We start from the raw sequence: 72089 nt of genomic DNA on the forward strand, positions 1-72089 counted from the left end.
CTGTGTGCAGACTGGAGTCTGAAGAAAGAAATTAAAGGACATGATGATCGGATTTTACCACCCTGCCTGCAACCACAGAAACCTCACAAGGAACTACATTAATGGCTACTGGTGTTTTATTCTTACTAGTGTGCAGGCAGCTTCATTCACCCTCCACTCTGGGCTGTGATTTGACCCAAAAGTGTGTGTGTGTGTGTGTGTGTGTGTGTGTGTGTGTGTGTGTGTGTGTGTGTGTGTGTGTGTGTGTGTTGTGTGCGTGTCTGTGAGTGTCAGTGTTTGGATGAATTGAGTACAGAAATATAAGTATAATTATTATTTATAGAGACATGTTAAGCCTAAAATGATTAAAACACCAGTAAAACCATATTCCAATACGGACTCATAAATCTTCCTATAATACTGTAATGTGTCAATTCCTCTTTCTATAAACATCACCTTAAGTTCACATCAGGTCAGCCAAGACACTGAGCCAATCAGCTTAGTTCTCATCCTTGGATGTTTCCTGTATATACACACTGCAAATGTTTCCTTACAATGCAGGGGGGGGGAAGTGGATTGTTTGATTGTCATAACTATAGGAAAAATCTGTCCAATCCTACAGCAGCTGATCTAGGGCCATGTTTCCTCATTCGTGAAGGTATCCACTCTCCATATAGTAAATCTGTTAAATCCGAATACTCTCAGCTGTTGAAGATTGGCAGATCAGTCAATGCGCAGGGAGGCAGGGCGAGCATATGTGACCCCGTATCCATGTGTATCATCTGCACACACACAGAGCCAAACATGTGTGCCTGAATGCACAGCAAACGTGCACAAACACACATATAAACTCTGTATTTCCACATTAGCAGACACCCAGTGAACTGCCCTTCCGATTGGAAAGGAAGGAACTGTAAACTGGGGAAACACCTGACTGTATTTGATGATTACGGATGACCATTTGACCTCACCCCGCAGCTGTCTGTCGTTGCCAGTCTCACCTTTCATTTCCTGTTTCTTACAGAATTAACCCTCTTTAATCAGATGACATCATGTTCTGCTGCAATGAAAAGAAACTATTGTTATTAATGTATTGTAAAACATCTGCACATTTTCAGTGCAGATGGTAAAAACTGAAGCCCAAACTTAGTGCCATGCTCTACTCAGCTCCTCTCTTTTCTTTGCTCTGTCAGACTCTTCTGTTCTCTGTCTTTTTTCTTTTTTCCTCTCTCGTCATTTACTTCAAGCTGAGATGAATCCAAGGGACAAATCCAACTTGTTCTCCCTTCCTCTCTCTGTCTGTCTCTCTCTTTTTCTTACTTGAGACAAGTCCAGCTAAAACTCCCAGTCGCAAGTCTGGGCAGTGTGGTCAGGGCGTCTGTTCACATGAAATTTAATTTGATGATGACATCTTAATGCAACGAGGGCTGGCGATTTAGAATTACAACTCTTCATTTTAATGTGTGGCTAAGTGGATTTGGCTGTTAAACAGATAAACATCAGGTCATTTGTGAGCGTGTGTGTGTGTGTATTTATGTATGTACAGTAAGTGCCAGTGGCAATGAATGATAGACAGAGACATGGAAGGACCAAACGTGTGTGTGTGTGTGTGTGTGTGTGTGTGTGTGTGTGTCACTCCAGCTGACTAAACAAGGCTGCTGTTGGTGAGTTACTGAGGCGAGTGGCTGTAACTGAGTGACAAATCTTCGTCTGCAGTCTGACTCACACACACACACACACATACACACACACACACGTCTGTACAGTATATGATGTGGCGATTGTTTCTTTAGGCAAACAGATCCTCTATTTATTGCCTATGACAAGCAAATAGCCATGTTTGCATGGCTTGACAGGATAAGTAGCTCCACCAAACAGACAGATGATGCATTGAGTAAATCTGGATAAATGTGCTGATGACAGTTTTGGATGTGAGAGCCAGTTGCAGATAAACTCAAAGCAGTAAATTCTTTAGTTTTTTCTTGCATTGTGTTAAGTTATTGTAGTCTAAATATTTTCGCTAAACATGGAAGCAGAAACCAGTATTGTAACCCTAATGACAAGTGCAGACACACACACAAAACAAAATAGGCAACCACTAGAAGGTTTTTAGTGGGTAACAGTTTTATAATTAACTTTGCAATGTGAGAGAGTGCAGACCAGACCAACAACCAACTACAATTAAAAGCACTTGCGGGCTTAAAGCTGAAGTGTTGGATTGTGGGGCCATCGAGAACCCAAGCTTAGAATTTGCTTATGTGTTAGGGTGGATTTTAAGGGACAACTGCTACACCACATGGGTTATGTGGATGAAGCTCTTTTGAGAAAACGGGGGGGTTTGTGAAGAAAAAGATAATCACAATAAAATCAGTGAGGCGAGATAGAGGGAGTGAGCGGGAGAGAGCATCAGTGGAAAGTCAGTGTCACCATCTTGACTTCAGCGTTGTGACCGGTGCCAGCAATGACCTCCTTGACTGTCAAAACCAAAGCTATACCTGGGACTGTCTGCAGTCGTCTGCCCCGCTGCTGCAGAATGGAACAGCAATAATTAAGAACAAACTGCAGGACAGGAGAGTCCATAAACACAGTCGTCACTGTGTCACCACTTGCGCTCGCGCCAAGCAATATTTGAATGCTGATGAATTCAATTAGGCATTTGTTCAAACGCATTAACCAGCAGATGAATGTAAAGCACGTACAGCACAGTGACCGCTGCAATGAGCATTTGTTCCTGTGCTCTGGTTTACGCCCTCACATGTCTCCACCCAGTGCATTACATGAGGCGTATTGTGTTGTTGTTCTGCTCTCAGATTCTGAATGTCATGAGTTACTTTCATAAGGTTTAATTGGGAATCATTTACCCAGGCAAGGGTTTTAATAAATTCACAACTATCCACTCTTATTTAGGCAAAACTACATAAAGTATGTGTGCAAGATGCAATTTCCTGATGATTTCTGTTGTTCTGTTGCAGATTACAACAGCAGCGATCAGAAGACGGCATGCAGAAGACACGAGCTCTACGTCAGCTTCAGAGAGCTGGGCTGGCAGGTAGCGAACATTTTCTCATTCAATACATCCAAACAAGTCCTTATACACGTGTGGTGAACAGGTAAGGTAGACTCTTTAGGGCTAGTCTCACATTGCCAGACCCATATCCACAGCTCTGTGTCAGTGCTGGAGTATGGTCTGGCTAAACCACACCGCTCTGGCTTGTTTGTATTTCTTTACACTTTACACAACCTGGGCGGCGCTAAGCCCCGATAGCGGAGATAGCGAGAAGGGAAGGCACATCATGTCAGGCTTTATCTCAAAAATGTACATCTGTTAAGCCAGACTACTTTGGGGTTGATGTTTACTGACCGCTAGGTGCCATACTGTATGTAGAACAATTTTAGAGGCTAACAACAACAACATTTACTTTTAAATATAGAATTTGGTTCAATGAGGATCCATAAACACTAGATATTGGATGTAAATCTACACATAATAGGGTTGACTGTGCATATCTTGCATAATCAAGTCTCTTTTTATACATTCATACAAGTCAAAAGGCACAAAGATAGTTTACAGGATTAACACAGGGGAGTAAAATGCACAGATGTTTGGGCTATGTCTTCTTCAATGTGCAATAGTCATTAAGCTACAGGACCGAGTTACTTTATACTGTAACCAACAACATGTGCCAATCACTTTTTCACTAGCAGGTGTATCAAGTAGCTGCCTCTTGTAAGACAGGTGTCTTAGTTGCTTACTCAAAATTGACACTTCCTCATATAATATAAAGGGGCCCTACCGTAAACTCACATTCTAAACACCACTAGGCTGATATATAACTACTGCTGTCAAGCTAGGGTGGTCAAAAGAGAAAAAGTCAGTTAAAATAGCTCAGTGGAAAGAGACGGAAGTAGACTGCGTGTGTTTACAAGGACACAGACAGAGGAATAAATAGAAGGGCAGAGTTACGTACATTCTTCCAAACAAGCTGAAGCTGCGAGCTCTTAACACAGCACTGACATCTAGAGGTGACACACACACACACACACACACACACACACACACACACACACACACACACACACACACACACACACACACAGGAAGGGAGCTGGACACAAAGAGAGGAACAGACAGAGATGACAAAGACAGAGAGAGACACACAGACAAGTTAGAAAGAGGTAAAACATGCAGAGAATTTGTCTGAGGAAGGAAGGAAGGATTCCCTGAGCGATTCCACAGACAGGAGTGTTAGAGCAGGGACGCCCTTAAAGACGGGATTAACACCGAATTGACCAACAGGAGTCAGGTGGGCTACTGTAACAGGGGCAATGCTGCATCCTCTCGTTTTTAGGAATAACTAATAACTCATACAATTGTAAAACACATGGTAATATTGAGCTGAATGGCTTCTTATTCACTAGTTCAGTGGAATTATAAAACCAGACCTGACCTTTGAATTGTTTCAAAACGACAGGCATTGTAATGTTGACTCGATTTGATTGATTTAATCTGCTCTGACTGTGCTGCTTTTAACCTTTACTGTCCTGTGTTTCTCTCAGGACTGGATCATTGCTCCTGAAGGCTACGCAGCCAACTACTGTGATGGAGAGTGCTCCTTCCCCCTCAATGCCCACATGAACGCCACCAACCACGCCATTGTGCAGACCCTGGTATGACCAACACAGGAGTGTACCATGCTCAGTATATTCTAAACACAGTGTAGGAGTCGTTTTAGGTTTTAGTCACCCCTCCCTGCCAGGTTTTTGTGGTACTTCCTCTGAGGGATTTAGGAACATTGCAGCAATAGTGCAACAAGATATTAAAGTGTCTGCAACTCTGTTTAAAAGGAATGTATTGTAATGTTTTTAATGACTTCTAGAGATAACTACAACCACACATTTTGTGTGCAATTCTTTAAATGTGGGCTTTTTTAAAATAACTATACATTGTAATCCAGTTATTGTAAAACACAGTTTACTTAAAGAGGCACTCCTCTGATTTTACACATGAAGATACAGTAAGTACATGTCATGAAGAGTACTACTAAACTTGTGAAAAAAAAAGTGATGTCTTTTATTTCTGTAGGGAGCGTTTTAAAGTCTGAGAAAATAACCCTGATGATGTCATAGTGACTCCATCTGGGTTATCTCAAAATGGGCTTGAGATTTTAAGTATCATTACAAATTTAGGGCATGGAGTTTATAATATGCAGGCAAGGAGTGTCTAGAAAGACACTATTGAGTTGCATTATGGGGAATGAAGTGTTTTTGGAACTTGTCCTGTACTACAGACTAATGGCAAGATATCTCGGCTTCTGCTACTTAGATTTTTTTAAATCAGTCTCTTATGAGTTCACCTATTTAATGAAAGTGTTGTGGTGAATTGCTGAGGGCCCCTTTTAAATCTATCTTATCTTTTTTTAAACTAGATACATTTTCTGGCAAACGGAGATTGAAGCATAAGGGAGCCTAAATCATTTCCTTTGATTTTCAGGTGCACCTGATGAACCCAGAGAACGTACCAAAGCCATGCTGTGCCCCCACCAAGCTCCACGCCATCTCCGTGCTCTACTTCGACGACAACTCCAACGTCATTCTGAAGAAATACAAGAACATGGTGGTGCGGGCCTGCGGCTGCCACTGACAACAACATTGAGGGCTAATAATTCTTGATTGGAAGTTTGGTCGCAAAGGGCTGCATCTGCACCAGTGACTCTTGTGTGATGTTGACCTCAACTACAGTAGACACCAGCTCCCTGCCCAAATGGCCGCCCTGAAAGATCATTCCCATGTTCTATTCAAATAATCTTGAACAGTTCAAAACATCCATCTGATAACTTAAACATTTTCATCTTCATCATACTAAGAGGGGACCATTATGGATGTTGTCTATAGGAAACTTCACCCTACAGTGTTGAGCCACCAAGTTGTCAATCACCTTTTCTATTAGCTGTGCAGTCTTCACTTCATGGGTCTGCAACTGAGTGAGTGTGTGTGTGTGTGTGTGTGTGTGTGTGTGTGTGTGTGTGTGTGTGTGGAGGATGGAGTGAATATAAATTTGTATATTATGTTTATGGAAGTGTGTGTATGAACGCCTACGAGGCTACTGCACCTTCTCACTCATTGAGAGGGAGAGGGCAAAACTGAACTGTTTTGGGACCCGTCCGAGTGCTGCTTTCTTTCCCCTTCTCCGACAAAAGAAAATGTGTATAAATGGTTTGCGTGTGAATGGATAATACAACCTGTTTCCTTTTCAGTGCAAATGTTAACTCAAACAATCTAACACTAAATGGATGATACATTGTAGTCAGTAGATTCATATTTCCTTCCTCTTTGCTAATGTATTTTCTTCTTAAGCCATATTTGCCCTCCTAAAATATAATATGGACTGGACCAAAGTAACCGCAGGCTATTTTAGTAGTGCACTGCTCCAAATATCCCCTCCATGTCAATATTTGCTGGGCTCACGCTGAGCTGCGATTCACCAGGCTGGTTCAACATGATGCATGTTGTGGCTAAACTGATGTTTTTCTCCAAAGAACCGAAGAATACAGCCTTATCCCTCCGACATACCGCAAATGGCCATTTCCATGTTGCTGCACTCGCAAAGTTAACAAACTCTTCCACCCCTGACAACCCATCAAGAGATTGTGGAAAAACATTCAGCGAGTCAAAAACAGCCGGCAGAATGGTGTCTGTGCCAGCTTTCTGAAATTAGCCCTTTGCTTTTTCAACCCTGAGGGTAACATTATGTTGAGATTTGTGTCCAGTGGCAACGTCTTTCCAATTGAACGTGTTACTGTGAGCTTTGAATGACATGGACTTTTTTTTTAGAGAATATTTTAATGAAAAACTAATACCAACCAGAATCAAAATACCTTATGTGCCTAACCAATCATAAATTACAAAATATACCTCTGGTAAGCTGCTGTTTACATTTGTGATCATGTTTAGACTGTTTTTTTGTAAATAATTGTACATTCTCAGCTTATTTATTGCACCTTTTTATTAAAAAGAAATATCACATACCTTAACAAAGACAAATGCAAGAACAAAATGAAAATACAAACTTATTTTTGAATTTTTTTATTATGAAATCTCATGTTACAACTTGCCATTATTCACTCTTTTTGTACAAAATCCATGGTTAGTGTACAACCCATGACTCGCAAGGAAAAAAAATATTTCTGTCACTGGAGTTCCTTAGACCACGTGCTATCCATAAAAAAGTTTTACTGACAAAAAAACCTGCTGTGTCTCTGACTGTTTGTGTACCTGTAATAAATGATGCCCTGCATCGTCCAGCACATTCTTTTCACATAACCAGGGTCGAAGAGCATTTGCAGTGTAATAGGCACGGCCTAACAGGTGGGTGAAGTCACAGTTAGTCACAAAAGACGCACTGAAAAGAAACTGCAAATGCTATTAGAACCAGGTCTGTGACGGATGACATTTTCTTGGCCTTTGACTGTTGAACCTTTAAACACCGATTAACCTTCTGTAGTTGGATTTGTAGTTGGATTTGTGGGTTGATGGTTATGATACAGCAGACTTTAGTTTGAATAATTCATTTGAAGAGTGGCTTTAGTCAGAGTGCAACCAAAATCAACAATAACTTGGCTGGTCTTAATTTCCCAATCGATAAATGATGCATCTTTTTCCAGATCAGTGAGACTTAGAAACCAGCAGCTGGTGTAGCTGTATCTTACAACCAGCTCACCCCCCACTAACCATGTAGCAAAGCCAAACTATACCCATCTATTTACTCCCCAGTTTTGGGTGCCTAAAGATGCTGGCTTCACAGCGTGGTTTGAAAACAGTCCGAAAATTGACATCTAGAAAAGTATTTGGGAGCAGGAAAAATGAATTATATTGACCCAAGATGCAGCTGGTTTAATCACTATCAGGAAGAATAGATCACAATCAGTCAGAAAGATGATATGCTAGTTAGCCCACCTGACACTGATCTACAGTGAATTACAACAGAAGTAGGAATTATGGTTCTGATTGACTTAGCAGTGCTTGCAAAGTGGTTGTCCAACATATTACTTCATTTACAGAGCCAACAAATACGACTACGGACAGATCAAATTCCTCTTTGATTAAAAGGTATTTTTCTCTCTAAAAGAGTTAAAATCATAGGGGCAGTGGGGGAAAACCAGTCAGATTTTGACATGTGAAGTTTTACAGGAGACAATATATTGGATGTAAAAACACAACACAACAAAAAGGTCACATTTTATGACAGTGAATCATCATTCAAGTTCTGATGAACTCTGAAGCAGCAAGCAGTACAACTCACATAGTATAAAATGATAGGTTGGCTTAATGATTCTCCATCTGATTTTAAAATATAAGAAGTTCAAGACCTTACTTTTTCAAGATGCAAGCTGATTTAATGTGATGGAGCTTTTTATTATTTTATTATAGATAAGTTGTAGGTTGAGGTCTGTGTGTAACTTCTTCACACATTTTAATTCTAAAACATGAGTCAAAATAAAATAATGCCCTGGCTTTACTCTCAATGACATCAAAGCTGATAGTGTGTGTGTGTGTGTGTGTGTGTGTGTGTGTGTGTGTGTGTGTGTGTGTGTGTGTGTGTGAACATTTCTTTATGCGTGACAGAGTTGGATCTGGTTTAAAATTGCAGTCTGTAACATCTAATTAAAGTATGTATCAGTCATATATTGGTTTATGAGACTGATAAAACCACCATCTTCACTTATTATTATATCCTGTGTAACACACTTAATCTTGAGAAAATTAGAAAGCTGACAGAGCGGTACATGAGAGGAAGAGATAGAGTGCTGCATGTTCAGTTTAAATTGTGCCTCGCAGTATGATTTGTGGATGACAACCACATACTTACAGAGTACTTGTTGCAGAGTGCAGTCTACTTTGGCTTTTTTCAACATACTATACTATGACTTTTTTATGATTTTTTTTGACATACTATACTATGACTTTCATGATTTTTTTCGACATACTATACCATGACTTTTTTATGACTTTTTTCAACATACTATACTATGACTTTTTAAAGATTTTTTTCGACATACTATACTATGACTTTTTTTATGATTTCTGTCAACATACTATACTATGACTTTTTCATGATTTTTTTGACATACTATACTATGATTCTTTTAAGATTTTTTTTCTACATACTATACTTTGACTTTTTTATTATTTTTTTCGACATATTATACTATGACTCTTTTATGAATGTTTTTCGACATACTATATTATGACTTTCATGATTTTTTTCGACATACTATACTATGACATTCATGATTTTTTCGACATACTATACTATGACTTCTTTATGACTTTTTTCAACATACTATAGTATGACTTTTTTTATGACTTTTATGACATACTATACTATGATTTTTTTATGAATTTTTTTCTACATACTCTACTATGACTTTTTTATGATTTGTTTCCACATACTATACTATGACTTGATTTTTTTTCGACATACTATATATACTATGGAGGTTGATCAAGGTAAAGTTTTTCCAGTCAGATTTGTTTGTGTCTTGGTTTCCTTATGTAGAGCAGAGTGGAAGATGGTCTAGTGGTTAAAGACACAGACTGGGGAAGTTAAGATGTGTGTTCAAACCCCCCCTCAGGTGTGGAGAGACTACAATGTATCTGCTCTAAAAATCAACAATTCAAGAGTTCAACCTTTGCAAATACAACAGCAGCTTTGTGTAGATTTCAACTTCTTTTATGACTTTTATCTACATACCATACCATGATGTTTTTTTGACTTTTTTGAACATACCATACTATGACCTTTTATGATTTCATCGACATACTATAAATGACTTTTAATGACTTTTATCGACAAATTATACTATGACTTTTTGAACATATTATAGTATGACTTTTATCTACATTTTATACTATGACTTTTATCTACATACTATACTATGACTTTTATCTACATACTATACTATGACTTTTATCTACATACTATACTATGACTTTTTTTTGATTTTTTCGCTATACAATACTATGACTTTTTAAACATACTACACTATGTTCTTTTTCTGACATATGACGTTTTTAACCATACTATACTATGACAATTTTCAACATACTATACTATGGACTTTTTAATCACTTATTTCGACATACTATACTATGACTTTTTTTTTTTTTTTTCACCATACAATACTATGATTTTTTTCAACATACTATACTATGACTTTTTTCAACATACTAAACCATTACTTTTTTCAACATACTATACCATGACATTTTGCAACATACTATACTATGACTTTATATGACTTTTTTCAACATAATATACTATGACTTTATTAAATATACTATATTATAACTTTTTTTAATTTTTTCGACATACTATACTATGACTTTCATGATTTTTTTGACATACTATACTATTACTTTTTATGATTTTTTTCAACATACTATACTATGACATTTTATGAATTTTTTGACATACAATACTATGGCTTTTTAAACATACTACACTATGTTTTTTTTTGTTGACATATGACGTTTTTAACCATACTATACTATGACAATTTTCCACATACTATACTATGGACTTTTTATCACTTATTTCGACATACTATACTATGACTTTTTTAGATTTTTTCACTATACAATACTACAACTTTTTTCAACATACTATATGTTGCAACATACTATACTATGACTTTTTATGACTTTTTTCTACATACTATACTATGACTTTATTAAACATACTATATTATGACTTTTTTTTTCTACATACTATACTATGACTTTCATGATTTTTTTGACATACTATACTATGACTTTTTCATGATTTTTTTCAACATACTATACTATGATTTTTTTTCGACATACTATATTATGACTTTGTTTTTTTTGACATATTATACTATGACTTTTTTTATTTTTTTCGACATACTATACTATGACTTTCATGATGTTTCCGACATACTATACTATGACTTTTTATGATTTTTTTCGTCATACTATATTATGACTTGATCTTTTTCGACGTACTATATCATTTTTATGATTTGTTTTCAACAAAGTTTACTATGACTTTTCGACATACTATACTATGACTTTTTAAAGATTTTATCAACATACTATACTATGACTTTTTATGAGTTTCATCGACATACTATACTATGACTTTTTTATGATTTTTTCGTCATACTATATTATGACTATGATCTTTTTTCGACGTACTATATACATTTTTTTATGATTTGTTTTCAACTAATAGTTTACTATGACTTTTCGACATACTATACTATGACTTTTTAAAGATTTTATCAACATACTATACTATGACTTTTTATGAGTTTCATCGACATACTATACTATGACTTTTTTCAACATACTATACTATGACTTTTTTCAACATACTATACTATGACTTTTTTAGACATACTGGGTTTCAGTCTGGAGGTTGATCAAGGGAAAACTTTTCCATTCTGATTTCTTTTGTGTCTCTGGTTGTTTCTGAAAATCTGAGTAGAAGATGGCTCAGTGGTTAATGACACTGCATTGAGATGCTAAGATGTGTGTTCAAACCCCCCCTCAGGTGTGAAGTGACTGCAATGTATCTGCTCTAAAAACCAACAATTAAAAACTGCAATTTTGTGAATACAAAAGCAGCTTTGTGTAGATTTCAACTTTTTTTATGACTTTTATCTACATACCATACCATGATGTTTTTTTGACTTTTTTGAACATACCATATTATGACCTTTTATGATTTCATCGACATACTATAAATGACTTTTAATGACTTTTATCGACAAATTATACTATGACTTTTTGAACATATTATAGTATGACTTTTATCTACATACTATACTATGACTTTTACCTACATACATATGACTTTTTTTTAATTTTTTCGCTATACAATACTATGACTTTTTTTTTTTTCACTATACAATACTATGACTTTTTAAACATACTACACTATGTTCTTTTTTTGACATATGACGTTTTTAACCATACTATGACCATTTTCAACATACTATACTATGGATTTTTTATCACTTATTTTGACATACTATACTATGACTTTTATCTACATGCTATACTATGACTTTTTTAGATTTTTTCACTATACAATACTACGACTTTTTTCAACATACTATACCATGACATTTTGCAACATACTATACTATGACTTATGACTTTTTTCAACATAATATACTATGACTTTATTAAACATTCTATATTATGACTTTTTTTTAATTTTTTCGACATACTATGACTTTTTCATGATTTTTTTCAACATACTATACTATGACTCTTTTATGATTTTTTTTCGACATACTATATTATGACTGTTTTTTTTCGACATATTATACTATGACTTTCATGATTTTTTCGACATACTATACTATGACTGTTTATGATTTCTTTCGACATACTATACTATGACTTTTTTTTCGTCATACTATACTATGCCTTGATTTTTTTTCGACATACTATATCATTTTTATTTTTTTTCAAAAAAGTTTACTATGACTTTATAAAGATTTTATCAACATACTATACTATGACTTTTTATGACTTTCATCGACATACTATACTATGACTTTTTTCAACATACTTTATTATGACTTTTTTCGACATACTGGGTTTCAGTCTGGAGGTTGATCAAGGTAAAACTTTTCCAGTCCGATTTCTTTTGCGTCTCTGGTTCTTTCTGAAAATCCGAGTGGAAGATGGCTCAGTGGTTAATGACGCTGCATGGAGACGCTAAGATGCGGGTTGGAACCCCGCCTAAGGTAACGAGTCAACGTGATGTACGTTTGTATGATGTTTGTGTCTGCTCTAACAAGTAAAAACTTTGTGTCGATTTTAACTTTTTCAACATGCTATACTATGACTTAATAATGTGTACATTCTCAGCTTAATTATTGCACCTTTTTATTAAAAAGAAATATCACATACCTTAACAAAGACAAATGCAAGAACAAAATGAAAATACAAACTTATTTTTGAATTTTTTATTATGAAATCTCATGTTACAACTTGCCATTGTTCACCTTTTTGTACAAAATCCATGGTTAGTGTACAACCCATGACTCGCAAGGAAAAAAAATATTTCTGTCACTGGAGTTCCTTAGACCACGTGCTATCCATAAAAAAGTTTTACTGACAAAAAAACCTGCTGTGTCTCTGACTGTTTGTGTACCTGTAATAAATGATGCCCTGCATCGTCCAGCACATTCTTTTCACATAACCAGGGTCGAAGAGCATTTGCAGTGTAATAGGCACGGCCTAAAAGGTGGGTGAAGTCACAGTTAGTCACAAAAGACGCACTGAAAAGAAACTGCAAATGCTATTAGAACCAGGTCTGTGACGGATGACATTTTCTTGGCCTTTGACTGTTGAACCTTTAAACACTGATTAACCTTCTGTAGTTGGATTTGTAGTTGGATTTGTGGGTTGATGGTTATGATACAGCAGACTTTAGTTTGAATAATTCATTTGAAGAGTGGCTTTAGTCAGAGTGGGAAATTAAGACCAGCCAAGTTATGGTTGATTTTGGTTGCAATCGATAAATGATGCATCTTTTTCCAGATCAGTGAGACTTAGAAACCAGCAGCTGGTGTAGCTGTATCTTACAACCAGCTCACCCCCCACTAACCATGTAGCAAAGCCAAACTATACCCATCTATTTACTCCCCAGTTTTGGGTGCCTAAAGATGCTGGCTTCACAGCGTGGTTTGAAAACAGTCCGAAAATTGACATAAGTAGAAGTATTTGGGAGCAGGAATATATATATATATAGATATATAGAGAGAGAGAGAGAGAGAGAGAGAGAGAGAGAGAGAGAGAGAGACCCAAAATACAGCTGGTTTAATCACTATCAGGAAGAACAGATCACAATCAGTCAGAAAGATGATATGCTAGTTAGCCCACCTGACACTGAGCTACAGTGAATTACAACAGAAGTAAAGTTGTAAAAGCTCTGATGAAACCTATCATTTCCTCGAAAAGATGACCAGAATTCAGTGTCACAACCAAAATGGAGCTTAGTTTCTCATGCAAAAGGTCCTAACCTTCTACGGTCTTCTCCTGTTCCACTTACTGGTTCCCAAATGCTTTGAACACTGAGGGATATACCACAACACCTACCAACACACCTTTGTACTACATTTGAGAAGAAAATAAATTTAATGAAAGTAGTAACTCTGAAAAGCTCAGTAATGGAGATATGGGGCAACATGGTCCAGGCCTGAGACCCTGAATGCTAGGAGAAGTAGAGAGGGAAGGCCGATTTAGATCCCAGGAGTCAGAAAAAGGGTAAGATGCACAATTGAGATGCTTAGTTTACCAAGCCTTTTTAATTCAGCTTGTTCTTGCCTCATCATTAAGAGAAAATAGTCCATGTGCCATCATCAGACCCATGATAAAAATGATGCCTCCATCACTTCTTCTTCTAGTCTGCGGGTGTTTCCCTGAGAGTTAAGTCAGATTGGCCATCACTTGCATGGATTCAAAGTACCCTCAACTTAACACTCAAACTTCACGTTTGGGTGACACAAACTTTACACACTTCTGCCTGACAGTACCGTAACATTAATGGCTTGTGATTTAACAACAGATCCCATGTAAAAAAATGTAGCATTTAAAAAAAGTAAAATGGCAACAGAAGTTCATCAGAAACAATTGGTTTTCTATAACAGGCAGAAACTGTCCTTTAGTGCTACCATCTTAAATCAAATACATTTTATCTGTGCGAGGAATTATGGTTCTGATTGACTTGCAAAGTGGTTGTCCGACATATTTCATTTACAGAGCCAACCAATACGATAGTATTCTCCATATTGGGAGTTTAAGGTTTGGCAACAGCAATGAGAAACACATTCACATCCCAAACACTCTACTGAATCATTCTGTCCTTGAACACAGGAGAAAGAACAGACTGCAGTCTGTCACTGCGGACTCCTTCCTTAAGAGAACCCGAGTGGAGAGAAAGATAGATGTGGAGAGGTTTGGCTACGGTGGGAGAGAGAGTGGTGTCCTACTGGCCAGATATGCAGTGTGGACGAGCAGAGTGGTGGAGAGTGGAGTGCTGACTTGGCTGTTTCTACAACTCGTCTCTCGCCTGCCTCATCACAAAGCTGTGCAGGCTCTCCAGGTCCCGGCCGCCATGATGCTCGTCACCCTGCTCCCCTGCCCTGAACATGATCAAGGTGGGGTAACCTCGTACCTGAATAAAGAAGGAAGAACAGCATCAGGGGCCTATTTCATCTTCAGCTCACTTTGTCGTCTTTCAAAACCATTTAATTTTTTTGCAGCATGCAAAACCTTATCAGCTGCTCCTTGGTCTGAGTCTCGTCTGTCCACCAAACATAACGGAAATAGTCAGGATTTTGAGATATGTTGCCGACTACGGACAGATCAAATTCCTCTTTGATAAAAAGGTATTTTTCTCTCTAAAAGAGTTAAAATCATAGGGGCAGTGGGGGAAAACCAGTCAGATTTTGACATGTGAAGTTTTACAGGAGACAATATATTGGATGTAAAAACAACACAACAAAAAGGTCACATTTTATGACAGTGAATCATCATTCAAGTTCTGATGAACTCTGAAGCAGCAAGCAGTACAACTCACATAGTATAAAATGATAGGTTGGCTTAATGATTCTCCATCTGATTTTAAAATATAAGAAGTTCAAGACCTTACTTTTTCAAGATGCAAGCTGATTTAATGTGATGGAGCTTTTTATTATTTTATTATAGATAAGTTGTAGGTTGAGGTCTGTGTGTAACTTCTTCACACATTTTAATTCTAAAACATGAGTCAAAATAAAATAATGCCCTGGCTTTACTCTCAATGACATCAAAGCTGATAGTGTGTGTGTGTGTGTGTGTGTGTACATTTCTTTACGCGTGACAGTGTTGGATCTGGTTTAAAATTGCAGTCTGTAACATCTAATTAAAGTATGTATCAGTCATATATTGGTTTATGAGACTGATAAAACCACCATCTTCACTTATTATTATATCCTGTGTAACACACTTAATCTTGAGAAAATTAGAAAGCTGACAGAGCGGTACATGAGAGGAAGAGATAGAGTGCTGCATGTTCAGTTTAAATTGTGCCTCGCAGTATGATTTGTGGATGACAACCACATACTTACAGAGTACTTGTTGCAGAGTGTGCGTTCAACAGTGCAGTCTACTTTAGCTATCTTGACGTCAGTGAGGCCAGAAAACTCCTTTTTGGAAAGGTCCTCCCATGTTGGAGCGAGGTTCTTACAGTGGCCACACCTACAGTGGACAGCAGGATAACACAGGAATGACATCAGTTAAAGTGACTGAGACATTGCAGGGAGACTGTAACGTCAAGTGTTTAAAACACATTTATACATACAACATTAGTGTCAGTGAGTGTTACTTCAAACAGGCCGTTACAGATACAGAACAATAGAACACCGGTCTCACCATGGAGCGTAGAATTTGATGAAGGTGAAGCCCTTGGCCACTGTCTCGTCAAAGTTGTTCTCCGTGAGGTCCAACACACTGGACTGCAGAGAGGAAAGAAACTGATATTAAACTGTGCTGATCATTGAATATGATAATCCTTATAATAACCTGACTGTGATCCCTTCAGCTTGAAAAACGTACTATTAATGTTTTTATAGGACGGTGGATTGAAAAAAAAAGTCATAGTATAGCATGTCGAAAAAAGCCATTGAAAAGTCATCACTTTTTTAAACATACTATACTATGACTAAAAGATGATACAGATGAAAGTATTGAGACACTATGTTGCATCTGACACAATTTCAGGGTAGCTCCGTTTAAAGATATGGAGTGGAGAAGACTGCTGCGGAGAAGGTGAACAACCAGACTGATAAATGGCCTTCGGGGAGCTTTCACAGTGGTGTGGCCGCTGTGTTTCTACGGTTTTATTAGTACAGTTAATCCCACGGCAAGACCAGCAGCAGCATGCTACTATTAACGATAGCCTCTGAGCCTCAAGTACAATGTTGACGGCATGCTTGACGCGCGACTTCACGAGTTATCTACCTGGGCGGGACGCCCAAGTAGAACCTATGTATGGGAAACACTGCTTCATCACTTTTTTAGACAAACTATACTATGACGTTTTAATGTCTTTTTTCGACATACTATGCTATGACTGTTTTCTACATAATTTATTTGGTGGCCTTTGGCTCAGTGGTTAGCACTGCGCCAACTAGCACCAGTAAGAGACCAATGGTTCGATCCTCAATCCGGGCTGGGACTTTTTGTGATTAGTTTGCATGTTAAATTTTTTTTCGACATGGAATAGTATGACTTTTTTTTCCGATATACTAAGAATTGATCACTTTTTTACAACATACTAAACCATGACTTTTTTTCGACATACTATACTATGACCTTTTTTAAACTTTTTTTCAACATACTATACTGTGACTTTTTAATGGATTTTTTTTGGACAAACTATGCTATGACTGTTATTCAACGTTATTTATTTTGTGGCCATTGGATCAGTGGTTAGCACTGCTCCAACTAGCATCAACAAGTAGGCACTGCGAAAATCTGACCCTTGGTTCGATCCCTAGTTCAGGCTGGGCCTTTTTGCGCTGGGTTTGCATGTGCACTATACTATGACTTTTATCAATTTTTTCGACACCCTAACTTTTTTTCGACATGCTATGAGATTATATTCAAAATGCTATACTGACTTATTTAGACATACTATGACTTTTTTTTCCCCGACATATTGTAACATCTTTTAACCTGGACCCTATTTTTCTATGGTTTCGTGTATAAGTGACTGATGAGAACAAAAATCTTGGAAAATGGTCCAGTGTTAAGCTTGAACGCTGTAACCTGCAATGTAACCCTATGCGACAACATGTGCATCGTCAATTTTATCCACTAAAAGTGCTTTTTTTTTTGCCACTGAAAGGCTTAGATTTTTATTCCAAGTGTGTGATAATGTTGTGAAAAGGATTCCTACAGAGACAGGCCTTTTTAAAAACCTCTTTAAAGACCTTTCTGTTTAACCTGAACCCGCTCTGAGATTGCTAGCGCTAAACCCACCACACTCCATTTAAAAAAACAATACTTTTAGCGTGTATAGAGCCAACACATTTTCACATGTAAATCGGTAAACTATGCATTTACTTCAACCAAAACTAGAGTTGTGATCGTTGGAAAAGTGGAAAAACGACCCAACGTGGCTTTTCATAGTTTTATTTTGTTTCTGTCGTCTTTGAATTTTTAATTACTGTTTATTTACGTAGAGTCTGGTGGCTTTAGCCTACTACTCCTCATACTTTCAACTACAAAAACCATTCGAATATCAAAACATGTTAAGCTCTTTAAGGATATTTAATGCTTACTTTTGTTTGAAACGTTATTTCACATTTCAATGAAATTCATACTAATTAAAACCATACCCACTTTTCCAACTATTCTCACTTCTTCACCTTCTTCTTACGCTATTGTGAAGGCAATCCAGTTTAGCCTTTAGCAATTAAGCCTTCAGCATTCACAAGCATTTTCTGCAGGAAAAGAATTTTCTAGTTAAGGATGATGTCAATGCTATCAGCATGCCTATCTGAAATTCTGGCCTCCATCAGCAGGAAATAACTAGCCTAACCATAATTACTAGTTGAGAGGCACATAGTTAAGTGGGTGCTAAGCTCAGAGACCTTTACTCATTTGCAGGTAAAGATGGCTTGTTATGTTTGGTCTACACCAATGAAACATCTGTGGTTGCACTGTACCTGTACACTGTTTCTGAATGTATAGACACTGTAGCATATATTTCTTGTATATGGCATTTCTTGTTTTTGTGTTTAACAGCTGCCTTTACCTCCTCTTTGGCTGGCTCATCAGTGGGGATCTCGTTGGCTTTTTGTTCCTCACTCGGTTCCTGTACTTGGTCCTGTGCGACGGCAGCCTTCAGCTGGTTGTCTACAAAGTCTTTGAAGGAGTCCAGGTCTCTTTTTCCTTTGTACTGATCGGTCTACACACACACACACACACACACACACACACACACACACAACACAATTAACACCTTATTTTTTTCAATTATTGTTTAACTCAGATCTTCAATGCCCCCTTCCTGTTGTGATTAATATGCTAGTTTTTTATATGCATGTATTTAATCTCCCAGTGTGATGTAATAGCCACTTTCCGACCAAGTAGTTACAGGAACGTAGTTATAGGAAAAGTCCACTTCTAAACAGATCTACTAACTACTCTCCCCCAAAACCATTTTTTCCAATTGCATTCGCACTGGCCAAGTGGCCATAGGGACTATAGGAGGGGTAAGGGAGTGACGCAAGCACGGCAACGGTCTTTATAGCGTTAAAATCAGAAAACAAATAACACCAAAAAAGTATGAACTAAATCTAATGTTTATAGCATATTTGTCATAATTTAAACAAGTCTCCCGAAACGGGTATCTCTCTCTCCCCCGCCTCTGCCTGCTGTGTGTGTGTGTGTGTGTGTGTGTGTGTGTGTGTGTCTCTCTCGCAGGACATGCTTGTGGAGTTTAACTCCGAAAAGTGGTCCACAGGTTCCCGTTAATCTTATGATGGACATGTGTTGTGATATTTAAACAAACGAACCGTCAACGGCGAAATAAAAGCCTCTTATTTACGAGAGCGGTCTGAGAGACCTCCAGCTTACAGCGGGGTCTCTGAGCATGACTGGCCGAGCGACGAGCTAGCGGCCGGGGCAGGCGCTTGTTGGCTGTCGCCTCACTTCATGGAGCTTCTCAACTCCGAAAACTTTGAAGCAAATTGTCAATTCGGCATCAATTGTCGCAAGACTGCCTATATTCGAAATCTAAACAGTTAATTTCTCGCCTAAAACATTGTCATAAGTGAAATTAGTGAGGCGGAAATTGTTAAAATTGTCCCGAAAAGACCCTGCCCTGAAGTAGGAGCTGAAAGAGTTACAGGAACTGCAGCCAGAGGGACTTAAAAATCCCCAAATTGGTCCAGTCGGAACATGAGAAAAAAAGGGTTCTAGGAATTTTATGTTCTAGGAACTGCAAAAATCCCTCCGGTCAGAAAGCGGCTAATGTCATGAAGGTTGTTACAGTTTGTAGTAAATCTTTGAAGGTGTCGAGGAGAAACAACATGACAGCCACAGTAGGCATGAGGCAGTAGGTCAGATGGAGGCAGGCTGTAGCCAAAGATTGTGTTGAATGGCTGTGCATGCAGAGATCATTTGGAATGGAAAGTTTGTAGCAGTCCAAAACTTCTTTTGTACCTTCTGTCCGTTGTAGAAGAAGAGCAGCGTGGGATATCCACGGACACCATTCTCAGAGCACGCCTCATAGTGCTGTGTACAGTCCACCTAGGTCATAAACACATGAAACGTGTTATTCAACTAGAATGAATCATCAATGCAAACAATAACCCCGGCACATTTGCTTACGAGGTGTGTGTTTAATAACCCAGTATGCAAACAGGTAGCTTCTGATGTGACCAGCATCCTGTTATGTCAAACGGGTAGTGTAAAGCATCTTATTCACATAACAATGACGGAAGCAATTGGAGCAGTGCAAAAACAGTTTGTAAAGTGTGTCACAAAGGCAGCTCATATTGTAGCATTGGTAAAAAACACCCAGCAAATTTCTTTTCATGGAAAGAAAGGCAGCGGCCATTCTCGTAATAAAAAAATTAAAAAATAAAAGTACCTTTGTGGTTGTTTTTATCTCATATGACAGTACGTGGTGTTATTAGTTTTTAAGTTTTATTTTAAGATCTTATTCATTATTTATGAGTAGTTGGATCGTGGACCTGCGAGACCGTACACAATCTGAAGGACCCACCTTTCCTATCTTGACGTCATCAGAGTGCTCAAAGGTGGTGGCCAGCTGCTCCCAGGTTGGGGCCATGGCTTTGCAGTGACCGCACCATGGGGCAAAGAACTTCACAAAATGGCCACCTGAAGCAAGAGGAGAAAAGCCATATTAGAAAAATAAAAAACAGCTAACCAGCAAGAGCATTTAACACAAATGACAGAAAAAGAATATAGAGTAATGCATACAATAAGTAAGTAGAAAGTAAAATGCTGTGCAGTTTGTACTAATTTCTACATGGACATAACTACACACAAGTGCACAATTATGTGCTGAGCAAGTTTGTGTGTTCAGATTTGGATTTGATGGAGCAATGAAAAAAAGTCAATTCCACAACAAACTCAACCCAGCCTGTCTTAAATGAAAATATACACCTCTTATACAGAGGTTATACACAACCAATTGCCCAACGTTTATTGGAGCTCTGTTGCCAAGACGTGAAGGTGGGACCTATAAACACCGTTTTAAAAATGCCTATGTCATATCCTGCCTCCTCTTGTCTGCAAACAAGAAATCATTTATTTTTCTTCAAAACCAAAACACTCGACATCAGCGGAGCTTAAAAGCCACAATTTCAATGAGACAATTATCGTAAGCGCTGTTTATTTTTGCAGTCGTTGTCTGAAACCCCAGAAACGTGAGGTGACCGGCGACGGGTGTTATACAGTTGGTTCGAGTTGACTGACGTTGTGGATTGTGGCTCAGGTGCTCGTGTTGAAATGTTAGTTCTGTCAATCAAGGCAATGAGGTGTTTCCATTCTTTAAGGAGGGATCCAGAAACACTACTTAGTGTGGTTGAAAACGAAAAGTACGTTTAAAATTTGAGACAAAACAGAAAGGAGTTATCTGTTGCAGGCAGGATGCAGCTGCATAAATACACAAGATAAAGTTAACTCTTTGTTTGCTTAGGTTAACTGGTACAACACAGCATTTTCATCAAGTATTAAACAGCATATGTTCTACTAGATCTTTACCTTTGGCTATGTGGGTCTTAAAGTTGAGAGCAGTGAGTTCATACATGCCCTGTTTGGGCTCTGGGGCTTTAGGAGGCTCCTGTTCACTCTCTGGTTCCTGGAGGACACAACAACAAGCATCTAAGAACACCACCGCTTCTGCACTGTGAGGGTCCATGGTTTATAAACTTAAGGTGTTAACTGAACGAACACAACTCACTGAAGGCTCCTCCTGGAGTGTCTTCAGCATCCAGGTCTCCAGAGACTGTAGATCTCTGGGTCCTTGGTACTTAACTGCCTCCTGGTCTGGCTTAAACAACTTCAGCCTACACGTATCAAGAAAAGATTTATTGAACTAGTTGTGGCATGGCAGACGTATGGTTGAAGTCTAAAGCTTCACAAGAAAGTGTATTAAAACTCAATGACCCACGCATGTACACGCAACTAGTCTCATCATTACAAGCTCTAGGACCCGGTCATTTTTGGTTATAAAGCTTTTGTCAATCATTATCCCGGGACTGCTGTGTTTGCAGGTAAAGCATGTAGTCAGCAACATCCAAGATTTAAAAGGATGTCATTAATGGCATTTTTTCCATTACATGGTACCTGCTCGACTCGCCTCTTCTGGTTTTCCATTATGAAAAAAAGTACCTGGTACTAGCTAACAAGTACTTTCTTTAGAATCACGCAAGTTCCAAGCGAGCTGAGGTGATACCAAAAGGAGATGTGAAAACCTGCAGACTACTGATTGGTCGGAGAGAATCGTCACTAATCACTGCGTCATCATTGCTAGCTAGACAGACGGGGGTGTCCTGAACAAACCCGCCATCTTTAAATAGTTTTTGTTTTTTTTGCTGCCTCCAGCTTCTTTTGAAACAAAATGTGTCTTCTGGCTGTGGCAACAGCCACATGCCAAGAATAAAAAACAACACACCTTCGACGTTCTGTGTGTGTCGCGTTACGTCACGGCAGTTTCCTGCGGCGTCACTATGACGACCAGCCACACTCGCCTCACGCATGAGGCGGTACTGAATCTGCAATGGAAAACGGAGGACGGGGCACCGCGGCCGAGTTGAGCTGAGCAGAACTGGTACTAGCAGTGGGTAAGCGCCATAAGATACTGGCAACCAATGCATCACCTCTCTGTCAATCAGTGATGAAAAGGACTGTTTACTTCTATGTTGTAAGAATTGTTTTTATCCTACATGCAACAGCCAATGTATTTTTGTTTTTCAATTAAGAAAATTTGTTTCAGTTTGTTGATCTAAAATTGTGAAATATCTAGGCTACTCTACTGCATTCCAAAAGAATATGAATTGATAAATTCAAGAATTTGTGTGAGGAGTACTTACGTGGGGTAACCCCTAACCCCGTGGACATTGGAGCAGAACTTGGTGTCCGGGACGCAGTCTACTTTTACCACATACACAGGGGGCTCGTCCATGCTGTTGTATTTGTCTGCCAGTTCATTCCATACTGGCTGTAACCTCTGGCAATGGCCGCACCTGGACAGTGGAACAAATACCCGCAGTGTACAACATAAAATAGCCAATTCTTAAAGCCTGGAGCGCCGGTGCTATTCAACTGGGGTGACTTTTTTTTTGTGTGACAATCTGACGGCCACCTTCTGCTTTATGATGAATAATGCACAAGTGTAAGGACCTGATGGGATAACATTTTACTGAAATTCTACCTTGTGACATGACAAATAAAAAATCTTTTAATATTTCTGGTCTGGTCCTAAACAACTTTTGCCCAAACTAAACTGTGATCCTGGTTTAAAGCTATCATTTGCACACAACTTATCTGAACTGACCGCACAAGGAAATGACTCAGCGGGGGATTGCTACGGACTAAGTACACTGATAAGAGCAAATTACATTTAACCACGATCCAGCTAATAAAATAGCTCACGTTACTGTATTGTGTGAACGGTTAACTTCAGTTAATATTGTATGTGGCTTTTTCTTTTGTGGGGTGCAAATGTCCCGCCAAAAAAAGTTCCTTCCCGACACTATTTTGCAGAGGCACTGCCGCTGCGCCCGGAACTTAGCGCTGCCAGGATGATTGTGATTGGTTTAAAGAAACGCAAACAACCCAGAGCGTTTTTTTCTCCTAACCTAGAATGTATCTGTGGTTTAGCAAAACCTTACTCCACAGCGCTGTGGAGATAGGTGTGGCAATGCAAGACTATAGCCTGAACCCACGTGATAAAGATGACATGGAGGTTTATAGTGGTATATCTGAGAATACATTTGCATTCTGCGGATGGTGACCTACTACTGTATTCTCCTCTGAATGATCAAAAAGAATAATAAAAGAACAGGCCTACTTACTTTCCAGTTTAGCCTCTTGGTTATTTATGGCACTGAAAGCCACATAAAGCTGTAGTTTTATGTAATATTTAAAAGTTTAAAAAAAAGTAATAATAAATAAGAGTAGCTCGTATTGTGCATACTGTCCCCTAAGTAAATACAGGCACAAACAATGTAAATCCATGTCAATAATAAGTCTCAGTGACAAAGTTAGAAATATAAGTTGAAACCTGTTGGTAATAATGCTTTGTTGCAGTTGTGAGCTTGTAAGGCCACATGTAGACAAGGCAGAAAGACACTGCATTCAGCTCTAGAGTTACATAGTCCATGTCAAGAATACTAGTCTGGGTATTAGACAAAGGTTTGTCACTATACCTTTGGGAGATAATTGACACTTTAGTGCTTCAGCCTTTGACATAACAAGGGACATTTTAACTTGTGATCTTATCTTCAGATACAAGTCTCGGTTTTTGTCGCTCTCAAGTTATTCTATCCACACTTTTCCACACAATTGAGCAATGATTGAACTCCCTTTTTTTGCGAATTCTTGAGAGCGCTTCAAGGACCTTTGAGGGTCCGTAGACCCCACTTTTGTAACCGCTGACATAGCATCAGTCAATCAGTGCGTGCCACGTAAGCACAGCTCCCCAAACTACAACTAAATGAACCGTGACTGACTAGCTAGCTATTTCTACTGTGAATAAGCATAGCGTCACAAAATGTGATTAATTGTTTAAGTTCCACATTCAACGTTTACTAGGCGATTTTCAATTAAATTGTAACGGATAGCGAACTACTAGCATAGTTAACACCGAGGCCCCTGTGAAAAGTGCTCCAATCCGCTAAAGTGCAGTTGGCTATGCTAGTAGAGTATGCTAGTTAGCAGCTAAGCTAACCATACCGGTTATCTAAAAGAACGGGGCTAGGTAGCCAACTAGCGTGCCTGCTAAATAGCCTGTTTGCTAACTTGCCGGTTAGCTCTAATCCCACTCTAAAAGCTTTTTTTTTCAGTGTATATGGGGGCTGTCAAATAATAGACAAAGGTTATTGTCAATGCATTTATTCAGCGTCGTCTGGAAAAAACTTGGGAACTAACTGATCACTTACCATGGGGCGTAAAACATGACAAAGTGGGGTGCAGTGGGCACCGCCTCGTTGAACATCTCCACCGTGTACGTATGCTTGGCATGCTCATCTTCTTCTGCATCAACGTCGCAAAATACACTGGCAAACAGTAACGAAAAATAAATAAAACACAACATAAAGGATGTGCAATTCAGTGCTGAGGCCATGGTGAATCTCTCTCGGTGGGTGCACAGTGTCCCTGCTGGTGTGAAAAGACCGACTCTCAACGTGCACGCCCCCTGGCAGCCTCAGTTTAGAGGAATGTAGACTGTGGATGGGATACATGCATATGGAGAAAACTGTTATTCCAGCTGTGCATCCAAACAATAAAAAAATCACTTTGATCTTTTGAATTTCAATTCATGTAACTTTTTTTATCTTGTCTGTGTTGTTGTGTTTTACATATTTGTATAGCCTACTCATATGGACCTATTTGTCTGAAATAAAGTTGAATTGAATTGAAACAGGATGTTATGTAGATCTGTAAAAGCCCTCAAGCGCTTTGCAACACCATCCAACCTGCACATTTATGGAAGCATGGGAGCCTTTTTGCTAAAAGTGACTTCACAAGAAAATACAGTGCATTATCCATACAATGGTGTATGCATGCTTGCATTTGGACCATGGTTTTTATTGCTGCATGATAGACTCAAATAGTCATAGGGTATTTATTTAATGCGCTCCATGAACAATAATATTGTGTTTTGTGTTGTGTTAATTATTTGCAGCATCCTATTCAGTGTCACTCACTCCTTTGGGAAAGTATCCAGATAGGTTAAGAGGTCAAAGATTTCACTGCAGGAAACATACACTTTATAGTTGTAAACATTAAAGTCATATTAGCATCAGCATCCTCGCTGCTGAATGCTGAAGATGGAGATTACATTCAGGTTTAGCCCATAATGACCATGATGGAGCATGTCAATAGAAAAAGCTAATTCTAATGATTTGAACTAAAGTTAAATCTAAGATGAACTAAAATAGTGCAGTTTTATTGATACCATCATTGGAATTCAGCATGTAGTTAGACTGCTGTGGTCAACAGTGTCAAAACATCCCAAAACAATACCTAACTTTTAATCAATTGTTGTGCTACTAGAATATCATTTATTTGTTTGTTTTTTTTACTGTTAAAGCAAACACATATTTATCTATCTATCTAAACCCAGGGTCTAACAATAGAGGGTGTCATTTGCTGTACAGATTCCAAAGCCCAAAGTTTGTTCACCTCTGGTAAAGTAGGAAAAGACAAAATGGTTGATTATAAATTGCCCAGTAAGTGCTGGTTGACTGCATCGCGTTGGCAGGCAGTCAGGCAGTAAGTTTCCTTCACACCGAAAAGGCTGTCTTTCTAGAACAAACTGGCTGCTCTTAGAACACCTAATGGTATACATCTATAAAAACATCCGAGAAAAGATGAAATATTATGAAAATAGACTAAGGATTAATAGAACACAAAGTTAGCGTTTTGCTTAAATTGTAAAAATATGGACACCACAGGTCAGTGTCACATCACCACTGGTTCAGATGACAGACGGCCTGTTGGTTTTCTACACTGATGGTCAGATATGAGTCAGAGTTGCCTCCTCAACGATGGAAACGATGCTTGAGAGTGAGAACATTTTAAGGCAAATATAATTAATTCAATTTATTACACTGGATAAATAGTGCCTCTCGTGGGGGCTGTAGTCTTGCGTAACGGCGACAGTGTATATAAATCATACATCTATTCCCACGACGGAGTGTGTTTGTGTGTGTCGGTTCCCAAAGTAGCGAGTCCCTTCTAGCTTCCTGGATTGACAGTTCTTTGGCAACTTTCCATTTCACTTTTAACACAGTCACGATTTCACGAAACTAAATGGAGACAGCCTTCATACAGTATGTACAGTATTTTTCTTTAATCATCCCCCGTTTTCCTTTCATCTGGACAGCACGAAGAGTGGGATGAGGAAAGGAAGAGGTTACAGCATGGAAACAGACAGAGGTGTCGCCAAGCGCGCACTATGGTAGGCTATATAACACTATTCCAGACTGTCGCATCTCTTTTATAACACCAGGTCTTCTTGAATGTCTATATTCTAAAAGTGGGTGAAATGATCCTACCATGCACATTCAGCGTCTGAAGTTAAAAATATATGTTACAGGCTAAGGTGTTTATGAAGTTCACAGATGTGTGTTTCGGTACTTTTGAGGCAACTTGTGTCAGGAGATTGTCCTGCTGTTCCCTCGACAACCATTGCAATTCTACACACACACACACACACACACACACACACACATACATACACACACACACACACACACACACACACACACACACACACACACACACACACACACACACACACTATTATTTTGTCCACAGGGAGTACGAACATTCAATGGAGAAGCAATATACTTGTTAGAGACTCCCTCACAAAGATGGATGATGCTACACTGACCTCAATGGCTGACGGGTGGCGATCTTTAACCTTGGGATGTAAAAACTCAAACGTACTTTGTCTTTGAAGAACTTGAAATGTCTTACCTTTTGGCCGTGACCTCACTTGCAGAGAGCAAACTAGGAAAAAAACAACAGACAAGAAGGGTCGGCAGTCTACAGATGCCTGAATGCTTTTTGAATTGTGTGAAAGGACAAAACTGATTTTTTCCGCCTTTTCCATAGCGGCTATGCACATAAAAAATAAAGCAATTTGTTCCCATGTGTGTGGGCCTGAAAAAAGACAACATTTCTTATGATAGCCAAAGGCTTAAAGGAATAGTTTGATATTTTGGGAAATATGCTTATTCACTTTCTTATTCAGTTAGATGATACAATAGATACCAATTTTATGTCTGTACTGTATGCTAAATATAAAGCTAGCCAGCAACCGGTTAACTTAGCATGAAAACTGGAGACAGGGGAAAACAGCTAGGTAGCAGCATCCAACTACCAGCATGTCTGAAGATCACTAATTGACATGTTTTAATTTGTTTATTTAATCAGTTTGAAAATGTGTAAAAAAAATTACATTTTAAGAGGGTCAGAACTATTTCCAAGAAATAGATTGCACATAACTCCACACAAAATGTCTATTCCATTGAAAAAGTTCAACACCCGTCGGCCTATGTGCCACTGAGTGAAAGAACACTGTAGAGTGCTGCCATACAGAACCTTTTCCATTTCAAATCAAAGATTTTTTTTTTCTCAACTGTTAACGACTGATCATATTCCTGCTCTGATTTAGTCCACTGTGCTGACATGAAGGTGTCAGCAGTACAAGAACTCCCACCCACTGAAGTTTATTTGAGCTATTATATCAAAAAATGGCCTTGACATCCATTCGTGACCCACAGTTCTTGCTACACTCTCACATTCCAGCCGCTGCTCACTCAGTGAAACATAAATGCCTTCATGGTTAATTGGAGGTGAAAAATGATATATGAGATTATTTTCCTTGACTTTAGCACATGATAAATAACATCTACACACAGGCCCAACCCTCCCAAAGGGGCTCTATTGTAACCATGGCAAGCCAATAACCACACATCACTATTTAATCTCAACATGTCATATAGCTGTGGTATGACCAAATTGCTGCTGACACATTTTACATTTTGCTTGGTGAAGCGGGGGCTGCATAGTTGTGGGTGTCTACTGGTTACCCATTGTTGATGGCCAGGCACCTTGCCAGGCCAGTTATAGCATGGTGTAATAGGAAAAAGAAAGATTAATGGACCCTAGGGACCCGAGGACATTCTGTTTATTTTCTTAATTGCCTGAAGTTAGTGACTGAGAGTACAAGAATCGGCAGGTGGCAAATGGTGTGAAAGTGAGAACTGAGAGACAGAGAATAACAGAGAAGAGCAGTGTGTGTGTGTGTGTGTGTGTGTGTGTGTGTGTGTGTGTGTGTGTGTGTGTGTGAGTGAGTGTGAATTTAAAACAGTCCATGCTATAGTTAGATATTGTTCTAGGTCACTTCAGAGAGTGAGCAATAACTCTTGGCAGGGTGCTAAGATTTTCCTCAAGCGGTGTCTCTATGATCTACATACTGTACCTCTATATAAGTAATTTTTATGAACCAAAAAGTGCTCCAATCAGAATAAAATACATTGTCTTTCAGTTAGGTCAGATACAGGATATTTGATTATCTAGATTATTTTGTCCCGAAATGTAAAAACAACATGTTGGTGTTATGGGACAGGAGGTTATGTGTCAAACTATTCCTTGGCCGGGAGCAGTCACAAAAACAACAAAGAAATAGTTCCCCTCGTGAAACCAAGCTGACATGAACATAAAAATCTTCATAAAATCAATTTGAACTTTATCATCATAACATTGAAATAAATTGCAGAAAGCCTCCTCTTACAACTGTAGACTACCTCTCACCAACAGTAATCTATTTCAAATTGGGGGTCTGCTTTTCGGCACTGCCAAGGAAAACACTGAGAAAACCTTTAAGAGAAGACTTTCTGGAATAATTCAGAGGCTATTTCTGACCAAATCTAATTCTGTCATGTAAACATATGGGAATTACCTTTTTGAGCACTCTTTCTGAACTGCTTTCAACACAGGATTCCCACAACTGGACATCATGCAATCCAAAGCCAGACGTGTTTCCATTAGGCTCACAGAGACTCATGGCAGTATCATATCCGGGACACAGGATGTGACCAACGGAGGGGAACCAATGTCATTTGCAGACAGCTAACGAGAGGCGCTGCAGCAGGCACCTGTGCTGGGAAAAGACAGCGGAGAAAGGGCTCTCCCACATGATTGGAACAATCCCAGAAACAAACCTTAAGGGATAGAAATCGGAAAGCCCCTTGTCTTTTCATCTGGATGGCTAATAGAGAGAAAGAAGAAAGAAAGAGAGAAGAAAAAGAGAAATAACGAGAATCTGGGAAAGAAAATGCCAAATAGTAATAGTTATAGGGGTGGGACTGAGAGAGAAATTGGATAAATGAAGGAAGAGGGATATAAGAAATGATTATGGTGGTTGTGGATTACCATGACAACTCCTGCTGTATCCCAAGTGTTTTTATGTTCTACATGCTCTCTGCTGGATCCAGGCGGATGACTAAAGCTGTGCCAAGTCTCCTTAGGTATCAACAGAATTGGAATTACCATCATTTTCCACAAGGCGTGTACCTTCAGGGTCAGCTGCTTTCCCACTGCTTGAAACTCAACTGCTGTAAACAGGTTGGATATTGACAGGTGCGACTGGAATTGGCTGTTTTTTGAGGAAAAAAAACATGCTCCTGCAAAAATGGCTTCAAACATCATGAAATTGAATCTTGAGTATTGGCAAAGGCGCTGAATTTCATACAACTTTTACTTCCTCTATATTGTCAACTTCTATCGTCTGCTCGGTGCAAAGTGTGAATGAACATTTTTGGCAAAAAGAGTATGATTGAAGAAGTTCCTTTTCTTCAATGTGCGGTAGAGTTTCATTTCCTGTGTAAAATGCAAACATATTGACATTTTGATCTTGTTTACATACCTCTAATGGTGATCACCATGGAGTTGTAAGCAGCCCTGTCATGAGACTCAGGCTATCACTTGCCATTTATTGTCTTCTCTATCTTTTCAAGTGTAAAATTAGTTGCACGGGACTGCAATTTGGGGAACATTGAGGTGAAACACAACAAGTGGTGACAGGGCCCACCTGGACTTGGACTCTGCCTCTCACAGATGCTTCTTGGTCCAGAGCCTTCACTGTAAAAGCCCCACTTCCTGCTGGTAAAGCCATCATACTGGCCAGATTGTGAGGGGGTTGAGGTGGGACAGAGAGAGGGAGAAGACAGTAGAGAACAAGGAGTATGAGAGAAGAGGAGAAATTGGGCCCAGCCTCATAGACATCCTGGTGTTTCCAGATTGCAGGCCAGCCACTTCCGGCTATCACCATATCCCTCAGTGGGAGTGGGAAGTTTTAAGCTCAGCTGAAAATAGTAGAGCTTGCAAATGAAAACTATACATTATATTTTTGATATTTTTAATGTTCTAATTAACCATCATTAAAAGAAACAATGGATGGATGTTTAGCGTGTTTGAGATATTTTAAAAGGGTCTATTGATCTATCGCCCTTAGCATTATCAAACGCAATATGCTACACTGATTAATATTGTGGTAAAAATAATAACAGAGACCTACTTGAAGCCCACACATTGGAGAGCATCCACTCTGCTAAAGTGCCCTTGAGCAACCATTGAAATGCTAACAGCTCCATGGGAGCCGTTTTGGGAGCTGGGCCCAGCCTCTGAAATAGAAAACAGAATTGCCTTACAAAGATCAGTAGAGGATGACATACTGTGTTTTGATCCAAGAAATGAAAATGCAAGGTTGCTCTTATGTGTGCAGTGCATCCAAATATCATTTACAACCTACAAATCAAGCGGCTTGAAGCTACAAGGAAAGTAGTGCTCTAAAGTGATATTTCAGCAGACAGTATACGAGGCGAAACGGAAATGTCATCAATAACCAATGAGGCTTCACTTTGCCTGAGCAAAAGCCATATATAAAGACTGTCCATGGTTTTATTCTTTCTGGACATACTGCAAGACACGTTAAGAGTGCCCCAGTACCTGCCTTCATTGCGTCAAGGTTTGTTTTTATTTTCCCCTGCTTTTTGAAGAAAAAAAAGAAATTACAGATGCTGTCACCCACTTACTGGTACTCCCGCTTGCTCTCATGGAAAATGTAAAAGGGGCCCAGCCTCATTGAGGTCAGCCTGACATTGCCAGTGAGAGGTGGCCAAGTCACAAAACAGATGTTTACTGTTTTCCTAAGGATGATTTGTTCTCTGCTCCATATTGACTTGGGTCCAACCACAACCCAGGTCCCTTTAACAGAGCGCTGCATTAGAGTGGGCAGACAGGGGCACAATGCTTGAACCAGGTGTTTATGTTTTACTGTAAAAGTCTTTTATTGTACGCCTGCTTCATCAGTCCTTAGGTACTTTAGGTGAGGTTATGATTCCGACAGGTGTCTGGATTTATCCACTCTCAAGCAGATGTGCAATAAAATGATCGGATGGATCACACATAGGAAAGTTGTGCCTGTGTGTGTGTGTGTACTCTCCTGGATGTGTCTCCCTGTGTAGGCAGTGCGTAAGAACCAGTTTTAGGAAGCCTCTGAGTTTTTCTGTGTGTGTGTGTGTGTTTGTGTGTGTCAAAGCAGCCTGCACCTCTGAGCGTCCACAGAGGAAGTCATGGACCCGGTAAAGGTCTCTCCACAGAAGCCATAAAGCAGTGCGTCTGCTGGAATAATGTGTTTGACTTGGCTGTGGGGCAGCAGCAGGTGCTGGGAGGACCGCCTGGAGCTGCTGCTCACTGCCTGCTTTGAACTGCAGGCCAGGGACCAGTCTTCCCTTCTCTGTGTCTTTCCCTCCTATCCCATCTTTCACGTCCTTCTTCCTTATCTTTGTTCCTCTCTTTCCTCTTATCTCTCTCAGTTTTTCTTTTACTGTTGTCATTACTTATTTGCTTTATCTGTTGCGCCTTTACCTGGACTTTTTCTCTTCTCCCCATATCATAGCTGTCAAAAAAGCTTAGTTGTACTCCAGCCACATGTCTGCTAGACATCAATGACACTACAGAGAAATGAGTACAAGTTTAAATTTATGAATTCAATGGATCATTAAAAGAGAGGTAGTTAAAGGCTTGGAAGTCACTAACTGAGTAGGTGTAAATCTTCACCTCTGACATCTTCCTCACCTCTAAAAGGAATTGTATGACATTTTGGGAAATTGCTTATTGGCTTTCTTGCTGACAGTTAGATGAGAAGATCAACTACTCTCATGTCTGTGTGTTAAATATGAAGCTAAAGCCAGCAGCCATTTAGCTTAGCTTAGAAACAGCTAGCCTGGCCCTGTCTGTAAGTAACTAAATCCACCTACCAGCACCTCTAAAGCTCACTAACTAACAGCTAAGCTAATCTGCTGCTGGCTGTAGCTTCACATTTAGAGTACAGACATGAGAGTGGTATCAACTTTCTCATCTCTTTTTTGTTGTTGCAAGAAACAAGTGTATTTCCCAAAATGTCAAACTATAAATGTCCGTTCTGTAAAAGGGGCACACTTGTTTTACATGACTTTCCTTCACCCGTTTCTCCAGGTTTCTTTCTACCTAAGTTGGTGCAAAATCCTGGCTGTTTTAAAATATCTGGTTAAATACATGATTCTGCATTATCTGCTGAATGACACACACAACCATGTTAAAATCTAACAACATGGCATGACACTCTGTGCTTAACATGGGCATGCAGTAGGTGAGTCATAATTTAAGCTCTGGACTCCCTTCCTCTGTTTCTTTCTCCCTCAGCCTCAAGGTAAAGCCATTATGCTTGAAACGAAGCAGCAGCAGTAGCAAAAGCAGCAGCCCACTTGGGTTCAGAGAGACGGGAGGGAAATGATGAAAAGTAAAGCCCAGGGCCGTCCCAGGGCCCTGAAAGAGAGTTGCCTTTATTGAAAGAGCCCACTCCCATGCATTCCTCTGCCAAGAGCCGGGCCTCCCTGAAGAAGGCGGGGATCAGAGGCTGACTCACATTCAGATGGGGGTTCATGGGCTAGAGCCGCAAGAAACACACACACAGACACAAAAACCACATCTACACAGAGGCACAAACAAGTGTGCACCTTGTTCCCCCATCTCCCATCTGCCTCATTGTTCTGTCAGTCAGGATGGGGTTTTAGCTATGATCCACAGCAGGGAATCTCTATTTCCTGAATGGGTAACACACACACACACAGGCTTGTAAAGCACAACTGATTGATTTATTGGGTTTCAGGGGCTGAGGTAGGTGGATATGAGATGCTCCTTGGAGAGCTCATCGTGAGATCATTCATTGAGAGCAAAGGGCTCACTCTGAGAACAACTGGAGAAATCACTCTGTCTTGGGTCCAACTGACAAATGGTAAATGGGACAAAAGTATTTTTTTAAGGAGTGTTATGCTTAGTTAGCTATGTGAAATATTCCCTACTTTGGGAGCTTGTCTTTTTCTTCTTTTCTTTTACACTTTAGCCTCCCAAAAATGTTCAGGGATAATCTTTTTTTTTTTTTTTTTTAAGATGCCTATCATTTATCATGAGCTGGGAGGCATCCGAAAAGCTTCCGTCTATACTGAAAGAAAGAAGAATCCTACAGTCACTGTTATTTACAGCCGATTCACATTTTTTGGTGTAGTTTATATAACTAACAATCATTTTACAATCTATGATGTGTGTAATTAGTTCTTAAAAATCTCAAAATGATGAAAGGGACACATTTTGTATTGGGAAATGTATTAGATAGATTATTTCTTGGCATTGACCTTTATTTTTTGCTATAGGTTAAAGTGACAGACAGTAAATTAGAGCTGATCAGTAAGAAATGATGGCTGCAAACATCTGGACCGAATCTGGAAATCACCTGTTTACTGAGAATGGTGTCTGATTTCATTGACTATTTGAACTTTTACAGCTATATCAGTTTTATTTTATAGTAGTCCTAATGTTGAAGAAACTGAAAAAAAAGATTCCTTTGGAAAAGCCCTGTGGGTATGGCTGAAGTTCTCACAAAGTCACATTCAGGGGCGAACACTGAACTCATGAACAACATACTTGAATATTTTGACTGTTTCATTTTCAATTTTCAAAGATTTTCACTTTACATACAACATCTATAACATCTCTGTTACTTATTTTACCAACCTTTATATTGCTTACCTTCCCCCTCTCTGTTTAATGACTTATAGGCCAATACTCAAACAATGAGTTATAAATACTTGATTAAAAAAAAGGCTAGGAGCAAATGGTTTCTCAGATCTCTGCAGGGTAAATCCAGACAGCTAGCTAGACTATCTGTCCGATCTAAGTTTTCTGTTGCACGACTGAAAACAACTTTTGAACGTACACATGTTCCACCAAAACAAGTTCATTCCTGAGGCTATTTTGCAGTGGCACCACTGCTTTTCCCGGTGCTTAGCACCGCCCAAGATGATTGTGATTGGTTGGATGAGTTAATAGTAAACTATGTTTCCTAACAAATTAGCTATCAACTGAAAAAGGTAATAATATGTCAGTATTGAGTTTACAGCTTGTTTCTGCTGCCCACCAGTGGCAAAAGAAATCAGTTCCTGCTGGTTTAATACAGTTTGGGCAAGTTCAACTTTTTTCATATGCGCAAACTTTCTTACTATTATTTGGATACTGTAAGAATTTCTGTTATATAGTTTTAGGGTATCATTGAAACAGCAACAGTCAAAGAGAGATAGCATCAGGAAAATACCTGCCTGGTACAGAAAACAGGGAAAATCAAAGCAATTGAGAAGGTATGTGGTTGGCAGAGAAGCTAGACATTCCTCTACGGTTCAGGAATCTAGACGACAACAAGCTTTGTTGCAGCTGGTGGCCACTGGCCGATGACAGGCCGTTTTCCGCGTCCTCTCTGGCCATTGTTTGCCCTGTGATTGACTGAGGAAGGTGTTTGTTGTTGCTGGACTCTTATCTGTGTTTCTTGGACCTGGCAGGAGCACTGAGCTGTTGTATTAGCGAGGCTGTCTGATGAAACTGAACAGACGCAAAACATCACAAAAAGTTCAGCTAATTAGACCTTTGGCTCTCTATTGCACAGAAGACGGCAATGGAGTGTGTGTCTTTCAAAGAAAGATAATCTGATCAAGAAATCTGGTTAAGAAACCATGCTTCTGCTCACTGTACAGAAAGAAAACTGACATGTCACAGTGTCAGCTGTCACCAGAAAGCATATCAGTTCTTGTTAATAAGAGATCGCTGGCATTTATAGTGAAAGGTGGGACGTTTAATTTTCATTCCTTTTCTTTCCAGTGATTGCTTTTATATGTCACCCAGTGCTCATTTTCTAAGATGCCAGAGTCTGAGACTATCCAGCATGCCTTGCAACGTTCCCTCAGAGAAATATCAATTTCTTAATTTGTTTTACTGCAGCTTTGAGAGCTCTCCCTCTCTTATTTAGAGATCCACTGGGTGAATGTTTGCTATTGCCAAAGAATTCATATTGCCACCTGCATTGCCATTCGCCCAGGACCCATCACCGACTCCCTGGGGTGGTTTTATGCCGGGTTATTAACTTGGAAGCACGGTGCTTTTGTTCATTGGCATTTTCATTTTGGACCCCTTAGTAATTGAGTAACAGGGGCCCATCATGTAGCACAAAAGAAAGGGAGTGAGCATGCAGAGGCTGAAAATTCTCATAAGCAGGGGTGATGAATACCTACTCCCTTTCTTTTGTTCCAACACAAAACAGTGAAATTGTGTTTCTGTTAGACCTGCTTTTTCTCATCAGTCGACTGAAATGAAAAGGCAATAACGCCAAAAAGAAAATGTTTAGTAACGCCAGGTTTGCTGTCAGCTTCATAGAAAACTGTAGCACTCCTCTGAGATCATGTGTATTTTATTTGTTTCTTCAAGGAAATTTAACCTCCACTGGTATTTTATTAGTTTCAAAACAGTCCAGCAGTAAAGAAGAGTGCATAAATAGTTACATATCAAGCCATAACACAAGCTGCGTTTGACCAACACTCATAAAAGTGTACATTTTATCCTGATAAAGAAGCCAGAGACAAAACTCCAGTACAGTATCTTGCAATCACAATTACCTGTATGTTACATGCGCTACAGAACAACCAGACACAAGAACAGCTTTTTCCCACAGGCTGTCACTATGAGGAACACTTAGGTGTTTGGTGTTTTAAGCCCCCAATGTCATCTTTCAGGCAGCGCTGCCTGGAATGCACTAGGATTAGGCAATGGTTAGGGTTAGGGTTAGGTGCCTTGAAGTCGATGGTTACAGCGCTGCCTTGAAGCCGACGTTGGGGGCTTAAAACACCATTGAGGGAACACTTAACACCAGTCCATAATGTCAGGACCAATCCCTGTGCAATACCCTTGTAACACCAAGCATCCACCTTTCCAATAAATTATATATGTCATAGTGTTAAACACATAATTTAAACATTTAACAAATATCTGTCAAATATACACTGCATATCCACCTACCTCAGATATATAAGCAACCTGTTATATTTCTTTAATTATTTTATTGCAGCACTATTTGCACTTTTGCATTGCCCTATTGTCTCACTGTATACAATCCTCATAGAGCTGGTTGTTTAAATGTGTATATGTATGTACGTACATGGATCACATGTACAGTATATTGTGTGTGTGTGTGTGTGTATTAATATATATATATATATATATATATATTATTAACAAATCCAAAAACTACATACATTTTTTTGCTGGGTTGCCAGAAATAAGTAAAGCAGACCTCACATACTTCATATGCATGCAATTAGTGTCAAGTGTAGTTTTATTGACATGTTGAGATTTGGTCACAGTTACAAGCAGATGTTGGGAATATTTAGTGCTGAGCAGCGTTGTAGGCTAATTTAAACTGAATTTGTTCTGTCATTCAAGCCAATCTTCAACAGTTCTGTTGGCTCCAAATTCATCATAGACTAAAATCAGATCCTGTTGTCTTCATTATATTATCATCCCTGTGATACATTTCATTCTTTTCCAGTGGATGTGGAAAGCTCTTTTCAGACAGAGCATCAGATTGCATTAACCAACACACCCCTTATCTCTGTCCGTTGCCCAAAAGAGCTCCAGCTGGGTGCTGCTGTTTCCTTCACCATTTGTGTTGGCACGGGGAATGGCAGCTCCATGGCCCGAGAGCACTGCTCTCCCTTCAAAACAGGAAGAGCACGCTGCTCTCTGATGCACACTGGAGACAAAAAACAAACCAACAACGGTCCAGAGACATGAGGCAGCAGGCTGAGGAGGATGATAAGGGGAGATTTTAGCCAGTGCCCAACCCTTTTCTGCACATGGAGTCGCCTTACTGGTCGGTGTAGAGGAAAGGTTTCTGTGCCAGTAGCCTGAGTACATGGGACACGTAACAGTTTCCTATTAATGTTTGACGAATATCTATCCAGATAAACCAGATGCTCTCTAAAGATCTCAGATAGCTCTAATGTTAATTAATCTAATGTCAATCTACAGTTTGAATTTTCCTGTTTTACACCACTAATTAGGGCGCTGTGCAACTTGTTGATCAATACCAGTCACTCAACAATGACTTGACCAGGTGCTAAGATTTCTGGCTTTATTTTACTTTTCAGCCTGCACTTTAACTTAGAACCCAAATTCCTATGAATGTCGAAACCTGTTGTTGTTGCAATCCCTCAGCCTCAAACAGATGTTGATCTAAATCCCAGATTGCTTAATGTCAATTTAGTTTGGCAAAGCACATTATTATTATTGTTGACAGCAATGGTCTTAGTGCTTTGGAGATGGACCTGGGAGCTCTCCCACACTGCCTCAGCCTGGTCATTAGGCAGGTCTTTTCTGAACCATCAAAGAGCAGGCCTGGCATTAACCAGAGATATGATCAAACTAATGTCCAGATCTACAAGTGCACCAAGTGTTTAATCCTATAAGAACCACGTTTATGTGTTCCCTGAACTAAAATCAGTTCACAAAGTTATCCAAACTGTGGCTGATTTCTTTTCTAATCTGACATTACACAGCAATGCCAAAAGTCATTCAAACACATAAATCCTATACTTATCAGGCCCAACAAGTACTTGGTTTAAGCTTATGACTCTACTCATGAATAGCTAACACTCATATGACTTTAACGGTGACCTTTCGTGTACTCTGACTGTTTTTCTTTCTTTCCAACAAAACCAAAAAATAAACAAGGGCAGATGAAAAGGTGCCTTGCTGGCAGAGGTGGGCCACGTTTCCGTATTGTCGCTCCTCGTTAGCTGATGATGGGCTGTCTCCAAATTGGACAGCTGCAGTCACCGAGGCAGAGGAAAGGCATGCACACACATGCAGACGTACATCTGCTGGCATGTCAGTGCCCTCTCTGATCTCTGACGCCAGCCATCACTGACTCTGTCTCTCTCTCACACACACACACACACACACACACACACACACGTGGTTGTGCATGAGAGCGGGGGGCAGGTCATAGCTAGCCAAATGGAAAAAAAGCTGCAGCTTCTGTGAAAGGGGATACATACAGTAACTGAGTTCAGCTGTGTTGTCACAGTGGAAGGGCTCCACTGCTGGCTTGTTTTGTTTTATTCTTATTTTTCTTACAGGAACTGTGTTTTACTTTGGCTGATGGATGAGGTGAAGTCTAAACTTGCTTCTTTAGATGATACATTTGACAGCTGAGGTGTCTGGGCAGTTTAAAGGAGTGTGTAGTAGGGATGTGAAGGGGGGTATCTAAAATATTTGTTCTATTACATTGTCTGAGATGAACTCTGTTCTCAGCCATGCCAGGAATGTGCCCAGCGTGCCCACCCATCCATTAACCTGTCCAACAGCCTACCATTGTCTGGAGCAAAAACAAAACCCTTCATTAAAAGTGCTGTGAGTCTAACATCAACCTCCGCTTCAGGGTCAAGACCCACACAGACTTTTATATATTACAACTTTTATATATTATTGTGTTTGCTGTATAACTGGGATAAAACTGTATAAGGTGAGTATTTTCACTGTTGTAAATGCCTTAGTGTGCAATTAATATGATAAATACAAAATGCAAAATAGAAATGAACACTTTGTGTTTATCTTTTTATATGTACACATGACCAGACAGAAATTCAAACTAGAAAAACAAAATCATGTGATTCATGTTTTTTTCTGTTTAAACAGCAATGAAAATATTGGTAACTCATTTAAATCAGATTTGAGGTGGCAAAGCAAACAAAAAACAGCTGCTGCTGATCATTTAAATTGGTTTCAGCAAAGGCCTTTTATAATGAAAGTTACTTCACAGACAGTTGGTTTACACAAAGTTAATGTCAGAGGTCAAATGTTCCAAACACGGGATAGCTGATGAGGAATGATTTGTTCTGGAAACTGTTTAGTTTGAGCTTGTTTCTACAACACTTGTGCTTTAAACACACCTGCTCAGAAGGGCTCCTTTAACATTTAATGATCTGGCTTTCAGTGCTTAGAATATCTCGCCTTGGTGCTAAACTCCAGGTTCCTTTCAACTTGAGGCAGATGCAAATTTATCATCAGCACCCTTCAGGCAGGCATCCATTAAAAATCTTGAAATGTTGAAAACTTCACGGCCAAGGAACAATCACATGATTGCTTGTTTAAAAATGACATATTCCAGACCTTTTAAGTGCCGTGAAAATTCCATGCGCTAAAGACAGAAACTTTTGAGTTTGATGGCCTGTGAAATGCCACGTTGTTAATCACACTTTCATATTCACGATTTGGAAAATGTTGAGTCTTGTGCAGGCGCAAAACCTCTACGTTTTATGCCAACGGCCGAGTTCATCAATCAAAGGCGATAGTTTTGCACATGCAGAACTGACGTCTCACACCCTCTGACGACTCACACCCTCGCAAACATCAACTGATTAGAGGAGTGAAAACTTGGTCAAGTCCTTCTTCTTTTCGCTGTACTTGGTGCTAAGTTGTCCTACAGCCTTGGCGTGCTCTTCATTCACCTCCTCCTTTAATCTCTGCTGTTCTTTTAGAAACTCTGCCCAATCATCTTTCAAACGTTCCATGTTCACCTGCAGCTGCATGCTCTGGAAGGACACAAGAAGATGAGAAATGATGATGTTTGTCTCAATTCTCCTTCATTGTACTACTTCTAACTTCTTGCATTTATACACAACACTATAGATGCTGATCATGTGGTGTCTGGAAACTGGCATTCAGCCTACAGATGCTGTATATACAGTATAGTAGACACAATATCATAAATGCCTGTACAATCTGCAATCCAATTGTTTTTTTTCTAGGCTATGATAATGTGTCCACCTGTTAGAAGTCCTTTGCCTTGGGTAGTTTTTACCTGCTGTGCCTCTAGCTCCCTCTGCTGGACTCTCTCTGCCATGTGATTAGCAGCCTCCACTGTGGGAGACAAAACATATTCTTAATATTTATATTCAAAACACAACATAGATCAAAATAACTTTCTTGTGTCATCAGATCATCATAGGAATTCAAAATATAGTACAGTTATTCAAAACAGTGTGTTGTTGAATGTCTCTTTTATATATATATATATATCTCATGTGCTAAAGACAGAAACTTTTGAGTTTGATGGCCTGTGAAATGCCACGTTGTTAATCACACTTTCATATTCACGATTTGGAACACACACACACACACACACACACACACACACACACACACACACACACACACACACACACACACACACACACACACACACACACACACACACACACACACACACACACACACATTAGCAATAGACATGGCAATCAGCACATTGTTTTCATAAAATATTGCATTATATTACTTTATTTCTAAAGATATGGCAACAAATCTTAGTGTCTAATTAGATGCCAGGTGAAGCATGTAATGACACAATCTTGGCACATTCTCAAGTGTGAATCTGAGAGAGGAGACTTACACCGTTTAACAACATCAGACAGCATGCCCTCTAAATCTGTTGGCAGGATTTGCTCATTTGTTTCCGAAACCATTTTATTGAGGTTCTCCAGCAGTCTGCTCTCCCTGTGTCCACGTTTTTCCTAAACAGCCGAAAGCTCAGTGTTGTCACACACATACCACACAGTACACTGAAAACACAAGTTTCTTAAAGTGCTCATATTATGCTAATTTTCAGGTTCATAATTGTATTTAGAGATTGTACAAGAATACATTTATGTGGTTTAATTTTCAAAAAACACCATATTTTTGTTGTGCTGCACATTGCTGCAGCTCCTCTTTTCACCCTGTGTGTTGAGCTCTCTGTTTTAGCTACAGAGTGAGGCATCTCACTTCTGTTCCATCTTTGTTGGGAGTCGCACATGTGCAGTAAGTACTGCTAGCCAGTCAGAAGCAGAGTATGAGGGTGTGCCACGCTAGCAGCTAGGCGAGCATTATAACGTGTGTTACAAAGTGACGCACGTTCGTCACGGAAGTAAAGGCTGGACTACAACAGAGCTGTTTGGAGCAGTTTGAACAGTGTTTTCTGTTGGAGATGGTAAGTCCCTTTGGGGTGGACTTTGGGCTTTTTCACTTTGTAAACCTAAACATGCACAAAAAGATAAAAACAATAAAAGGAAAGGGAAAAAGCCAAAAAGCATAATATGAGCACTTAAAGTCGTTTAGTCTTGCACTGGGTCTTAACATATAGCTTTCATTAAAATGAGTGAGACAAATGACACTCATGGCATTGACTTTTTAATAACAGAAAAATACTGTATTTTTAAAGTAATAAATCCTTCCACTAAATATGTTATTTGGCTAAGAAATATTTCTGAACAAGCCAATCTGCACTAAAAACTTTCAATTGGTGTGGCCTGCAGATTCTCAGCGACTGATGTACAGCTTAGTCAGTGACAGCAGTGTTGAAGGACAAACAAATCTAAATAAAAAAGGTAAAAAGTCCAAATATCTTTCATCAGTGGCACTGAACCCACAAGACAAACACCAAGGCACCGTGTTACGTCATCATCACAACTGTAAATAATTCTAGAATTTTAAAAATGGTCTTTAGCCTTATAAATAATATATTTGTCATGCGGGTACCTCAAACTCTCTCACGAAGTAGCGGACCTCTGCATTGATGATTGGTCTGTGGTCTAACAGTCGGGACTGGATATCACCCACATCTGCAGCACCAAACAGCTCAAATTAGATTCGGTTAAAACAACACTGGAAAACACACATTTTAACAACATTATGAAAGTTAGTATCATGTTTTAAAACCATAATTCAAGCACACCTTAATAATCTGCGCATGCCTTTAATGTTATGTGTTAGATAGCCTGCTTGCTATACAAGGTAGGCCATCATTGTATCATTATTAATTATTAACCTAATACCAACCTTATTCCTTCTTTTGAAAGCTTGAGAAAGTATAGTGTTGAATAAGAAAATCAAACAAATCATAATGTCTATCACACTGTTGCTGACACTAAAAAATGATACTTTGAATAGACTCTTATCTATCTGTAGGCCTACCTTATCAGCTAATAGGATAATAAAAGGTAAACAGCGAGGAAAACACGCTAACATGCCGACAATGAGAAGAATTTTTTCTGCTGTGGATTTCACTCACCTTTAGCAATTTTGTCCATTCTTACAAACTCTGCTGGCACGTTGATTTTAGTAGTTACTAGTTAAATTAAAGTTGTCTCCTTTGGAGCAGCTAGCTCAACCAGCTAGCTAGTTACTAACTAAGTGCTAGCTAATCACTTGCTAAATGTTCCAAATGCTCAGCTAACTGGCAACTAATTGTGAAAGCGAAAACGCTACCTAGCTGACCTAAACTATCAGTCATTAACGTAGGCTATATTTTAATGACATAGTAATAAAGACCACCTACAATATGACAAAAACGGCAATGCTCTTTTGCCAACTGCAGTCATGTGAATGGAAGTCAGATGACTGCAATGTAAATATTTACTACTACTTCCGGGTACGAGGCCATGGACTGAACCAAACGGCTGAGAGAGGGGTGTCACATTCACTTTAGTAAGATGTCCTCTCGTGGTTTGAGCTTCTTCTTTTTTACCAGTCCACTTAAAATACTCTCTCATGCAGTCTTGATTTAAGGTAAGCTACAGTGACGAGCTTTTGTGTGTGTGTGTGTGAGAGAGAGACACACCGGATAAGAGACAGTAGTGTAGACTGAGGTTTTGCTTGACTGAGGACAGCAGATGTCAGTCTTGCTCTGTGGTGGAGCAGAGTGACATCAAAACCTAGTTTTAAAAGTAATTTCCACACAAAAATTGTCTACTCAAAATGCACTGAATTGACCAATAATATAGGAATTTGTCTTTTTAAATACAGACTCAACATTTTTCCTGACTTTGTGGCTTAAAAATAAATCCTGTTCTACAGTCTGCTTGCACTCTTTCCACTGGTTCATTTAAATCATAGTAGACTACCACTTTGCAATACATAAATACATTGCAACCAATGGCTTTATTTATGAGAACTCATTCCTACTTCTGCATTATACTTCAATAATAATCCATTAATAAGAATAACTTTGAGGTTGCCATTATGTAAAAGCAAGTATCCTGCTGGTGGAGGAGGATACACCAGCTTCTACAATAATTCTTTTATTATTCCCAAACAGACTAATAGCTGTGATTATAATAGGATTATAGTATCTAATATTCATACAGCGTCCACAGTTGGTTACTCACTGTTGCGTATTTAGTATTTAATATTGAGTATTTATTGATCTTATCAGATGTGCAGTCCACACAGGAGACACTAATATAATCCTATTATAATAGTGTAGAATACTATGACTCCATCACAGCTATTAGTTCCTTTGGAATAACAAAGGACATGTTGTATGTAGTGATACTACAGTAGATAAATATAGCATGGTGAATGATAATCTCACCTAAGACATTAGCAAACACATCTTTGTATGGGTATGGGGTATGGAGGAGGCCCCTTTTGCTGAGTATCTATGTTGGGATGGATACATTAATTTGTATTTTTTTAGGTATACAACATTTGCATTAATAAAGATGTCACTATGGTGAAATTTGCTAGAATAAGATATAAGACCTAAGTACATTTATAGAAGGCACGTTTCTTTGAAAACACCAGAGTCACCACAAGATGGCACCAAATGTCTCATATTAGTTTTGAAAATCCAGGGCTGGCAAAGCCCCAGTGACAGAATTATCTTGGACTAGCAAATGCTTTTATTACACTTTATGAAATGCAAATATATTGGCATAGATGTATTAATAAACACAGCACTTGTGGCAAGAGCAGAGTGCATGCAGATATTCAGTCAGAGTAAGAAGAGGCATTGTTTGGGGCACACGTTGCATATTAGTTGTCAAAAGTTTGTTTGCGAGCCCTAAATTCATTAGGACTGTCATGCTCTGTTAAGAGAAAATCATTAAGGCACCACTTAAGTCCCCCACTGTCCACATTGTTTAGTTAAAGACTAACCATTAGGCCTATTAAGAAGATTAAATGATTGATCAACAGCCGAGGGATAAGAATAAGCCCTTCACTGCAGCCTCATTTTTGTCATGTGCTTTGTTTATTCATGATTCTGCAGGGTGAAATTAAGAACATTTAGATCAATCTTGAATGGTTGCGAGGCTGGTTAAATGCAGCATTCTTTACCATATTTAGATGGAATTAAATAGTAGAGTTACATACATCTAATGTGTGGTTTACACTAATAAACAATATGAAGATATATTAAAGAGATACTTACTGTATATATTATATTTTGTAGATTAATAAAAAGGTGTCTAATAAAGTGTGAAATAGCAATTTAGAAACTCAAACTTTTGACATTTTCAAATAACAAAATCATTTAAAAAAGAATTGTAGTTTGTAGACCAGTAATAACAGACTAAAAATAGATGTATTCATTGGAAGTCTTTAATACATTTGATGTTCCATTATTAGCAAAATGATTTGGATTTGGAATCAGAAAAACACGTTCTGAAATATAATTCTGGACTTGAGAAAATGGAATGGAATTTAAATCATCTATCATTTGTATTATTTTGAAATGTAATAAAAATTGAAATGTAGTTGGATTAGATTTTGCACACTTAGCTTGGGTTTGGAAATAATGCTTTACATATGAGTTATCAGACAAAGAAGTGTAAACATCCACTACTACTGAAACTTTCCACAGCATTAAAGAATTTGGAGGGCAAAGCCAACATCAACATAACGAGGAAATATGTGTCCTTCTGTAACATTATCTGCAAGCGTTGTGATCCTCGGCTGCAGTTTGCATGCGAGAGCTCGTTGCATGAGAGCAGATCATGTGTTTCTCTGTATTTCTGTCCCACAAGTCTATTAAGTAAATTCAGCTTTTTATTTGACACCCCTGCGCAGAACACATAGCCTTTCTGGGACACGCTCCAAAACGTGTCACTAAAAAAGAAAAACAATGTTCAAAGTTATAAAAAAAGTATTGCAAATATGCCATTGTTTAATCCAATAGTATATTTTCAATAGCTGTCTAGATGAGCTAAGAATCCTTTTAATTACATTAAAAGCTTTTCATAATAGTTTCATTTCATTCAGTTAATTGCTGTTGAGCACTAATTTAAATCAGCAAGTGCATTATAGAGAATTACAATATTTACATTTCTTCTATTTCATTTATTGTCAAGTCATTTTATTAGTCATATAAATGCTTTTGCTAAGTTCAGACTTTTATGCTTTGCAAATGTGAGTTCAGTTTATACTGTTTAATTGCTTGATGTTTGGTTGAAAGAAATACAAATAAATTAATCATGAATTGATTATTGCAGTAAAAATTTTTTTTCTAATCACATATCACATATATAATCATATTTAATCATAAACTGTAAGTATAGATTTTTTTTGTTTAGTACCGACACATAGTGTACCACAATACACAATATACCAGATGTATCTATTGCCCTTATCATATAAGATTCCACATTTCTCCCTCATCTTTTTATTACACTTCTTCATACATGATCTGTACACAGTATGCAGGACCAAAGCGGCAGTGTTTCTCCCCCCTGTGCATACATGCTCGCCAGCATCCAGATGATCTCCTGCAGCACTTCCACAAACGGTGCTCCAGCAGTGCAGTGGGAGGTCTCTGATTGTGGTTTACCAAACATGCCCACTGGCCCTGTGAGCTTGCCCCGGTGACGCTCTTGCCTCTGTGTTTCTCTCTTCCCCGGCCCGACCACACCGCCCCTGTAACGACGGTGCTCGCATTACCCACTGGGTATAATTATTCTGCATTTTGCTGCACTCCATTCTCTATCTCTCACTCATCTTTTCTCTGCCTCTCTCTCTCTCAGCTTGGCTGGGTCTTGACACCGAGGTCCAGGCGGAGGGCCGCGGGGCCGCTGCTTTGTGTTCACAACACGCTGAACGCCACTCACTGCACCGTGGCTCTGAACAGGTGGGGGGTGGTGATGGGAAAGGGGGAACGGGAAGGGAAGGAGGGAGGGTTACTCACTTGATGCCAAGGCCTCTGGGCCTGAGGGAAGGTGGGGGTGGAGGCCTGGTAGGAGAGTACCTGCTGACCAGCAACCCACCTACCGCTTCTGCCCTTCTCTCTCTCTCTCCATATCCAGTTTCTTATTTTATCTTATTTACTCTCTCTCTCTCCCTTAGTCCCTGGGCTGTGAGCAGGTCGTTTGTCCCGGCGCCACCACGTTCTTGTCCCTCCGCCTGCTGGAGGCGGGATGCTTCAGAGCTGTCCACCATGGAGAAGAGGTGGAGGGGGTGAGAGCAGAAAATAGAATAAAAGGTAGTCAGTAAAAACATGAAGAATGGAGTGCAGCAGGGAGGTAAAGACCCAAATAAACACTGAAGGCCCTGATGCAGTGGCACTTTACAAGTCACTGTGTAGCATGACACTATCCTGCTGTCACTCTGTCCCAAGGCCTGATGGGAAGACACAGTGGCGGTACATGGCTCACAGCCTGAAAACCAACATATGTGCTCATCATCCTGCACTTTTCAGGGAAGGGAAGATATTTCTCTTTCACAGCAAAACGGGACAAAACCTTGTCAGGCCCATTTCGCGATGCAGTGAACTGCCGCTTTTCCCTTGGAGCTTCAGATCGACCAGGCTTTCAGGGAGGACTGGAAGTGTGTATGTGTGTGTGTGTGTGTAGGGGGAGACCAGTGTGTCGGGCACGATTAGCGTTTGCGGCGGGCCCCTGCCGCCGTTTCGGGGCTCGTCCTGGAGATTAACGGGAACCGCACTGTCATTTCTCCCATGGGGGTCTGTCCCCCTGTCCCCTCCCGTCCTAGCACGGCGAGGGATTGTCTCTTTCTCCAAGAGGCAGTGTCGAAGTCGACTGAGGGCAACAGGCTGGGGGAGGCTACAAACCTGTTGAGGCAGAGCGTCCCGCAAAGTGCCCACAATCAAAGTGACAGATGTGGGGATGGAGGGAGTGCAAGAATGAGGATATCTCTCCATTTGTGGTTGGCAAAATCGCTTATCCTGGCTGTAGCATTTCAAACACACACACACACACACACACACACACACACACACACACACACACACACACACACACACACACACACACACACACACACACATATGCACTTAAATAACACATACACATGCAGAGGAGAAGTTGAGACTGTGAGGTGGAGGGAAAGCGTCGACTGAGCTCAACTTGATGGTTTTTGAAGTTTTTCTTCAGTTTGTGTGTGAGTGTGTTCGGTGATATTAGACGTGGGACAGAGCAGAGGAGAAAGGCAAGGGGTAGGAAAAAATGGGGGTCTGCCCTGGGGTCACACACACATGCACACAAACCCAAACACACACTCATACGAACACACACACACACACACACACACACACACACACACACACACACACACACACACACACACACACACACACACTTCTCGGGCTGCTGTGGCATGTTTGGAGCAGTGCCTCGTCAGATTAGGGCCATGCTGGCTGTGTTTGATGGCCAACCTGGACAGACAAGGCCTGCCAGGCACAAACTGCTCAGGCACATGATGTCAGGGCGGACACACACACACACACACACACACACACACACACACACACACACACACACACACACACACACACACACACACACACACACACAAACACACATATGCACATACACAAAAATTATCCCGCGCCAGACCAAAGAGACAGATGACACCCAGCATGAAGCTAAAGCCAAATCTGTAAGCATCCGCTGCGATCCAGCTGGCTAGCCCTAGGGTACCTGTCTCTGCGAAGTGGAATCAGCGTCACCCCCGTGAGCTGTCAAATTAGCTCACAGGGCTGGAAATGCTGAAGAGATTTGGCCCCTCGTTGTGGAAAAGCAAAAAGAGAGGGGGAAGGGAGGGTGGTGTTAAAATTTTTTTATTAATTCATTCTCCTGTTGGGAAATATTATTAAAGTCCCAACAACATAAATCAGGAAAGGTGGACTTATTAGTGTGAACCTGTAGGCTTATTAAGACACACACAGAACACATGTATACATACACGCACATACTCAGCTCCAACACTAACAAACACACACATGCACGCGCATACATGCTGATACTAGCAGATGCACATGTTCAGTCACAGAAAAGCAGTTATTGCATGCCTACGCACGTGCCTCATGACACACACACACACACACACACACACACACACACACACACACACACACACACACACACACACACACACACACACACACACACACACACACACACACACACACAGTGCCAGGGGCAAGTTTTCAATTACTGCCAGTGCTAAGCAGTCACCTGGGAGAGATGTACCATGTTTGAGTGGAAAGGCATTTCCACCAAGATTTTTCCTTTTTTTTTTTTTTCTTTACCTCCTTTTGTCCCAGTTGTGAGACAGCTGTGAATGTCAGGCACATGATCAAAAATGACACTAAACAAAACATTAAATGTTTCCTCAGTGAACATTTACATCACAGGAAATGATCAAGGAAAGCCTGTCTGAGACGTGAGATTTGAAACAACTGTTGAATGTGTGAAAATGTGCATGATTGAAAGCCCTGAGGATTAAGCTGTCAATCTAGTCAAAATTAGATCACGTAGTTGCTGTGCTGAAAAACTGAAAACACAGTTCATTTACTTTTTAAGTATTGCAGCAACATGAAAGGAGACACCACATACTAAATGAACTTAAATACATAAAATACACATGAATAAAAACAACTTTTCTGTAAGAGCTGTTTTTTGTTGCATCAATCTCAAAGGCTGAATGAAACAACATAAATCTGGCATTATAAAATGTTGAAAGACCCTCCCCTGCCTTAGAAAATAATTAGACTACACTGCCTTTAGCAAAAACAAAAAATATATACCCCCCCCCCCCCATTTAAAATAATGATCTTTATTTAATTTCATGCCCTCAACCCAGGAGTTTTTACAGACCCTAATCGTGATCTTTAAAAAAGAAAGAAAAGAAAGTTCATAAATGACTTTAACACAGGTCAGCTGAACATACAAACTGTAAAATTTGTGGGTAGACGCAGACCTACAGCTTAAAGAATATGGGAAATAAATGTTCCAATAATTATTAACCATTTGCTTTGGTTTTGAATTCAGCTTTTCTTTCAAATAAATCAAAATTTCCCACTATAATTAGTACCATATTACATAGTTTTTTCTTGAAAATTATTGGAAAATTACTTTTATTTACCAAGATTACTCCAAAAATAATAGCCCATTATGACTTTCATTGTATCTTATTATGTAACTATGCACCTGTTATGTCCATAGCTCATGGTACAAAAGAGGTTTTGTTCTTTTAAGTTTCTGACTCTTTTTTTCACGACAGTGCACTGCCTGCAAATTAAGCATGAGAAAGAACTGCTCACTTATTCTAACAAATAAATAGATAAAAGATGGCTGCCAAGTTTTAGCCAGGGTAAAGTCCTTCTGGGCCTAAAGTGTCCTTGCCATGCTGGCACGCTAATAGCCACAGCAGGTTTTCTGTGTGTAAGGTGACATGGACAATAGTGAGGAGGTAGGGACTGCCAACAACAACAACACTGCTCCCCGGTGTGTGTGACAACACATTGACCCCTTTGGAGAGCCTGTCCTGCCCTGAGACAGACCAGTGTATGTGTGTGTGTGTGTGTGTGTGTGTGTGTGTGTGTGTGTGTGTGTGTGTTTGTGCGTTAGGGTGTAAGATAGAACCTGACAGGAGTTTAGCGCTGATGACCACCATGGCGAGAACTGGCAGCAGTCCTCCTTGAGGGAGATACTGTCACTCTTCTGTGTTTGTATGAGTGTGTGTGTGATTGTTCTTACTTGCAGAGCTTCTTCAGGCTTGAAAAGTGACATTCTAGTTTCTCAGTATGTCTTTTGAGAAATAATGTTTTCTTTGTGTCCACTTGAGTATAGTTCAAATGGAGTTCTTTTAGTGGTCATTACAGCTTGAATATGTTAAATATTACAGCGAATATGAAAGCTAGCATGGGGTGGAGCGTAGGATAAAGCCCATTACGTAAAGCATTACTTTATTACAAAAGGGCTAACTAGGATATGACATATATATAGATGATGATATACAGTATGACATCTATAGTATCTCCATGACAACTGAGCAAACTCCATCCAATAAAAGGGTTGGCTGTGGCTCAGAGGTAGAGCGGGTTGGCCCTCAACCACAAGATTGATGGTTGGATCCCAGGCTCCTCCGGCCTTCTCCAGCTAAGTGCTCCCCGGATGCTGTATGTGGCTGTCCACTGTTCCTAATGCTTAGGATGGATTAAATGCAGAGATTGAATTTCACTACAATGTGCACAATAATAACAGTTGTTATTATGATAACTGTTATTATTGTGACGAATAACACAATTTCAACAACAACAAAAAAGTTCTAAAAAAAACTATCAGATGCATTTGAAAAGCCCTGGAGAAAGCTATTAAATTGACCCTGAGTGAAGACTGGCTCTAGGGATGGCAATGGTCGTCAGTCAGTCCACCAATGTGGTCCAGACTGAAATATCTTAACAACTATTAGATTTCCATGAAATTTTGTGCAGACATGCACAGTCAGCAGAGGATAAAGCCTACTGACCTTTCTCTAGAGTAACCATGAGGTTCATAATTTTGCCTTTTTACTAATGTTGATCAGTTGGTCCACCACTTTGGTCCAGACTAACATATCTCAAGAAATGTTAAATGGATTGACATTGGTACAAATATCCCTGCTGCTATCAATGCAGGAGTGCCACTGGACATGTGTCGTGCATGTCAGTGTACAGCGTGGGATCAATGTTTCCTTTAGTTAGAAAGAAGGGTTAGATCACAGTTAGAGTAACACTTGAATGGTGGACAGTGCCAATGCTGTCTGACTTCATCATTTATTTTTTTTAAGATAGTTTTTTGGGCATTTTAGGCCTTTATTTGACAGGACAGCTGAAGACATGAAAGGGGAGAGAGAGAGGGGGAATGTCATGCAGCAAAGAGCCGCAGGTCGGAGCCGAACCTGGGCACGCTGCGTCGAGGAGTAAACCTCTATATATGGCCGCCCGCTCTACCAACTGAGCTATCTGGGTGCCCAGACTTTATCATTTTATTACTAGGGCTGTCAAACGATTAATTTTTTAAATCGCGATTAATCCCTATCCTTACTAAAGTCAATATAGTGTTTAGTAACTCCTAAATAATGTTGATTACTCACTGACGTCCAGTGATCACCGGTTAATGAGCAGCTTATTTCTGCACCAGTCCGTGTTAACACAGCCCATCTCCACTCTTACCCGGCGACAGAGAAACAGGCTGGATAGTCCGGTACACTGTTGTTTCCACAACAACAAAAACACAGCAGTCTCTGAACTCGCGTTGGGAGTTTCGTTGAAGTTGGAGGTAGTCCAGTTTTTGTCTAATGAGCGGACACTTGCAAGCAGGATTGATGGAACAGGTGGCCGGCTAGCGTTAGCTTTCCACCTAGCTAGGTTATACTCCAGCCCCCGTTCGTGTTTCACCGCTGAGGATGTCCCCCCGTGATCGCTCGCTACGGCCGTTACAGCTGCTCGCTACAGCTACTGCCCGCTACGGCCGCTGCAGCTGCTCGCTCCGGCCGCCGCAGCTGCGGCTGCTTGCTCCGGCCGCTCGCTCCGGCCACCGCTGCTGCCCGCTCCGGCCACCGCTGCTGCCCGCTCCGGCCACCGCTGCTGCCCGCTCCGGCCACCGCTGCTGCCCGCTCCGCCCACCGCTGCTGCCCGCTGGTCAAACTAACCTGTACGGCGGGCCACAGCAACCTCTTATTTCCAAACATTCATCTCTCCCCCGCCCCCCGAGGGCTGGTGGTCTAGCATCACGTTAACTGTACTACTATGCTTATCTCCATAGGTGGTAGCTCAAGCTTGACGTCCTTCGGTGATATTTTAATTCGGCTTTACACAATGTGCATATGGCTTTCGACTTGTCTACGAGCCGTCCGGGAGTTTTGGAAAATAAAAAGTGCCATTCAGGATTTCATTGCTGCTGTCTTTCTCCATCATGCCTGCAGCAGGATGTGTTACGAGGAAGTGGCAGCTTGATGATAAGTAACGGTGCTGCAAAGGGTCAAAATAGTAGCCTGTTAGGCACGACGCAAAGCCGAGTGAAGTGTAAAATAAATTATTAAATGCCGGCATGCGATTAATGCAATTAAAAAAAATGAATCGCCCTTAATCGCATCACGATTAACGCGTTAACGCTGACAGCCCTATTTATTACATAACATATCTACATTCATATGATCTGGTTGTATTTGTCATTGCGTATTGACAACCACATGTTGAAACAGCTTCACAAATGCCACATTAGACACTGCCATCTTTGAACATGCCAAAAGTTATGGATTGCAGCTTTAAGCTACTTCTGCATTGCTCTCTTCGCCCCTTCTCTTCTCTTCTCTTCTCTTCTCTTCTCTTCTCTTCTCTTCTCTTCTCTCTGCTGATGTTTGTCCCTGGAGGAGCTCTCTTAATGTCTTTGACTAAACTTCAGCCAGTCTTGGCAGTGACGGTGCCCCATAGGAACACAGTTGAGAGGAGACCAATATGATTGTAATGGAGGGTTTGAGGGCAGGGTCTATCACACTGTGTCACCTATAAAAAGCACAAGCGCCAACTGGCAGGGTGCATAACACTCCTGGCTACTGAGATAAAAAAAAAAAGTAATTTAAGCTACTCAACAGTTCCATAGAGCTGCTGTAGAGAGAGGGGACAGTTTCCTGTTGTGTCACACTCACCACTGAAGCATTGAAGATGGCGGTGTCACATTAGCTGTAGATGGGAGTTTTCTTTTTAAATAAAAGCATTGTGGAAAAAGTGACATTATCTTATTTTAGTGCCATAATGAAGAATTTATTAGTTTTGAAAGCGTGCAAGGATTATTTAATTTGATGAAATCCTCTCCTCTGATGAATGCATTGCCTTTATTTACAGTGACTAAAACATTTCAGTCATACATGATTGATTTTGTTCAGATTAAACTGCATCAGAAAACTGATCTAATTTGCATTGCTGACATTGTAACAGACAGATCATTGAGAGCGGAATAAGTTTCCTGTAATGTAAAAATGATTCAATTTACTCTGCAGAATAGTAATATTATTTCCACAGCGACAAAATTACAATAAACCCTGATATAATTAGCCCTAACAAACAAGTAGGTACTTGATAACCATATAATTAGCATTGCAATGGCAGAACAGTGTGAAATAACATTAGGACAAATAACACACCACATTAACACCATGTCACCACTTGATCAGTGTCTTAACTTTTTACTTGTATCTATGCATCCGTGTACATTAACTGCGTGTGTGTTTGTGAGGCATCATCACATGCTCCTGTCCCTGAGGTTAATAGATGAATGAAGGCTGTAAAGAGGAGCATGACAGCTGTAAAAGTCACAAGGGGAGTCCGCCACCGCCGTTAAGAAGGCAAAGTTTCCCTCCCTCTGGGTATGACCTGAGTGTGTGTGGACATATATATCTCTGTGAGGAAGGATAATGGTCATATTGTGCATAAAAAAAGCCATATATGTATGCATTTGTGTGTGTTTCTGTGTTCTGTTTGCATGTGTGAAGCTGATCATGAAGCTAAATGCCACACACTGGAGTCTATTGTAGATCCTATCAGCACTCTATCAGCACCCGGCATACTCAACAGCGTCTTTCATTGCCGACTCACCCTCCCACCTTCACCCCTGAGGCAGGCAGTGTTTGTGTGTGTGTGTGTGTGTGTGTGTGTGTGTGTGTGTGTGTGTGTGTGTGTGAAACCGTGTTTGTATCCTCAAGATTTCACTTCAAAGACTTGTGGTTTTGGATGGGTCAAAGCTAATGAAATGCTGAGGCATCATTGAGATGAATTTATAGCTCATTGTGTGTGTGTGTGTGTGTGTGTGTGTGCGTAAACCTCAGCAGAACAACATTAGAGGATCAGGAGGTACAGAGATGACTTTGTGTTTTCCTCTCCAAAATGTCGATTTCACACCACCGTCGTTTGCGGTTGCTTTTCAGAGAGGCCAGTGATCAGCTGTGTGTCATGTGCTGTTAAATATAGCCTGAATAAGGAGTGTTTTTTGGTCTTCCCTCAAGATCAAATGCTATTAACCCTGCACTAAAACACACTGTGCACAAATCAGCGACTGTCCCTCTGGGTCAATAACTTTAAGCAGGAGTTAACCATTTTTAGGGCATAAATTCTCTTTATGACATTTAAACTTAATCAGTAATGCTTGTCTATCTGACTACCATGCCGTTCAGTGACTGTCTTCTTTTCAGATGCAACTGGCACTTGGATTTGAGGGTGTGAATCGAGGCCCCTGGCCCTACACTTCAACAACAAGGCCCACTGGCTATTGTACTGTACAGAAAGGCTGTAATTAATTTCATGGGACCCAGCCAGTGAAAATAAAAGTGGCCCTCAACAGCGGCCAATCTGCAAATTGGAGAATTAGCTTGTCTTTAACCTTTCAGCGATCTGTCTTCTGCTTATCCATGCCTGTCACTGTTAAACACACAAGCCTGCGTGCTCAAAACACTCAATCTAAGGTTTTTGACATGCAATACATTTGAACTGAATATATATATATATATATATATATATATATATATATATATATATATATATATATATATATATATATATTAACAAAGAGAATGAATCAATAGTGGTTTATGTTGCTGTGCCTGCTGGCGTTCATGAGGGGTTGATTGTATTTTGGATTACAACACCTTAAATGAGCTTTGATAAACAGGAAACCCAGAGATTCCATGTACAGTATTTCAAAGCTGAATATAAAGGAAAACTACTTTTATTCTGCAACACAACTTGGTCACACACAATTGTGAGTTGTTACTGAGGAACGAGTGAATGAAAGGGCAATGTACAGATGTTTGTTTGGATTTTACATTCACTGATCCAAAAACTAAAATCTCCTGTCAATGGGCACCACAGTACAGTCCAACCACACCAGGAGAGATGGCCAGAGAAAAGGCAAGACGTTACTGTTCCGCAAGGCCAGCAGAAAGAGTATTTCTAAATTGTTCTGTGTTAAATTACAATTAAAAAATCTTGTGTAGATTAAGCTACATTGGATGTGGGAGTTATCGACCAGCATGTGATTGCAACACATTCTTTTGTTTTTGTAATTCGCTAATAAATGCAAAAGATTCCACACATCAAGGTGATTTATATGCATATTTGTAAAGCAAATATTCTGTTAAAGTTAATCTTTTTCTTGCAATTTTTTATTTCAAATGTTACGAGACGAAAGTAACCCCGCAAATCATTTATAGATCTTCTGTCTAACACAGTGATTTCCTCTCACTGTGTTTTGAATATTCATTATAAGGGCTTTATATCACAAAGTCAGTTTTTCTGTGGGATGTCGTGTACATCTCTATGTAGCCTACTGCCTGTTCGTGTGTGTGTGTGTGTGTGTGTGTGTATGTGTGTGTCTGCCAGATTGTAGCTTCATGCCCTTAGTTCAGTTGATAACCAGTCAGCAGTAAAGCCACCTTTGTAACACACACACACACACACACACACACACACACACACACACACACACACACACACACACACACACACACACACACACACACACTAACTTAACCATACTGCATGTCATGCATATATTTTGGTTTATGGTGTATATTATGGTGTGAACTTTTTAAACATACTTACAAACTGAAAATGGATGCATCACGTTTCCTAAAAGAGAATACAGGGTAGGGATGTACGCTGTTGTAATGTAGATTAAAAGGTGGAAGTGTTAAGTCTGAAAATAAATTAGACAAATAATGGTGGTTAGAATAATCTTTCAAATGGAAACAGAGGAGCTCACAACATTGTTAAGAGAAATAATTTTTTATCTGTCTTGTTGGATTTATCTCTGCCCAGGGGAAACCAGTGACTCTTGAGGGATGCTTGCTCTTGGGGGAATTACTGGAATTGTTATCTTTGTAAATAATAGTGTGGTCTAGACCTACTCTATCTGTATAGTGTCTTGAGATAACTCTTGTTATGAATTGATACTATAAATAAAATAATAAATAAAATTGAATTGCGGTAAAGTTAACATTTAAATCGCCACTTTTAAGATTTACCGTATTTTTGTTTTTGAATGGGAGTGCTAGGGGCACTTTTATTCACAATATTTTATGCTTTGAGCAACTCACTGTAGCTGTTGTTCTTCCGGTCGCCGTCTATCGAGCCAGTCAAAAATAGTCGAGGGAGGAGAGTAAAGATGGAATGCTCCTAAAGATTAGTTCCATATAAATGCACGGATAATTCGTTGTTTTCTCGTTAGTGAAACACAGTATTGACCTTGTAGTTGAAAAAGGAGCCTCAGATAGGAATGACATTTCCTCCTATGGAGTCCGTTCATTCGCATTTGGAGATCGCCTATTTTTGACAGGGAAAATGGCGGATAGCGTAAACAACAACTGCTAACGTGAGTTGCTCAAAACCTTTGTTTTTAGTAAACTCTGGGTACACAAACAATGTTGTCAATGCTTTCGTTAAGGTGTAGAGCACCTGGTGATACTTCGAGCAAAGTTTCATGTTGTGTCAAGCCTTCTTAGTGTTTTAAAAATAGCTATTTTGAGGCTAGCATAAAAGTGCCACCTAGCACTCAAATTCAAAAGGCCATTTGAACGAAAAACGAAAATACGGTAAATCTTAAAAGTGCCGATTCCGTCCTAAATATGCTTTTAAACGAAAGTTTGACTCGGGTACATTCACAAAAAGACCCTAGATTGCATTTTGGCGAGAGTTACGCTTTAAAGGACAAGAACGTTCTCTGCGACATGTTTTCATGCTAAGGGACTGTTCGGTATTTATGGAATGGACCACCAGAGGAAAATAGGGGAGGGTCATGTCTTTTTATTCTTTGTTGAGGGGAGGGTCATCAATTTATTTTAGTCTAGGGGGGAGGGTCACCTAACTTTTGTATTCATGAGAACAGCAACATTTTAAAGTGGCTTGTTTGGTGCATATTTATCCATGTAGCTCCAGCTCTCAGTCTCGGCCCCTATCGCTAGCAGATGGTTCCCTCCCTTTTTAGTCAGCCAGACAATTTGAAATGTAACTTTAGAGACCGTGGGATTTCCCAAACCGAATAAATCCCGCTGGCACATATAAACACAAAACTGCTTTGCTAGCTCCATCGTGTTGTAACTGAGACATCTGCTGAAAAAATAATTTTATTCATTAGCATGATTGCCGTACTGTTTAGTTCTTGCGGACTGCACCAAGCCGGGAGTGCATGAGACGGGAGGTCTCCAGGCTGCAGCCATACCGGACTCAAATATCCTTTAGGTCCCGGTGATATTATATATATATATATATATATATATATATATATATATATATATATATATATATATATATATATATATATATATATATATATATATATATACAACTGCCTTTTCAAGGCATTTGAGAAGGAAGGAGTGGTAGTATGCAAGCTCCCAAATTGACGCTCGTCTGAGAAATGGAGTTTCGGATAATGTTCAGCTTTGGCAGCTTTACCTATATGCTAAAATATATAATGACTGAGGAAGCCTAGTGACGAGTCCATAGCAACCAGTGTTGAATTTCTTATTACCTAGTGTGCTTTGCTGAATGGTCTCACGTTTTATTGTTTTATTTCATGTGAATACTAGTTTACTAGATGAGTAACTTAGTATTTGAAGTAATGCAGTAATGCAGGAAGTTTGCATTTGATTTCCATGCTTATTGTGTTTCTACAACAATGTTAGTGAGTAAATCTACTGAAATGGCCACCACACCATAACAGAGGAATGTGATGCATAAGATGAGAATGCAGAGGTTTAGTCACATATGTCATGGCTGTTAAAAAACAATGGCTATCTGTATGTTTTTGCCAAGTGCAAACCAGTATAGAAGGCGTCAATAAATTGTTGGGAAGGGTCAACCCTTTTTTCCATATAATTTTGGCGGGTCATCCAAAATGTATTGTTGGTGAAGGGAGGGTCAGGTCTATTTTGACTGAAGATCCCAAAACTCCTCCGGTGGACCCTGAAATAAATAATGAACAGTCCCTAATCAAATGTGTCTCTAGCTTTAAACAAGCTACCGCAAACGGGTGGTTAGCTGCTAACGCTACCTTTTGGGGCAGATGGTAAATCGCTATTTTATACCACTAACAAGGCTCAAAATAGCACCGCACTTCAGCAGTAGCATAATGAGGGTCCCTACATGTAAACCGAAGCATTGAGAACTTTGTAAGTGTACAGACAGTTTATTAAAAAGATATTATAAAGACAGTAGCGTGTACATGTAGGGATCCTCATTATGCTACCGTTGAAGTGCGGTGCTATTTTGAGCCTTGTTAGTGGTATAAAATAGCGATTTACCATCTGCCTCGAAAGGTAGCGTTAGCAGCTAACCACCCGTTTGCGGTAGCTTGTTTAAAGCTAGAGACACATTTGATTATCATGAAAACATGTCCCAGAGAACGTTCGACTCGGGACACATATGCTATTAACCTCTAGGTTCATTTTGCGCCGGAATTGTCCTTTAAGCGCTTCCCTAAATTATCTTCAGATGGAATGGACTCTTCTTTCTCTTTAGAATAAAGTAAATGGTTTTAATGGTGAAAGTATTGTGCCAGGTCATTCCTTACAGCATTCCTCTGTGTCAACCATAACCACCAGGCACCACATCAATGTCCTCATTAAAATTAACTAGCTGGTTTTCACACAAGAATAATAAAGTGTGTGTGTGTGTGTGTGTGTGTGTGTGTGTGTGTGGGGAGGGGGGGAGGGGGACTTAACAACTCATATTCAAAGTTAATGATATGAAACCTTGTTTATGTTCTATTACATTGTCATCAGCCCCTTGTTTTTTAATCATTAGGGAAATGAGACGCGTTACAAAGAGAAAGTGCTCTGAATTTAACTCCAGGTTTTAATAAATTTGTCATCACAAATTAAAACCAAACTGTTATAATAAAAAAAGATCTGGGATCAAACAATTCATCGCCCTGGTGACGTATGCAGATGAGGTAGAGGAATATGCAAATAGGGAGAGTGTTGCTGTTTTTTTCCCATGGAGGTCAAATTACAGTAAATGGCTGAGGGCAGTGCTCTCTACTCTCTGCCCACCCAGCAGTCCCCCCCCACCCCAAATATCCTCTATGCTTATTACAAATGCCATCCTCCCTGTGCTGCACTCTCCATTTTTTTTCTAAATACACCCCCCTGTCACAGGGTTTCAGCTGCAATTACTTTTAGTATCACTTCTCACTGAGAAGTCAACTTCCCTGGAGGCTTCCTATCAGAACCTATTACAGCAGGGGGCCAGGCTGAAGTTAAGTGGCATGACCTGTGGGTTGGATGGAGCAGGAGAGGGGGATAAATGTATGCCTAATTTGTGGAACATTTGAATAAAGGGATGAGGATTGTGACAGGGCCACACGATGTGACAGCACGGCAAATGAGAAGTCACTTGAAGGCCAAGTGTAGCATTGCAAGGAATCATTTTAATAGGATAGTTAAAAATGTTTAAAATTTTGCTTATGTGTGTGACTAAGAAGAATATTTTCCACATTTTCTAACTATTGCTACAGGCCAGTTGCTACAGTGGGTCGACCCTCTCCTTCGCTTTTTTGCCTCCTTCCCCCTTAATTCACCTCTTACCCCCAGGCCAAAACCATAACCACATGAATGGGTGCATGACCACACACACACACACACACACACACACACACACACACACACACACACACACGCAGACAGAAAAATGTGAAGGAGCTGCAGCTGAGGTAGATCAGCAGAAGGGGTGAGGAGCGATCGAGGCGGCTAATTCAACAACAGTTATCTGTGTGTGTGTATGTGAGAGAGAGAGACTTTTAAGGTGCAATCTTGTGCAATCTCCTTGCCTCCGGGTCACACATATGTACTTTAGCACCAACGTGCCGAATCAGCCACCCATCTCTGATTGATGAGCTGAGTGGTTACATCTCGTAAAACTCTGGTCTTGCTGCACACCTGGGATCCTTATGCAATCCAAGGTGAGGCTGTGTCTTGCATGAGATAGAGAGAGATAGAGCGGATAAAAACAACTTAGGAAGTTCTGTTGGCATTAATGCATACATATGGTGAACTGGTATTTGCAAATTCACAATAGTGATATAAAACCCTTGGAGCCACAATTTGAGGTAAGCAATCAAACAGATATCCGATTCAAGGATGTACTTTAACACATGATGTTGAAAGAGAAGATCAGCATATATACATACATCCATAGTACTGTGAGATAGGCATTCACTAGCCCTCTAATAAAAAAGTTAAAGGAGACTATTTTATTACAACTTTGGTCATCATTTCTACGTATTATGATATGAGCAAGTCAATAGATTTGCTAATAGAAGTCAGACATTGCGAGAAACGAGAGGTCAGTTCAGACAGGTTGTAAAGAAGTCAACGGTTCAGCCAAATGATCTACACCACTTTAAAATGGACAGTGAACACACACAAACAGTGTGCATTCACCACGTATGTAAGTACCGTAACAAACATACGTATTTGAACCCGAACCACGATCTTTTCCTGAACCTAACCAAATAATTTTGTTGCCTTAACAGGCTCTGCACTGCAGGGGCTTGTGCAGAGCGGATCGCTTGTGTTGCTGGACATTTGTTGTAAATTGCATTGAAAAATAGTGCACAACTTTTTGTAAGATATCATACAAACAGTTGTATGAGGATACGTTGAACAACTAAGGTCAGTATGGTAGGTCCAAGTGGAACCAGGAAGCTGTAAAAGCTGAATTTACATTTGACTCAAGGGCTTACCGGGTGTCCTACGGCGAAGGTTTTAACTAATAGTTCAAGCGACAGTGGGAAGATCCACCCTGTGTCATTACTAAATATGGGACTATTCCCTGCTGTTGCCATATAGATAGATAGATAGATAGATAGATAGATAGATAGATAGATAGATAGATAGATAGATAGATAGATAGATAGATAGATAGATAGATAGATAGATAGATAGATAGATAGATAGATAGATAGATAGATAGATAGATAGATAGATAGATAGATAGATAGATACCACTTTATTGTCCGTGTACACGGACCTAAAGACAAAAAGCTAAAAACATATAGGCATCAGTAAAAACATACATAGATAATTAATTGATATGAGGGGGACCCTGCCCTGCAAAAGTGGTCTTATATTTAAATCGATTCAATTAATCGTAGCTAGCTGCGTGTAATTGAAAGGCGAAAATAAAAAAACATACATACATCATGCTATTTTCACTCTCAACAATATCTGTTAGCATCATGCTGGGGTCCCCACATGGTGTCTTTGTAGCTACTGAACCCCTATGTGTAGTTGCATTTTTTTGTCTATGCCTTTCCAGATTCCAGCAACTAACTTGGTGAGTACAATGTTATCACAAATGATAGAAACAATGACCAAAACTAATACAGTAGAAGGTATTTTGCACTGGAGATGGCAAATAGTTATGATTGTGTTTTTTTGACACACATGAACACAAAATGTGAATTGTACCTTCCTACATGTCTCTCCTTCATGTCTACAGGAACAACTTTACTAGAACATAGTTGTGGAAAACACATGCCTCCGCCCCTCCCTCCTTGTGTCCGTCATAGCTGCATCCATTGCTCATACACTCATGTAATTGCAATAGACAATCAGATGCCATCTTTATAGGCACATGGTACAACTGTCACTATGTGTAAGGCCGGGATAAAGCACGGCCGATAAGTCCTGTCAAAAGAGCTTAAGACATGCTAAGGCTCCCCTCACCACCACGCGGTGCCGATTGTTCCACTGAATCAGTCAGCGAGAGATGGGGAGTCCTGTTCTTAGCAGATGTCGCGACCAATGCGCTTCCCTCTCCCTGATGTTGTTAATAAGAATTAATGAGTGGTGGTGGCTGCATGGCTGTTTGTTGTTGTGTGGGTGGAGCGGGGACTGTCTTTCTAATATGGTTAGTAAACCCAAGGTGACGAAGGTGTTGGGAGATGTTTCCCTCGTGAAGTGAAAGCAGTGCTTGAGGATGGTCCCTGCAGCTTTTGGCTCACTGTTGGACAGTAATGCTTTTTGGTGAAACTCAGGTCTCGTTATCCTGTTATGATCCCAATGAATCGCAGGGTCCACCTCGCCTCCAAAACCCTTTAAACTTTATAGTGTGTAGGCTTACTGGAAGCTAGACTCTTTCCAAATTATTTGATAGCATGATTTTTAAGCCTTTATTTGAAAGTTGATGGTGAAAGATGACAGGAGACACTGGGAACAGAAGATCATGACATGCAACAAGGGTCCTTGGCTGAACTAAAATGTGATGTTGCAGGTTTATGGATCCCCCATTCCCCACGCACTGTGCGATAACACCGATCTTGCATGTTGATTGCATGTCACAGTAAGCCAGACTGGTTTGATAAAATCTTGGTTGCAATCTGTGTCAGAATGTATGACATCAATTTCAAGACATGCCAGATGCAGTGCGATGAATTGCTGTGAATCAATGCTGTATATATTCTACATCATTTCATGCCATATTTTGATTGCTTGAAATTTTTGACGCTGTCTTTGCGTAGGCTGTTTTTGGTCTCCAAAACTCTACATTTTCCGTCAGCGTGTGTCTCGAACCACCGTTTCAGATTGACAGCCAAAGATTTCATTGCATCTCTCTCACATTTTATGACTGTCACCTTTTCCATGCTCTGTCAATTTGACAAATGGGGCCCCCTATATACATATGATTTGGTATAGTCCTGCAGTCCACCTCTTACAGAAGTCTGTTGGGCAAAACTATCATGGTCAGTTAGATATATCTCCCTTAGTGAAATGAATGAATACGTAAGACAATTTGAGAGTAAAAAAACAAACATATTGTGATCTTGTTGTATAGCTGGACCAGGTGGGGGGTTGACCGGGAAATAGGGCCACTTAGAGTCATGACCTCTGGTAGTGATGTAATATCCTGTCCATTAGGTCATGTGTATAATTATTCATTTTCTATTATAAGGCCTGTACTCCTTTTTTGTTGTGACTGATTTTTTGTATGGTTGGACTAGATGGGCCTCTGTAGTCAATGCATCGCTGTATATTACTATTGTCATGTTAAACTTTTTGGTCTCAAAAAAATTGTCTGGGGAAAGCCCCAAATCAGTGTTTAGTGGCCTTTAAAGCAACAAAAACTTTAAAGTTCTGCAGAATAAGTGGCTCTTTGTGAAGTCTGTATTGTAGGAGTCAATAATAAAGACTGTATGCACACTTTAAATATCAACTTTTTCTATTCTGTTGAACCTGCAATTCGGTTTGTTAGTAAAATCACCAATGTTTTCACAGCTTTTTTCACCTCTGTCCCTTCATGCTCTGAGAGAGAGAGGCCACAGCTTCACGGTGAGAGATGAAATCATCAGTAGATACCTTATTGAACTCTGACCTCTCCCTCAACAGGCAATGGGGAGAGGTCAAAGGTCAACAAGGCTGCCAGGGGCAGTTAGTAATCTGGGTGGGTGTTGAGCGTGTCGATCCAGGGCTACCCCTGCTGAGTGTTGCTCCTCTCGCCTTCAGAAGTTGGTGGGAAGGTGGCCTTTAATTGGTGCCTCTGTCCTGGTTACCCGCTGTGGCCTCATCAGTAAGTCTGGCTCTGACTTCACTCAGGTTTGATCAGCGGGGAGCCTGACTGTGAGACCGTACCACACTAGCTATTTGAGATTCTGCCAACAGTCAGCACGCAGAGACACACAAGAGCAGTTTTAAAATGACTGAATAATCATCTTTGTATATTTTGGTGCTGATGAGTTTTGAATCATTGCTGGAAAATAAAGTTAAACCCCCCCACAAAAAAAAAACAACCCCAAAACAAGTCATCCACTTTACAGTCTCGCTTTGCCAGACCGTCCTCCAACGCGGCGCTGCGGAGGAGGGTCTGGCTAGTCCACACGGCATTCCGGGATGGGAGAAAAACGTGCTCTGGTTTATTGGCATTTCTTTAAACCAATCACAATCGTCTTGGGCGGTGCTGAGTGTCGTACGGAGCCACGGTGCCACTGCAAAATAGCCTCGGGAAGGAACTTGTTTTGGTGGAACGTGTGTACGTTCAAAAGTTGTTTTAGTCGTGCGAGAGAAAACTCAGATTGGACAGATAGTCTAGCTAGCTGTCTGGACTGATGTCAGCCCAAGGCAACAGATATCCAGTCTAAATGAGTGAAATCCGGCGGAATTTCCTTCGGCAATGGAGCAATTCCGGAAGTGGAACGTCGAGGATATAGAGTCTCCACTTTATAATAACTTTAACGTTAACAGCTGCGACGATTTTTATCAGTTTATTTGAGTGCACGTTAATTTACCATCACCTTGATCAGTTACTTTCTATATTTTGAGTTTTGTAAATTATATTTTGGTTTTTATGTTCTGTAATTCTAATCTTTTTGAAGGACATTTTGGCTGTGCCTAAAAAAGGCGTGGCAATTTGATCGAAACGTGACACAAAATATCAAAGTATTCCTGATTTAATAGAAACGTCAAATTCAACAGCATTCAAAAGAAATGCCAAAAAAAACTTACCAAATGAATGTGAAAGTCATTTAAAGCATCTGTGTTTTGTGTTAAGCTGTATTTAATTGACAGAATTTTTTCAAATGGAAACGATAAGGGACGTATCTTTTCATTATAGATCATTGATATCCATAACAATAAAGGTATTTTCAATCCTACATGGTCTGGAACCATGGTATCACCACAAACACGAGGACAAAAGCTTCTTTAATGCTAGACCACATCATAAAGTAGTCACAAGGCTTGCTCAAATGACTGCAAGCCGTTTTTATCCTTCATATCTTTACAACACTTGCTGCAAACACACAGCCAGCTGTCTTAGTGGAACTCCATTGAACTCGTCTTCTGGCTGGATTACGCAAAACAAATTCTTGGAGAATACAAAAAGTACACACTTAAAGATCGTGCATAGAAGTCAGGGGTCATGAGGTGTGCATCCCTTTGATTTATTGGCAAAGGATGATCAGCTTGGTAACATCAGATAATGAAAACCACTGAAGCAACAGAGCAACGGATTGAGGAAATGAGAAAATGTGGCTGAAAACATTTTAACAGAAGACAGTAAAGAACAACAGAAACACTGATGCAAACGGAAAAGCATCCAGTATTCTAAGATTTATCCAGACTAGAACATTCAATGTTTGTGTTAAAATACTTTAGTGTCTTTTAATAGTTTTATACGTCAGCAAAGGCAATGATCATTTGAATTTAGCTCAATGAGATGTATTTTTCTGTTGTTCTTTGTCTACTTATCATTACCTTCATGATGCCAATTACAGGTTCTGACACCACAGCAGCGACATGGCCTGTTAACAGTGCCAATAGCAAACCTCCAGCCAGCAGCAGTAAGGCTTTCCGAGGGACGGATCATTGTTCACGTCACAAAAAGATCCCTCGGCCTCTGGGTGCTCTTTTTCCTCTCTATGGCCTTCCCTCTCTCCCTCCCTGGCTGCCTCCCTTCGTCCTTCTCTCGCCAGTAGCCCCGTGGGAGAGCGAGGGTTGAAATGACACACAGTGGCTGACTGTCGCCCAGGGGTCTGGGTTCTGGCCTTGGCTGGCTGGCTCTGTGTGGCAGCTGGTGAGCCCGCTGCCCTCTCTCTGGCCTGCAGCATCAACAGTGGTGGTAGTGGGACTGATTGGAGCCTCACTCTGATCTCTGACTGTGGGGCCGACGCTCAACTGCTCACTGCTGCCCACACGACTGGTGGTGAGGAAGTGGGACAGAGAGCGGATGTAATCAGGAACAAAACTGTCCAGTGAAATCCCAAGAAAACAAATGCAGTCCTGATAGGGATGCGAGCTGAGAGGGACGACTACATTCTTTAGGGCAGAGAGCTGGCAGAATGACTGTGGTCATTATGGGGTGATGATGATGCTGCTTGTCCTGAGGACATAATGCCAGTTAAGTAAAATCTGTTAAGTCTTTTAAAACTTCTCAAAACAAAATCACCATTAAACCACAATTCATAAATAGAAACACCTTTTTAACAAGCTAGCAGCACTTCACCGCAACCAGTACAGTTTTCCCTTTGAAAACAACCATACAAACGAAGACTTCCAAAAGTCCTACAAAAAATTTGCAATAAAAAACATAAAAGACCAACGTAACCGTCTCACATCTTTGCTCCCTAGTTACCGAATAAGGGTTAAGACACCAAACTTGTTTTAGCGTTAGCAGGATTGAATGATTGAGAAGTTAAAGAATATGAACTGAACTTGAATTTATACGTAAGCAATCCCTTAATGGCGTTTCAGTTCCTCATACACTAAAGCTGTTAGGCTTTAGTTTTGTTGATTTTTTTTATCCAAAGAGCAAACAGGGTTTAGGTATGTGACCAGGACAAAACATTAAGGCAGGAATCATGATCCGATAAAAGGAGATCTTGGATAGAAGTGACTATGTGGAAACATCCTCAAATTGTGACAATGAAGCGATACGCTCTTGGATTTTAGATGATAATTTGCCTAGGTCTAGTCCAAAAGACAGACGAGCTTGTGATGCGTCAGGCTGGGATGGGGTGGGGGGGTCGGGTCTCAGTGGTGTTTGCTGGTGTAAAGTCTGTTCCTGGGCACAACTACGGGAGGGAGGTGGTGTCGGATGCCGGGGTAGTGCTGAATGTGGTCGAACCATCGCGTCACATTCACATACTGCTCCTTGTCCTGGATGGCCAAGTCCACCTGGGTGAGAGGGGAGAGGTTCGTCCGATTATAGAAAGAAACCCTTCAGCCACAATATGTGAAAGATGGTGAGGATGAAAACAGATACAGTATATGCTGTTGGCTGTGAAAGACGGAGGGCATCGTTCTTTAATATTTTATGTAACTGAACAATGTCCTGTGTTACCAGATTAGTTTTAATCATAGACTGTGTAATATTAACAGACAACGCATCCGGTTCGGCGAAGTCCTGCAAATGCAGAAGTGCCTTAAACCTGCATTCTATCTGAATTCCAGCAGGGGGAGACACGTGTAGTTGCAAAAGGAGGTCAGTTTCTGTAGAAGTCTATGAGAAAGTGACCCACTTCTCACTTGATTTATTACCTCAGTAAACATTTTCATAATGACTTTATGGTATCAATCGCTAGTTTTAAGTCTTCTGCAATACAGAATGATGTTCATGTTTGGAATTATGGTCTCGTTGATTTTAAAAATCGTCGATAACGCAGGGGGTGTTTTAGGGCGTGGCAATGATGTGATTGACAGTGAAATGTATAAATTTACGGTAGGGCAAAGCTTATTAAAGCCTTCTCGAAACTACCACTGTTTGACAAGTCTGTGTGCCTGGTATTTCACAATGAAGGTGGCAAACCTAAAGATAAAAAGGATTATACCAGAACGCATCAGGATGTCCTTGGAACAAAATCTTATTAGAAGTGTGCCTTTTCATTAACTCATTAACTGGAATGTGGAAATTCGCCACCCAGACAACAGACCAGCCTAAAACCATTCTAGCATCAGTCAGGTTTAATGTCTGTGTCATTTTGTTTCCCATGAATTGAACATCAGGACAGGCTGTGGTTAAGGTTTGGGCTAGCTGACCCCTTGTCCCCGAGGTTAAAAACCACACTGATTGCAAACCAAAGTGACGCTCCTCTGCCTGGTGGCGGGGGGGCAACCTTCCATCTCCGCCACAACCACTGACATCTCTCAACATGTGATCTCTCCCTCCCTCCATCTCATTCCGTCTTCCCCATTTCTGAACTCACTTTCTTTTTCAAACTGGAAGGCACAACAAACTTACTTGTCCCTGGTCTGAGGCTAAAGACATCACTTTGTTCCACATCACTTTATTCCTCTGAAGAGAAGTGAGAATGTGTTTATAACCCGTGTGTTCATTGCCAACTTGTCTTGATGCCCTTTGGCCATATGACTGGTCTAATTGTGTGTTATGCACTGTGACAAATTGCTTATTAAAGTTGTGGTTTGACTGAAGTGAGCGCTGATAGGGAGGGAAAAGGATAGATGAAGGGATGGATGGATGGATGGAGTCTCTGGAAAATGGTGGTGAGACTGGTACCGAGACAAAACAAATCAATCACATTTACCCCTGAATGTGCAATCCCACACAACTTTGGAAAACTAGGCAAAACATTATGTCCAAGTTTTTTTGAAATGTTTAGTTTACTTCATGTTTTACTTTCAGTCATCCTCAGTGACAAAACGCTTTAAATGTGATCTGGTATTGCACGTAAGTGGGCAACAGTTTATCTGAAAACCCGATAAAAATAATAAAGTTTTTTAAGTCACAAGTTATGAAACAGCAGCCCTGACCCAAAGCTAACTTAAATCAAATCCATATTTCTTTTCACCAATTTGCATTGTTTGAAACTCAGTATGTGTTTTGGCGACACATTACAGTTTAAATGATAATGAGCCCTCGGAAATCCGAACGGTGTGACACTTAAAAGGTGCAGAAGTGAGAGAGAAGGTAACTTACTATGAGTGGATGGATTCCATAGTACATGAAAGTGTCGGCTAAGGTGAACTGGTTGCCAGCCATGTAGACCTTGTCTTGCAGGTAGAGGTTGAGGTCCTGCAAGAATCAGTTTCACAACATAACCAGCTATGAAAATGAGGTCATTCATTTATGCATCATGGTACGCATTTCTATGTAAACCTGCTTGTCTTGACATGACAGATGAATACATTAGGGTGGAAAATTACATTTACACGAATCGCTAATGAGGCCTCCTCTCAGAGAGGCGGTGTTGTTGTTGGTCATGACTTATTCTGAATTTCACTAAACACCTCAACTAGTTGTGGATTTATTGTACAGACGGACTCTTTTGTGCTTCGCTGAAAAACAAAGTGAAACAAAAGAGATAGTACAGTGAATATGCAGCTCTGTAAAGTAAGACTTTCGTACATTTTTTTATTTGTTTTTACAAAATGTTTCTCCCTTGATGGACACTACAGACCTAAGGGGGGGTATGACAGCAGGTTCGTTAACCTATATATCTGTGGGTGCGTGAGCTACATGAGTCTGGATCCTAGCTTGCGTGTGTGTCTGTGTGCTGTGCTATGTGGGTAGGAATAATATGTAACCTGAGGGGGTTTAGCATCTCTCCCCATGACTGGCGACTTAGCACAGATGCTGTAGAAAACAGGCTATTTGCTACCAAATGACTACAACTCTCTAATGAACAAATCTAATGAAGCTGTCCTGATCTTGGGCATCATGATGTGCGTTTCTCAGTCCAAGTCTATGTGTGCAAAGTCGTGCATGGAAGTGCTGGTCCCAGGGGAAGGGACCATCTTTAGCACTTGTACATTGTGCGAGGGGAACACTCCACGCACACAGAGCATCTTGGGGGCAAATGGAGTTATTGTGCGGCAACAGTGGGTGATGCCAAACAAGGCATGAAGACTGCAGACTTCCTCCCCTTCCACAATCAGATCCTTGCTTTTCTTAGCCTACAGCCATGGAGCTGAAGCCCAGTCGAGCATCAGAGGAGAGGCAGCTCTCCTGCCAGCCCCCCCAGCACATGGAGCTCCAAACCTGGGTTCTTCTCTACCTGCTGCCGCCTAAACTGTGCACTCTTTTCATCGGTACATTCAGATAAACAGAATTTAGACAGCGCACCATTGTACAACAACAGAATTAGGGGCGAATGCTTACATTACCCTTTGGGCAGCTCACGTACAGGCTAAAAAAAGCACAGCGGGTCATTTTTACATTAAACAGAAATGGAACTAATAAACAACTAAGAATACCACACAAGACATATTTATACTACTGCAATTCATTATATGTCTTTGGGCCAATTTCTTTCTGATATACATTTGTATAGCCACACACACACACACACACACACACACACACACACACACACACACACACACTCCAGATACAGTGACCTCACCGTATGTTTACCGTCCCAACACAACCTTTTACTGACCCTCTGCCTTCAGACAACCATTACTGATCCTAACTCAGAACTCTCAACATTGCAAAGCCTGAATACCATAAAATGTTAAAAGAAAAAAAAACATATAGGGCTGCATGATATGAGTAATATATCTAATTGTGATTATTTTGACTGATATTGCAATTGCAATGTGATTCACGATATTGGAGGGAATGATCATTTCTGCATTATTCTAATATTCATTGAAAACTATATTTAAATGATTGTGGTGTGATTTTTGCGAGGTTTTGTACCAAACAAGGCTGGGACATCTCTGCAGCACCACAATACTTAACCCAAAATGGGTTGACACATATTTTGCCTTTTAACAAATGATGCTCCCCCCCCCCCGTGATTTGGATGTTGCACTAGTCCATATTGCGATCTCGATAAAATTGCGATTAATTGCACAGCCCTAATCTCATATGAAATTAATTATGTTTTCTATCTTTCACATTAATGGTGCGTAGATTTCTGTCAAAAACAGAGAGCAATCATAATTTAGAGATCAGGAAGTCTGTAATGCAGTACATGGAGTTCAAGATGGTGGTGGTCTCCGTTGACTAAAGACAAAGGGGGAACTGAGATGTATCTAGATGTAACTGGCTGTATGCTTGAGCATTTGGTTTATTAAAACCAATAAAAACGTCGACTTCTGTGGCAGCAGGAAGTACTGGCCTAATTTATTTAAGGTGGAGTGACAGACTTTTCCCAATATTCAGCTATCTTTGGGTTCAGGGCCAAATTGGCCTAGCGTGTTTATTATCACATTACATGAGTGACAAGATGTTCACTTCAGAAACAGGTCTCAGCTTGAAGGACTATGAGTTTCTTATTTGCATCCTGGGGTGAGAAAGTTGACAAGAAGTCTTGCAGTCAACAGTTTTTGTCTCCGAGTAATTTAAT

General features: G+C 40.1%; 4 protein-coding genes across 4 annotated transcripts in view; 1 reads left to right on the forward strand and 3 right to left on the reverse strand.

The window, feature by feature from the left end:
* Positions 1-6995, forward strand: part of bmp6 (bone morphogenetic protein 6) — a 45713-nt gene extending 38718 nt beyond the window's left edge. Inside the window, exons 5-7 of the mRNA XM_078281196.1 lie at positions 2952-3028; positions 4537-4647; positions 5471-6995. Coding sequence (XP_078137322.1) covers positions 2952-3028; positions 4537-4647; positions 5471-5620 — 338 coding nt within the window. The 3' untranslated portion in view covers positions 5621-6995. The remainder of the gene's footprint in view (positions 1-2951; positions 3029-4536; positions 4648-5470) is intronic.
* A 5973-nt stretch (positions 6996-12968) lies between these two features.
* On the reverse strand, positions 12969-25452 carry txndc5 (thioredoxin domain containing 5). The gene is made up of 10 exons (XM_078280395.1): positions 25206-25452; positions 23136-23288; positions 22004-22109; positions 21805-21901; positions 20801-20916; positions 20236-20322; positions 18824-18976; positions 16435-16517; positions 16131-16260; positions 12969-15196 (listed from the first exon to the last, which is right to left on the reverse strand). The coding sequence occupies exons 1-10, from the start codon at positions 25388-25390 to the stop codon at positions 15074-15076; spliced, it is 1233 nt and encodes a 410-aa protein (XP_078136521.1). The 5' UTR covers positions 25391-25452; the 3' UTR covers positions 12969-15073.
* A 14350-nt stretch (positions 25453-39802) lies between these two features.
* Positions 39803-43642, reverse strand: bloc1s5 (biogenesis of lysosomal organelles complex-1, subunit 5, muted). The gene is made up of 5 exons (XM_078280926.1): positions 43307-43642; positions 42775-42857; positions 41651-41771; positions 41063-41121; positions 39803-40793 (listed from the first exon to the last, which is right to left on the reverse strand). Exons 1-5 carry the CDS (start codon positions 43323-43325, stop codon positions 40620-40622), a joined length of 456 nt encoding a protein of 151 aa, XP_078137052.1. The 5' UTR covers positions 43326-43642; the 3' UTR covers positions 39803-40619.
* Positions 43643-66197: 22555 nt separating this feature from the next.
* eef1e1 (eukaryotic translation elongation factor 1 epsilon 1) overlaps positions 66198-72089 on the reverse strand; it is a 7772-nt gene continuing 1880 nt past the window's right edge. The window contains exons 3-4 of the mRNA XM_078280693.1: positions 69713-69808; positions 66198-67953 (exon numbers count right to left, since the gene is read on the reverse strand). Of these exons, the coding sequence (XP_078136819.1) occupies positions 67810-67953; positions 69713-69808 (240 nt within the window). The 3' untranslated portion in view covers positions 66198-67809. The remainder of the gene's footprint in view (positions 67954-69712; positions 69809-72089) is intronic.

The sequence above is a fragment of the Sander vitreus genome, chromosome 22 (assembly GCF_031162955.1).
Source record: "Sander vitreus isolate 19-12246 chromosome 22, sanVit1, whole genome shotgun sequence".
Classification (NCBI taxonomy): Eukaryota; Metazoa; Chordata; class Actinopteri; order Perciformes; family Percidae; genus Sander; species Sander vitreus.

What these genes read in the sequence shown, in the direction of transcription:
- txndc5 (XM_078280395.1), bottom strand. Translation starts at nt 25,390, where the DNA reads ATGGCCTCAGCACTGAATTGCACATCCTTTATGTTGTGTTTTATTTAT. An exon ending in ATGAGCCAGCCAAAGAGGAG is followed by an intron (nt 16,518 to 18,823) that starts GTAAAGGCAGCT and finishes TCCTCTCTGCAG; the next exon opens with TCCAGTGTGTTGGACCTCAC. An exon ending in ATCAAATTCTACGCTCCATG is followed by an intron (nt 16,261 to 16,434) that starts GTGAGACCGGTG and finishes TGTCCACTGTAG; the next exon opens with GTGTGGCCACTGTAAGAACC.
- bloc1s5 (XM_078280926.1), bottom strand. An exon ending in GTCTGATGTTGTTAAACGGT is followed by an intron (nt 41,122 to 41,650) that starts GTAAGTCTCCTC and finishes TGTCTCCCACAG; the next exon opens with TGGAGGCTGCTAATCACATG. An exon ending in GGGAGCTAGAGGCACAGCAG is followed by an intron (nt 40,794 to 41,062) that starts GTAAAAACTACC and finishes GTGTCCTTCCAG; the next exon opens with AGCATGCAGCTGCAGGTGAA.